General features: G+C 39.5%; 1 protein-coding gene and 1 long non-coding RNA gene across 3 annotated transcripts; one reads left to right on the forward strand and one right to left on the reverse strand.

The window, feature by feature from the left end:
• Window positions 1–14,882: 14,882 nt before the first annotated feature.
• On the reverse strand, window positions 14,883–38,424 carry LPL (lipoprotein lipase). 2 transcript variants are annotated; one of them, XM_019736959.2, is made up of 10 exons: window positions 38,146–38,424; window positions 32,074–32,243; window positions 27,677–27,856; window positions 26,147–26,258; window positions 25,177–25,410; window positions 23,717–23,959; window positions 21,658–21,778; window positions 20,775–20,957; window positions 19,766–19,870; window positions 14,883–16,819 (listed from the first exon to the last, which is right to left on the reverse strand). In XM_019736959.2, coding segments are annotated over exons 1-10 (1,437 nt in total). In that variant the 5' UTR covers window positions 38,234–38,424; the 3' UTR covers window positions 14,883–16,818. The 2 variants fall into 2 exon arrangements, with proteins under 2 accessions (XP_019592518.1, XP_019592519.1); XM_019736960.2 differs by lacking the exon at window positions 38,146–38,424 and adding an exon at window positions 37,418–37,726.
• A 2,133-nt stretch (window positions 38,425–40,557) lies between these two features.
• On the forward strand, window positions 40,558–58,121 carry LOC109449958 (uncharacterized). Its single transcript, XR_002137775.2, has 3 exons — window positions 40,558–40,752; window positions 56,606–56,751; window positions 56,926–58,121. It is a non-coding gene; the product is annotated as an uncharacterized LOC109449958 (long non-coding RNA).
• Window positions 58,122–70,398: the final 12,277 nt, after the last annotated feature.

Raw genomic sequence — 70,398 nt, forward strand, 5'->3', positions numbered from 1 at the left:
GACAGAATGCTCTGTATCTCTGAGAGTATACTCATTATAGGTATCTTAGCCCAAATCACTTATGGTAATAGAGAATACTTGGGGCCTCCTTTTACAACCCAGACGCTCCAACTTGGGGACTTCTGAGAGCCTAATTTTCTAGCTCTTACTTGGATATCAAAGTGCTGAGTTCACAGTCATGAACTCAACCAATTCTTTATTTAACTTTGTATTGTCATTGACCCATTGTCACTATCCCACATGATGTTGGCACATACAGTGGTAAAAGAAAGTTGTTTTTTTCTTTTTAAGTTAATATTAATGATACAATGTTATGACAAACATCTTCCTTCCTTCTTTCTAACTTCTGTTTTCTGCTGCTTTTTTTAAAACGCCGCCTCAACTCGCCCACTCTTTCCGTAGCGTTTTTGTCAGTATCTCAGCTCCTTTTTGGTGTTGTTTTTTTTTTTTCTCCTTACGACATATAGGAAAATCTCTTCCTAGAGCTAATTATGTGTGTTACATTCTTGAGAAATTCATTTTAATGACTCAAAGAATGTATTTTTAGAACATCTTAAATGTCCTATTCTTGGGAAGAATACTGGTCAATTTCAGTCACACCCACTGCTTGTAAAAACCTAGAGATGTAGAGATGTGGAGTGCGAGACGGCGAGTTTTATTAATTTATGCTACTCGTCACACTTTAAAAACTACTTATTCACGCCAGTCACCATTTATGTATTTATGTGTTTACTTATCAAAGAGTTGTTAAAATAAATGTAAGTGCACTTATTTTTATACTTTTTATGACTTTTTTAAAAAATAGATAGACTATATAATCATTATCATCAAAGGAGCCTGCTGTCCATCTGAAAAGTCAAGACACACAATGATGTAAATCAATTTCTGGGAAAATAGAATGGTGAAAGCAATATAGAGCCAAAGCATAATATAGCACAGCAGTGTATTTTCTAGCCCTTACTTCATATTCAGGTACCTGCAACATCTTGAAATCTTTCCTAATTTTGGTGAGGGACAGGGAAGTGAGTAAAGTATAGTGTTAGCATGTATAGTCCCTTTGCATGAATTACTATAAGATGCCCACACTGGGCAGATGAATTACAAAAAGGCATTTCCTTTGAGTACACAAAGCATATTATGATCCATGTGATACCATGTTTCCCCGAAAATAAGACCTAACCGGAAAATCAACCCCAGCATGATTTTTCAGGATGACATCCCCTGAACATAAGCCCTTATGTGTCTTTTGGAGCAAACATTAATATAAGACCGGGTCTTATTTTCAGTGAAACACAGTACGTAGCTTTCCTACCTACTTCCATATGCCTGCTCAAACTTGCCAAAGGTACCATGACCCTACCATCTTACAAAATGCCTGCATGTAGTAAGTGCCTAATAAAACTTGTCAATTGGAATTGACCCTACACTTTTTTCCCCTCTGTCCCTCCAGCTGTTCATAATATCACTTGTCACAGCCCACCACCAAAACATTGTTTAAGATGTCAAGGTTTCCTGACTAAGTCTCCACTGAAGCCAGTGCACCTTACAAAACCCACCAAAAAACTCAATGCATTAAAACCTTGCTGGGAAAACATTAGGCCAAATTTGCCACCAGATCCCACACGCTGAGCCCCAAATCTAGCCAACTACACATTAGTCTTTTCTCCCTAGGTCTCAGACATACCTGCATAGGAGCTGGGCTGCAAAACAAGGAGAAAAAGACACATGGCAGAACTCAAAATTGTTTCTCTTCTCCATTCTGGCCCCTTGTCCATGAGTTGTTCTTGTGTACCCTGGCTCTCTTTTTTCTTAGGAAAAGTTTTTCCTGCCAATAGATTTCTGGTGGGCCATCCTTAAGGGCCCCTGAGATCTTCAAACAGACTTAAAACTTAGAAGTGAAAACAACAATGACTTTGAAGTCAGACCTGGGTTTGCAAACCAACTATTCCACTTACTAGCTATGAGCCTTTAATGTCTAAGTTACTTGATTTCTCTGCATCTTATTTTATTCATCAACAAAGGGAAGATAAAAATATGGGGCTGTTTTGAGAATAAAGCAAATGCAAGCAAAGCGCCTAGTACAGTGCCTGGCAGATGGTTGATACAGAAAAATGGTAGCTACTATTTTTATCAAAGAAACATCTGAGCAAATACATGCTACAATTGTGCTGACAGGTCCTAGAGGTCATGCAGTGACAGAAACGAGATTGAGGGAGGGAGTTCAGAAGAATGAATATAGTCACTAAAGGTACAGAGAATATATGGTGGTTATTATAGGCAATGAGGGCCACATGAACAAAAATATTGAGGTCAGAGTAAGAGACCTTGTTTGGGGAAAGAGTAAGAGACCATGTTTGGGGCAGAGTTTCCATGTTAGATGAATGAAGACTAATTCGGTTGAATTGGAGAAGTATATGGAGCACAGCGATTTAATGGCTCTCTAGCCACTCCCCTTGACTTGTAATTTGGACCATTAAATCACCATTAAGGGGCTTGAAGAACTCCTAATTTTGATTTTGATTTAGCTTAACCTGACTCAGGTCTTGGGATTTCATCTCCAGGCAACCACATTCTAGTGGTATGAATCTGGACTTTGCATGTAACTTTCCCTCATCAATAATGGAACAATGATGGCAATCTTACAGGATGGTCACAAGAATTAGGAAAACAGATGCATGTAAGGGCCTGCAGCTACAGCCTCACAATCTCAGGGGCAGATCATGGGCAACTCTCAGTGTGTCATCTATGACATGATTTCTGCTGCCTCACTAGCCTTTTTTTGGAACACAAAGACTGGAAAGAAAATTTTGCCATCCTTGGCTAATGCAGCCAAATTTTGCAAATCTTATTATAGATCTTATCCTCTTTAGAAATCTCTGCGGTTTTGTCCTAAGAATGAGTTTCATTTAGATTGTGAAATCTTTGTGTTTCATCTTTGGCTAAAGAGGTTAAGAGATTAAGAGATCGCTAAGCCTGGAAAAGACCAGAGATATTGGAACTCTATCAGAGGAATGGGAGAAGTCAGAGAAGTGACTTAGGTCTGGGAACTTGCCTTGACCTCACATCTTAGGCAAATTTCAGTTTTAAGTCCAGAAGCCTGGGATGAGAAGGTAAAGAACTTGAGCCATGCTAAATAGAAAGATCCCCACTCTGGAGCTGTAGTGCAGGCTTTCTGAGCTAAGTCTTCCCAGAGCCCATATTTGCTGGGAAATCAATCACGATGAGTAACTGATTTCTGAGGATGAAAGTTGCTCATGTGATTCAATGGAGAAAGGATAGTCTTTTCAACAAATAGCCCTGGAACAATTTGACTATGTAAAAAAGCAAAGTTACTACACCACCACCTTAACAACAACAAAAACCACCTGTATCCCAAGCTGCACCATAGAAAAAATTAACTAGAAATGGGCTCAATGTAAAACAGAGTGAGCAATAATGCACCACACATGCACGCACATGCCTGCACACATACATGTTCACACATGTAAATAATAATTTCCAGTTTTGTTATTAGCCAGAGAAATTGCGTGTTGAGTAGAGGGATAGGATGTTATGTTGTATTCTAGAAAGTTCACCTGGCTGTTATGTTATTAATAAACTAAGGGATAGCAGGGCAATAGCCGAGAGACCAGGGGCAGACTATTACAGTGATCTGGGTAAGACCTGATGATGGTAGCATTAAAAAGGGTAAAACGTGGCGAGATTCTGGATATATTTTGAAGCAGAACTGATAGGGTTCCTTGACTGGTTGCCTATGCTTGTGGGGAAAAAAAAAAGGATTCAAGGCTCGATTTCAAGTTTTTCTTCCTGAACAATTGGAAGAAAGAAGTTGCCAATAACTAGGTGGAGAAAACTGGGGAATTAATAGATTTTGTAATTGATCGTTATGGTTTTGACATGTTAGATTTGAAATGCCTCTTAAAACCAAATGGAGATATTTATTTTTAACTTTACTGAGAAATAATTGCCAAATATAATTGTATATATTTAAAGTGTACAGTGTGATAATTTGATATGCATTGTAGAATGATTACGAAGGTCAAGATAATTAGCACTTCCATCACCTCACACAGTAAACATGGTTAATTCTTTGTGTTTGGGGGGTTTAGTGAGAATGCTTAAGATCCATTCTCAGCAACTTTCAAGTATACAATACCATATTATTAACTATAATCACCGTGCTATCTATTAGATCCCTAGAACATCTTACAACTGAAAATTTCTATGTGGAGATACTTAATAGGCAATTGGATGTACCCAGGTCTGGAATTTAGAAGAGAGGTACAGGCTGGAAGTGTAAATTTTGGTTTATCATCAGATACATGGTATTTAAAGCCATGGAACTAAATAGGATCAGCTTGAAGAGAGGGCCGGGGACTAAGCACTGGACAGTCATACTTGTAAAGGTCAACAGAATGATCGGGAACCAATAAAGGAAATTGAAAAGGAGCAGGTGATCAGAAAGGAGGATAGCAGATAGTGGAGTTCAGGATATCAGTTAAAAAGTGTTTCAAGGAAAGAGCAACAAGCTGGGTCAAATTACACTGGGAAGTCAAGTAAAAAGAGAAAGGAGAAGTGACCATTGGGTTTAGCATTCTGGTAGCCATCAGCAACCTTAATAAGAGTAAGAATGGTAGAGTGAAAGTGACAGGTTGATTGGACTTTGAGAATGGAGAGAGGAAGTAGAAACAATGAGTACAGACACGTCAGGCAATTTTGCTGTAAAGAAGAAATAGAATGATAGTTGGGGAGTTTTGTTTTTAAGTAGGAACTATTATAGCATGCTTGTATGCTGACAGAATGATTCATTAGGGAAGTGAAACTTGAAGGGCAGGAGAGAACAGGGATAACTTTAGAGCCATGTCTGCGTAGGAGAGGAGTTCCTTCTCTTGCACAATTAACATGCGTAGGAATTGGCCTTAGATAGGAATAGGGAAAGCAGAGTAAATGGACTTTGCAGCAGGGAGATTGGTAGCTTTAGGCCTGGAGTACATAGGAGTTCTCTTTATGATTGCTTCTATGTTCTCAGTAAAATAAGAAGCTAAACCATCAGCTGAGAGTGAGGAGAGGTGAGGAGTTATTGGAGGTTAAGATGAAATAATCTTCTGGGAGAGTAAAAGAATGTTTGGAAATGTAGTAGGATTTCTGGGCAACTATAAGAGACCATTTGAATGAGACGGTGACAAATTTAAAGTGAGGTTGTCAGCAGAGGAGATGTGTGTGTGGTTCAACAAGGAGAGACAGACAATACTGAGTTTGTTGACATGAGCTTTAGCCAACGTGGGAGTTGAAAGAAAAGAAAGGGACAATGGTCTAAAAATGGCAAGGAGGACCAAGAAGGATATCTACCCCACCCTCAGACCAGTGATTAAAAAAGGAAAGAGAACATCTACCATTAGAGAAGGCTACAGGAAAGAGGTATTCTCAAGTGACAGCCAATTCTCAGAGAAGGAAGGTAAAGATTGCGTTCAACCAAGAGGCTAAGTATATAATGGAATTTGCTAATGACAAATCAAGAATTCCAGAGGAAACTGAGGAAGGGTTTGTGGGGCAGGGGATGGGTGGGAGACAGTAAGATTAGGGGTTGTGCAGATTCATCAGGGGATGAGAGTCAGGAGATGATGAACAACCTAAGAATCTTGAGCTTCCTTGGTGAACAATGAAAACAAAGTGAGCATTAATAGAACTGAAGCATGATGGTCTCTAAGGTTATTATATTAAAGCTGCAGGTATTGGGGAGGGTACTCTCAAGGTATTCTTGCTGGAACGAATGGATTTTTGTGAAACCCCTCTTCAGTTTTAGATCCCCTTTGATCCCAGGAGTATGGGGATCTCTATAAGAAATAAATTGATATTTAATATATCCATGAGTAAATATTATATACCTTCTTTCTCTTTTGTTTTGTTTTTTGATAGCCCATTGAAGTATAACTGATATACAATCGATTTCTAAAGTACACAATTTAATAAGTGTTGTGATAGTGAAACCACCACCACAATCAAGATAATGAACATATCCAAAGCCCCCGAATGTTTCCTCATTCCCTTTGCAATCCCTCTCTCCCTTCCTCCCTCCCTTCAGTCTTCAGGCAGTCACTAATCTCCTTTCTGCCATTATAGATTCATTTGAAATTACTATAATTTTATATCAATAGAATAATACCGTATGTACTCTTATTTTCTCTGGCTTCTTTCATGTGGCATAATTATGTTAAGATTCATGCATTTTGTTGAGTGTATCAATGCAAACAAATCCACAATTTGTTTATACATTCACATGTTGATAGTTATGTGGGTTGTTTCCATTTCATAGCTATAAAAAAAGACCTGCTATGAACATGCATGCACAAGTCTCTATGGACAATGCTCTCATTTCCTTTTGGTAAATATCTAGGAGTAAATAGGCTGAATCATGTGGTAGATATATGTTTAACTTTTTTAAGAATCTGCCAAACTGTTTTCCAAAGTGAGTGCACCATTTGCATTTCCACTAGTAGTGTATGAGAGTTCTAGCTTTGCTCAGTATTGTTATTACTCTCTGCCTTTGATTTGGAGGTGTTTACGACATTGACAGTTAATGTTGTTATTGATATGGTTAGATTTAAGTATATCTTTTTTTTTAATTCGGGAACAGTGTTTTTCTCCAGGGCCCATCAGCTCCAAGTCATTGTTCTTCAGTCTAGTTGTGGAGGGTGCAGCTCAGTTCCAAGTCCAGTTGTCATTTTCAATCTTTAGTTGCAGGGGGCACAGCCCATCATCCCATGCGGGAATTTAACTGGCAACCTTGTTGTTGAGAGCTCGTGCTCTAACCAACTGGGCCATCCAGATGCTCAGCAGCAGCTCGCTGTCTTCAATCTAGTTGTGGAGGGCGCAGCTCACTGGCCCATGTGGGAATCTAACTGGCAACCCCGTTGTTCAAGGCTCGCGCTCTAACCAACTGAGCCATCTGGCCACCCCAAGTATATCATCTTAAACCCATTTAAATAATAAGAAAAAATCTTATAGGATTCTAAAAGAAAATGACAGAATAGGTAAATGCTGAGCCTGCCACCTCCCCTGACCACATTAAAATTAAGCAGCCAGCCCTGCAAACCTAAGGAGGTTCTTTCAGTGGCTGAGCCTTGTGGGCAGCTGGCAGATGGCAACAGGCCTAAGGGTGTCCTGGGCCTTTGGCTAAGCTGCCTCAGGCCAAATACTGGTGGCAGCCAGCTCAGTTCACAGCATGGCCACCTCCATGTGCCTCCAGGTCCTGCAAAGTCAGCAACCAACCCCATATAGCTCTGTAGCTCCTACAAGGTAGCCCTGGGCAGGTCACAAGCAACAGCTGAACTTGGCCTGCACAGGAGCCCCTCCCAGGAGGGACCAAAAACAACACACCTGGAGGCTGGCTTCAGATCACAACAGAATAGCATCTGATTAGCTCCACAAGAGGCATACCCAAAAGGTGGTCTCCACAGGCACAGGTGGGGCAATTCCCTCTCTGAAGAGTCAGCCTCCTCAAATAGGTTGGGCGCTTTGGGTTTTGCTTTTAAGCTGTGTTGGCAGGACCAGTGAAGGATTTATTTTACAGCTAATATTGTTCCACTATTGAGGCAAAACCCTTTTGTGCATTCTATTTGATAAACCATTAACTATGAGACTTTCTAGTCTGTGAGTTGGAGACAGGCAAAATTTTATTTTATTTTTGTTTGTTTCAATTATGAATTTAATTAAAATGATTAAAATGCAGATGAATTGTCTCAACTATTAATTCAATTAATGTATTTAAATAGTTCAAATATTTTTTTTTTTTTTTTTTTTTTTTTAGTTTCAGGTGCACAAGACAAAGCAAAACTTAGACGTTTATCATTTATATCCCTCACACTGGAGACAGGCAATATTTTATTCCTATGTGAGCTATAAGATACTATTTTCTCTATTCCTTTTAGATGAGTCTTTCCTGAACTTCTGGTAGTTCATTCTCTCTCTCTCTCTCTCTCTCTCTCTCTCTCTCTCTCTCTCACACACACACACACACACACACACACACACACACACACGAACTCAATTGAACATTCCAGAGGAACCATCAGCAGAACTCCAAAGCCCCCTTTTTTTGTCTCTCCCTCCTACCCTACTCTTTCCAGAAAGCTCTAGCTGCTCCCTAGATTCTGTTTTCCAAACTCAGAATGCTAGGCTCCAGCTGGGTCCCTTCTCATGCAATGCAGCCTTGAAATTCTCCCCATACATTCACCTGGGATAATTATAGGAATTGTAGGGTTTACATCATTTGTTCATTGACGTGAACACTATTGTTGTCGTGCAGGGAGGCCTGCGGGGTCTCTGGTCCCACTCCCCACACAAGAACGCAGGATATGGTGAGGCCAAAAAGGAACACCCACAGAGCCATAGGTAGGGGAGTCATACCACTATTGTCTCACTGGAGGCTGGGTTCACTGAACGTGCGACCTGCTGTCCGTTTTCTGCCAACCGACCGACGGCTCTCCTCGGCTCTCCTCGGCTCTCCTCGGCTCTCCTCCGCTCTCCTCCGCTCTCCTCCGCTCTCCTCCGCTCTCCTCCGCTCTCCTCCGTAGCCGCAGCAGTTATATTAGTGGCCAATGGCTCAATGGCTACAGCTGACGGCCAATCAGCCACAGCTGATGGCCATCTACTACCCGAGCCAGCACCCCTCCACATGAGGCCGAGAGCCTGTAAACTACTTTCTGGGGCTCTGCCCCCACAATTGTTTCATATGTTTTTCTCCTTTGTTTCATTCTCTATCATCTATTACTCCATCTTATTTGAAAGTGGAAGTCTGCAGATACTGTCTTTGTAGCAAAGTCCATGCTTTGAGAATTGTTAATGAATCTCTAGTAAACAGATTTCAATCCCATTGAATATGATGTTCATGATTCACAATGGCCTTTCGAGATGACTGTCTCTGAATCCTGATATCATGGATTAGGAAACTGAGTCAGGGACTAAGTAATTGCCTGAAGTTATACAAGTAGTAAATGACAGGCACTCAATTCAAATCCAGGTGTGTCTCTTGCCAAAGTCCACATTCTTTACTCCATTATGCTTCTAACACATGAAAGTGAGTTACTTAGGCCACATTTGATATCAAAGACTAAGTAAGTGACGTAGTAGAACAAAAATACCAACAATGTGAAATCCAAAGCTCAAGTGGCAAGGAGGTTCTCAACTGAGAATAGAACTGACATCTACAAACTAACTTCTTACCTTCCTCCTTTCCTCCGTTTCTTTTCTTCTACCATGTACTTCTACTGGATTTATCATATTAACCATCTGACGCTTGATTGAGATTAAAATCCTCTCATCAGAAAAGGTGGTAGAGTCATACTGCCAGCCAAAGCCAGATTTTAAAAAAAGAAATCAAATTGACCACTGAAACATTGACAACATGGGAGCTCGAAAATTACTCTTCGTAAACAGACATCAGGATATGTTTCTCAGAAATGATGTTTGTTTATTATCTAATGTTTTTAAGCAGCTTTATTTTCTCATGGAAAGAAGCTTAGGAATTGTCTGACTGTTGACCACTTCAATCTAGAGGTCTTGGCATTAGATCTCACCTAATTTGAAAAAGGGCCTGTGGGGACAGAGCCAGGAGTGCAGTTTCCAGGCTCTCGGCCTCATGTGGAAAGGTGCTGGCTCAGGTAGTAAATGGCCATCAACGGTGATTGGATGGCCAACAGCTGTGGCTAGTTGGCTGTCAGATGTAACCAGTGAGCCACTGGCCACTAATATAACTGCCGTGGCTACGCTAGCAGCAAAAAATGGGTTCTAGCAAGAAAATGGTGGCTGAGCTAGTAAGAGCAGACTGCAGTTAGCACGGCGGATTGCAGCTAGCAAGTGGGGATGTTTGGTTGGCAGAGAAGTAGACAGCAGGTTGTAGATCGTGTGGCTCCTGCTTCCTGTGTCTCCAACCCAGCCGCCAGAGAGAATATAGTGGTATGACTCCCCTATCTATGTCTCCGTGGGTGTTCCTTTTTGGCCTCACCACATCCTGTGTTCTTATGTGGGGAGAGGGACCAGAGACCCCACATGCTACCCTGCATGACAGGGCCCAAAGGAATGCTACAAGGAAACAAACTTCATGCATTCAGAGTTTGGGTGTGTCGATAGTCAGACATTTGGGGTCATAAATGATTGCCTCTAACTGAAATGGAAAGAAGAAGAAATAAACACAATTTCATCTATTTTATTTCCTTTATATACATTTATGGAAGGGAAGCAGCATAGTGTAGGGAGAAGTGCTTAGAATATATCTATCTTGTATTGATTTTTTTCGATGTTCCTAAATCCAGCACATCGTTCTAGTTTATCTTCAAACCTTAGCTCCTATTTTTCACCTTAACCCCCTGGATGTGCCCTAACTTTTAGAAAGATGACTTTGATGCACCTGGGGGCCACTTCCAGGAGCCCTAGCCAGCTCCACACACAGCACCTGAATGCCTAAAATCCCTTCCCCTGCTCCAACACTGACATCACCACCACTGGAAATCATGACCAGCGCTTATACTTCCTCAATGGCAATGAGGGGGATCAGATAGAATTTGGAATCTGAAGGCCTGAATTTGTGGGAAAACACTGAGGAACTTGCTTCAGGAAACATAGTTGAATTGAGTAGTTTGAAGCCCAGGTCTTCCTGTGTGTGAAGACTTTCCAAAGACAACTCTTTGTGAAGATAACTTTTATCTCTAAGTACACCCATGGTGGGCAGTTTTCTACTTAAAAGCTTATTACTACACATCCTCTGGTGAAAAGATTGAGAAATGCTGTTTTTTTCTGTTGAAATACTGATTTGGAGATGTATTACAAGGTTTGACTGAATTCCAGTATCCTAGACCAGAATGAGTTTAGATCCCAACGCAGCTGCAGTGGTTTGTAGAGTGGAAATGAGAACAATCTGGCACAGATATTGCATTTCTGAAATTCAGTGGGCATGGTTTGAATGTTAATCGGGTGGGTTGAAGGCTTGGGTTATCCCAGAAGTAGCTGATAAGTATACCTTATTGGATGGTGTCATTCAGTTATAATAATTCTGTTTTCCAAAAGCCTTTCCCTAATGAACAGAAGAGAGGCTATTTCTATAACATTAATAACTAACCATCTCTAAATATCTTAAGAGGTCATTACAGATTTTATAAAACCATACTTATTTTAGGTTAGTAAAACAAAATACATAGCCCATAACACTTGAAATGAAGAAAATGTGGGCTGGGGAATCAAACCAACAGTAAACTAATCTGAGTCCCAAGAGGAAATCCTTGGTCTAGAAATTGGGGCAAGAGTCAGTAACCTCTCCCAGGCTTAGCAACAGGAACTAGGCTGTGATTTGTTTAGCTGTACGGCAGCCAAAGCGATGGAGAGTCATGAACAAGCACATGATAGAAAGGGGGAAAACCCACTGGGCCAGCTCACCAATTTTTAAGTTCATCTCTTCTCACTTCTTCCTTTTATGTCCCACAACTTCCAGCTTTCTAGATAGCTGAGAGCCTGAGGCCCACTCAAGTTTCCTCTAGGTTGTCCCCTATCTTTGGGGCAACCAGGCCCTCAGTGAGACAGAATATTCACCACATGCAGCGTAGAGCCTGGAGCATGAGAAGATATTCAATAAGCATGGTCAGCGACTGTGAGGCAAATGCTGACTGGCTGTTTTGTCCCTTCACCTTGATTTGCTTGGAGAGATCGCAACAAGGACTGGTTCCTTTCAGAAAGCTCCCAATCCCTAAATCAGAGAGTAATAATAAAAGGGAGACCACATACTGACTTGTAGTGATGCTACTGATAATAATAAAGTTAGTAAAGACTGGTAATGTCAGGGGAATACAGCTAACTCAAACACAAAGAATTTCTAAGCCACAGGAATCTCAAGATTTTGTGTGTGAAACCCAGTTTTCTGGATAGCAATGCTGTGGGAAAGAAGGAAGGAATTTAGTTGGTAAGTTAGTTGGCTATTCTTAGGCCCAAAATCTCATTGGATATTTCTCTTTATATATGATCCTATTGTATGGGAGAAGTATATTACTATGTAAACAAAAACAAAAAAAAGGAAAGAAAAACAAGAAAAACAAAAACCAAAGAGCCCATTATACACTACCTTTTGCCTTACCAAAGAAAGGCAAGAGGGGGGGAAAAAGAGGGCTCCTTCAAAATGTAACCTTCCCTGGTTCTTTGAAAATATGGTCGCCTAAATGTTTAATTTGTACAAAAAAAAACAAAACTATTAGAGGCTCATCTATCAGGTAAAAAAGTGTATTAGTCATTTATTGTTGTATAACAAATTACTCTAAAGTTTAGCAGCTTAAAACAATAAGCATTTATTATTTCACAGTTTTTGTTGGTAGGATTTGGGAGTGTTTTGCTGGGTCTCTCATGAAATTGCATTCAAGCTATTGGCTGGGGCTTTTGTCCGTGAAGCTTGCCTGGGTCTGGTGGAACCACTTCCGAGTGTACCCTTGTGGCTGTTGATGGGAGGTGTAAGTACATCACTACATGGGCCTCTCCATAGCATCACTCACAGTATGGCTTCCCCCAGAGTGAGTGGAGAAAGAGAAAGAGAGAGAGAAAGAGAGAAAGACAGAGAGACAGAGAGACAGAGAGACAGAGAACAAGAGAATAACCAAAATGGAAGTCACGGTCCTGTTATAACCTAATTTTGGAAGTGCCATGCCATCAATTCTGCTGTATGGTACTGGTCACAGGGATCAGTGTGGAGGGAACTGCCCACGGATGTAAATACCAGGAAGTGAGGAGCTTCAGGACCAACTTAGTGGTTGGTTCCTACACTATTCAAATTTTTCTACATGTATGTTTGGTCTGTAGACACATAGTTCCTCTGTCTGGAACACTGCAATAACAAACAAAAAATTTGAGGTGTGGTGAACTAGTTGGTGTCCATGGTACAGAGTGCCCTCAGTAGCTAGGCTTACCACCACACACATACTGTGTCACTAGTCACACAGATGTGTGATGGTTTTAATGCAAATTCACTTATCCTATTAGAATCCTAAGGCACGCAATGCACCTTCTAATGATACATTTGTTGTGCTATGTTTGGGTGTAAAGCAAGCTCATAATTAAGCCCATAGTGTGTAATGTATTTTGGAGATAAGATGATGTAAATGAAGGTAGATATGCTGAGTTATTAATCAGTAAGAGTCAGTTCTAGTTTCATGTGTTACCAACTAGCAGTATAATGCCAGTCAAGTCACTTAACCTCTCTGAGCTTAACATACCAGCTAAAAAATGAAGGTGCTGTATTAGGTGATTTCTAATAATACTGCTACTTCTAAAAATGATTATCAATGACATTCTAATTATAGAAAATTCCCAATCAGGTTCATTACAGAGGACAATTGTTTAGACAATAGCATTTCTATAGTAAGAGAAGTGTATCACAAATGGGCCTGTAGTCTAACTGAATCCAGGCTAAAACAAAACATTTTTAATAGAACAAGATTACTGACAGCATTCACTTATGACAAACTGCCAAATGCTGGGCCCCTGGGATATTCAAGGCTAGTGTTAGAGGATGGTGGGTGAACACTGCAGAGGTTCCTCCTGTAGGAGCCAGAGAGGGGTATCCCCAAAGTATAGTTTTCATAGTTCATATATGCAGCATGTGGTCATGTCTATCCCCACAGTTCTAGGTGTATAAATTTTTAAGACCTTTATTGAGGCAAAATTTATATGCCATAAAATTCACCTATTGTAAGTTCAATGCTTTTTAGTAAATTGCAGAGTTGTATGATCATAACCACTAATTTCGACCAGCCCTAAAAGATCCCTATATCCTTTTGTAGTTCATTGTTCTTCCAATTCCCATCTCCAGGCAATCACTAAATCTACTTCTTGTCATTATAAATTTGCCTTTTCTGGGAATTTCATACAAATGGACTCATACATTATGTAGTCCTTTGCATCTGGTCCTTTCATATAGCAAAAGGTTTTCAAAGTACATCCATGTAGCATCTATCATCAGTGTGTTCTTTTAGCTGCCAAATAATATTCCTTTGTGTGGACATTGTGTTTATCTCTTCCCCAGTGTATGGACATTTAGGTTGCTTCCACCTTGGAGCTGTGATGAATAATGTCATCAGCAATGTATGCAGGTTCTCGTTTCTCCACATCCTTGCCAACTCCTGCTATTGTCTGTCTTTTTTATGATATCAACAAGCATTGATGGGCAGTGAGCAAAGTGTGAATTGGCGGGTCTCTTCCTATCAGGGGGACCGCAGCTTTAGGAGAACTTATGCCTAACTGACAATGAAGTGTTGGGTCAGTGGTCACTGAAACAGTTGTTTTCTGGATTATATTTTTCCTGATTGTACTAAGAAGCACTCCCTAGTGAGTTGCATGGATCATCTGTATGTTATTTTTCACTATCAAGACAACCCAAAGCAAAGTTCTGAAAAATGCACCCTCGCATCCCAGATAGTTCATTTTATTGCACAAATGCCACTCTCTTTGTAGCTGACATTTAGACCTCAGAAAAAGAGACAATGTATTTCAGAAAATGCTCAAAGATATTTTTAAATTCATCTAAGTTTTTACTTGTGAATAAGTATCCTGCAGGCAAGGAAAGTCTTGTGTATTTCGTTTACGAAAAATTCTATCATTTTCCTCTAGTTAGTTTAAAGGACCACTAAGTAAGGCCATGTACAAATACAAATAACTATATAAACACAAAAAAACTATACAGATATAGATATATATAGGTATGTATATGTGATATATTGTGGTGGTTTTGTTTGTTTGTTCGGTTTGTTTTTTTACTAAGTATAATGGTCACTCAGTAAAAATTTCCTGAATGAATCTGCTCTAAGAATAAATTTCAATTTTACGGGACTGAAATGATACAAAATGACTTAGTGTTGTAATAAAATTTTGTCAATTTTATTAAAACTTCACATAGTTAAGTAAGTTCATTTTTTAAGCCCATTTTATTGTATTACTTCATCAGAGTAAGTTGGCTCAGTGAGACTGTCACTGATAGAGACATGTACAAAGTAAGCACCACACATCTATAAATGCAGATAGCCACAATGACCCTTCCAATATGTACAACCCCACCTTTATGCATACACACATATATTTACAGCTAATAAATAACACTTAAAGCCACAGCATTGTTGATATATATAGTGAAGTCTGTAGAAGCCAGAGTTCCCAGGGCCATACACTGATTTGATTCATATTTTCTTAAGTACGCACCTTTGTTCCACACCCAAATCCAGAAAGTTAATGAATTAGCAAGAACAGGGGATGCCAACCACTAACCACACAGCATTTTATTTTTAGAGAGAATTCATGCCAAGCCGGCTGACATCAGCCACATGTGTCCTACCTACTCAGTATAGGAACAACCTTATTTCTCAGATGAAGGGCTGAAGTTCTCGCATCACGGGAACAATTCCTATTCCACATTCCAATCTCTTGAGCGCTCCTTCCAAGCCACACTGAATAATAAACGTACATGCGGGGCTTCATCTGTGAGTACGTATTCAGATACCCACACGTGTTCACAGTTTGGGTTCCCAGCAATAGCCTCTGAGATATTTGACTTCTTTATCATTTTATATTAATATATAGAAAAGCATTCTGAAAATACGAGATCTAGTTTATAAATAATTGCTCACTTACTCCTGACTAGTTGTTAAAACAACAAATCTCATGACATTTCCTGTGGCCATGAAAACTGAGGATTGTTTTAATCAACCACAATGGTTTTAAGCACTGTTTATGAATGTATCCCAGTAACTTTTCCATATCTTTACTTAGTAAAAACAGTCCTTGTCTAAAATTTGTAGGAGTTCGCATGACGCAAAATTTCACTTTAAACACATATTTTCTTATCAAAACCAGGGAAGAAAGAGACATGCTTGAAGTATGACGGAAGCACAACTGAGATGAGCCTAAAATTGAATAACCATTGGGTATTAAATGACTTCAAATAGATGAATACAGTTTTGAAAACCTGATAAAATTATAATATCATTTTTCTTTCTCTGTAGTTAAAATTATGTGTCAGCTGAGGATAATAGGCTCGTTTTAAACATCTACCCAGGGAATGTTGTTAAAATATAACCTTGAGACAAAGCAAGAAAAGGAAGGAAGAGATTAAGCAATAAATTGTAAAGCCTATTAAGACATAATCGATTTAAATTTTATATCTTCTTTAATTTGTAACCTAGTTATGATGCAACCAACCAAGGGAGTGTGTAACGGTTCAGTTCAACTCCATTCTCCATCGTTCTCTCCAAGTCACTAGCTCCTAGTTAACTCTTGGGCTACATCCAATGGCAAAAGGAAAACCGTTCCCAAAAAGGCAGGTGTTTTAACTCATAAGGAAATGGGTCAGACTCATGCCACACAAAAAAACATTTTTTATATTCAGACTTGGAGGAAACTGAGAAAGTGTCCATCCAGGAAATGCAGAATTCCAATTAAAATGTGAGGTGCTAATCAATTTAGGCTGTCTAAACTCACTACATAAAGAAGCTTTATTGTTTTATCACGAGCTCAGACAATTCTTATTTCTTTCTCAATGGACAAAATGCAGTGCTTTTCAAATCTGCTGTCTTTTAATGTTGGAAGGTGTGCTCTTTGGCCAGTGTGCTCCTCAAATTAAGTTAGCCGCTTTTTAGTATTTGAGACTGTCTCTTAAAATAACTAACAAAGATATAGCTGGGATTAATACTCAGGAAAATTCACTTTTAACCACCCAAAGCACGGGGCAGCTTTTGTAAAAGTTACTTCATTCTTCACAGAATTCATTTGCTTTTCTTCTTTCTGTAGATTTGCCCAGTTTCTGAGGGGAAAAACAAAAAAGAGGAATAAGAGCGATTTATCATCTGCTTAATGTTTTACAACTCCCTTCCCTCCCCACACACTCCTTTAGGATGAAAAAGAATTCAACTGGAAGTTCAGAACAAAGGTTGTGAGAATAAACCCAGGGGAGATGTGGATAATGAATCAGAGAAAGCAGCATGCTCACAGAAATGAAAGACAGTCTAACATCTACTTAACCATGTCCCCAGAAGGAGTGTCATTTTAGAGGACTGAACTAAATGGTTTCAAAATTCAGGTAGAGTTCTTCCTTCTAAAACTTGCCAAATGAAATGCTTAGTTTTTTTTCCTTCCCCCCCCCCCCCGCCCCATATGAGACTTCCACGATGAGAGAAACACAAACTTGTCAATTTAGTCACAGAGGAGAGAAACTGCAGAAGGTTGTTAGTCTGATTCATAATTACCTCCTAGGTAAAGTTCAGGTGCATTAAAAAAAAACTGTCTAAGTTTCTGTTGTCTCAGTAATCTTATAATCAGACAAGGATGTATCATTAGACTTTCACAGATAAATTCTTGTAATTTGTGTAAATAATATGGCCAGAAATACCGCATAAACAGCTTGAGGTATTTCCTAATTTTGAGGGGTTTTGTTTTTACATTCACATACAGATTTAAAGTTGTGTATGGTTTGGGGAGAATACATGCGTACATGTGTGTTTGTGTATGTTTGTATGTGACATAAATTCATGTACAAATCTTCATATAGGAGTCCCTTTCTAAGAGTTAAAGCAAATGTGAAACTGCCTCAAATTTGTAACGAGAAAAAACAAAGCAATGAACCCTTACTAGAACAGTTTCCACTTAGATAAGAATTCAGTTATTCTGCCTGGCTCAATACCAGTAACTATTCTCCATTTCAAGTTTATCTTGAATGTCTTACATTAATGTTTTTAATCCAAATGGCTTCATCTTGCCAAAGTATATGTGCCATAATTCCATTATTGTAAAAAATTGTAAAAATATATAAATATTATATCTGCATAAAGTCTGAAAGGATACACAGGTCACCCCCATATAACACGGTTGTTAACTTTCTAAAAATGTCGTGTGATGTGAATCCATGTCATACGAAACAAAGAACTAGTACAAAAAAGGGGGTTAGGTTCCAAAAACTTTTAAGACATACTATTATATTTTTATAATTAAGAGAAATATCTTTATTAAAGCAATTTTCACCAAAAGTATAACATTAATATGTATTAAATAGTGTTTTCTTAGTCATCACTACTAAGCTTCTATTACGTTCCGTGTTGTTCGGGGATTTCCCTAATTTCGAATGAGATATATTTTGCTCTTAAAAGCTCTTATTACGCTCCATATTGTTCAGGGATTTCTCTAATTCTCAGACCGTGTTAGAGTGAAATCATGTCCTAGGGTGCCATGTTGTACGAGGGTTTTCCCCATCTCGAACCATGTTAGAGCGAAACCATGTTAGAGCAAAACCGTGTTATAGAAGTGCCGTGCTATACGAGGGCTACCTGTACAGGCATAGCTCAGAAATAATGCAGTTTCAGTTCCAGACCACTGCAATGAAGTCAGTACAGCATTAAAGTGAGTCACATGAATTTTTTGGTTTCCCAGGGCATATAAAAGTTTACAGTATACTGTGGACTATTAAATGTGCAATACCATTATGTCTAAAACAAACAAAAAAACCCTTAATTTAAAAATACTTTATTGCTAAAAATATTAACCATCATCTGAGTCTGTTGGAAAAATGGCTCCAATAGATTTGCTCAATGCAGGTGGCCACAAATCTTCAATTTGTAAAACACAATATCTGCGAAGTGCGATAAAGCAAAGCACAATAAAACGAGGTATGCCTGTACATTAAAACGTTAATTTGTCCCTGGGTGGTAAGAGTCACAGTGATTTTACTTTCTTTTTGCCTTTTTCCTTATCTATCCATAATCCATAATTATCCATGGATAAATTATATTATAAAACAGAAATTAAAAATAATAAGATATTCTACGTAGGGCTTTTAATATACTTTTTCTGATCAGGCAATTCTTATTCTGTTGTTTTGTCTACAAATGTAATTCGGAGAAGACAAACCAAAAGCAATTGCTTTCTCTATTTCCAGACGACATTGTAACGGGCCTTTCCCATTGTTCCTTGTGTCACTGGCTTGTAGGACGTGATCTAAGCTTTGCCCTCTTTATGAGTGACTCCCACTAGCACTTGGTATCTGGCACGGGAAGCAGTGGAGGAATGCACGTGGCTCAGCTCAAGAACTCAGGAAAGGATGGGGAGGTCACATGCTTAGTCTCCCCTTCTTACTGACGTTCTGGAAAGATTCAGCTGCCAGCTGCCATGTGGATTAGCCTTAAAGGTCAGGTAGGAAAGAGCCAGGAAGTTGTTTTGAGATGGAAAAAAGAACCTTCCCCTATACTCGAACTCCATTAGCGCCCCACCTTTGGGGTTTTAAGATGGCTGCTCTGTGGCTGCCCCTTTGGAGAATCGAGAAGGCCTACGTGGCTGCAGCTCATGTTTTGCTCCCCTGGTTACATCCCGGGAGGAGCCGCAACCACAGTCACGTGACTATTAACTTGCACCGTATGCTCTGTACAGAGGATCGTAAAGGCGGCAGGGACACAGTCCAGGAAAACGCCCAAGTGAAAAATTTGTGATCGCTCAGGAAGTGAAGTAAAATCTAAAAAGTATACCTGGGATGAAAGTAAGAGAAGGCAAGAAAAACAGAAAGAGAGAGAAAACAAGAGAAAATGCTGTCCAAAGCGAATGGACCAGTCTGAGGTGTATACGGAAGGGCTAAGCAAGTCCCCCGGAAGGTTCTGACCACGAGAACCAGCGCAGGCCTGCGGGTCTGGGCTGGAGAGCGCCGCGAGCAGCAGCGCCCCACAGCGGCAAGCTCGGGCACCCGCAGCGCTTCACCCATGATGCTCACCAGCCAGACTTTTTATTCAGAGACTTGTCATGGCATTTCACAAATACCACAGCTGCCTTTCCTTTCTGCAGACGAGACACTTTCTCCCTGGAACAGAAGATCACCCTGTAGAAGAAAATGGATGTTAACACACCATGTGGGACAATAAAGAGGACTATTCAAAAATGTATGGTTCGCTCAGGGCTGTGTAAATCCTACATGATCAGTCTGATTAATTGTTTTGATATTCCCAGTAATTAACTGTGTACACTCAGGCCACTCTGGTCAGTGGGATCTTTGAAGACCTGAATCAGAGGGTTCTTTGAGGGCCTAACCCACTGTGCAGTAATAAAGCTGGTTAATCAGTGTAGACAGGCATACAAACAGCCTTAAAATCGCAAGGCTTTCACCAAAAGATGATGCAAGACTCAGGTCACCACCTCTTAGTATCTGCGTTAGGGAATTCGCAAACCAGCCTCCCACTGGACCTGCTAGAGAAACAAATGCTCTGCTTCTCCACAACCTCTTCATTTTTTTTTTTTTAATTTATTTAGTATGAAAGTTTTCAATCCTCTCTATGCACTTCATTTTATAGATATATGTGGGGTGGGACCCGGAAGACAGGATCAGATTCTCTTTCGAACCTCATCCTTCTTGAAGGGGTTGGTTTTACTCTTTGAATGTCAAAGCAACAGCTCCAAGATTCTTTCTATCACTGTTTTGTGCCTGCAAGAAACTGTGTGAAATAAGAAGCTGAGATTCTAATCTGGGTTCTCACTCATAACTGTGTCTGATGCAGGGCGTATGTTGTCTTTCCAGGAAATGCAGAAACACTATTATTTCCTTAGTGTGATAATTAAAGCACATCCTCCCCATCAAAAAAATTATAGGTGTAATCATCTAGCTGATACAGTTTTAAAGACAAAGCTTAGTAAGGTTTCACCTGAACGTTGATGGCTCCAGAAATACTATCTCTAGTAATGACATTAGAGTGAGTCTGAAGGGAATGGAGAAAAATAAACGTAATTACTTCTTTTGAGTCTCTCCCGCTTTTACTCTGATCTTCCCCAGAGCAAAGCCGGGGCTGCTCCACCAGTCGGACCAGCTGAAGTATGAGTCGCTATTCCATTTGAGTTTCAACATCAGCAGTTCTCCAATGTCTACTTCCGTGTAAATTAGGAAGGAGTATGTCTTATTTGTGGAAACTTCAGGCCTGAATACAAAAATCAACATATTTGGTTAGTTCTGGAAATTGGGATGTTCCCCCCCTTTCTTCCTCCCGAGAAGTAAATAGCTTCATTGTTTGGGGAATATTTTAAAAATGCACAAAATGTCCAACAAAATACTCAAGAAAATTATCCATGGCATTTAGTGTATTTCAAAAGATATCACCAACCCTTTCATCGATTCCAACTTTTATCCTAACAATATGAACTATTTAGTACAATTCTGAAGAGAAAAAAATTAGCCAATTTTCAGAGACATTATTTTCATATATTCCCTTTCAGTTGACACTGATATGTGAACATATATGTACTGTGTAACAATCATAGTGTACATACAGTTCTCTATTCTTTGTTCACTTCAGATTTTACCTTCTACTTCTTGTCACGTTTTACCTCGCTTTGTATAACTACAGTTTTTACAAGCTAGATTGATTTTATTGATTTGTTAAAGCACAATTCCCTTAACCATGGCCTCAATGCTGGACACTTAAACTTTGTTTCTAATTTATGCCATTCTATGTCCCAATGTTATGAACATCTTTTGCCAAATAGCTTTTTTAAAAACTCTATTACATATTTCTTTTCTAGGTGTCCTACTCCTCTTCTGTCCCACAGGCCAATGGTGATGGCAGGTCACAGTGCCATCACAAACCCAAATGCTGCAGGTCGTGTCCCGTGGCTACTCACAAGGTGAAAGGGATGTTTTCACTCTCCGCCACAGTGCCGTACAGTGAGATCTCGAAGGCCTGGTTGGTCTGTGTCTCACTGTCAGCCCCAGAAAAATGCATCTTTACTTGGTAATGGAAGACTACAGGGAGAAAATCAGAACAAGCACTGATGAGTTTGTATGGAAACATCACAGCCCCACAAAAGCAGGCAATTCAGAACCACAGACGGTATCTCACTAGCGATCAAGCAGGATGTGCTCACACACACGACTATCAGGGTGGCTTAAAAAGATTTCTTCATGTCACTACAGTGTTTGCTACTAGAAAATTCAGATCTTGAATGCTATTTCCTTTCAGAAAAGTTTGGTTGAAGTGGAGAGGAAGAATCCGGGTATACCTGCATTGCCAAACAGTCTTAGAAAATAGTCATCTTTGATGAGGTACTAGGGAGATCAAATCACGAAGCCAAAAAACCCATGATGCTTCCTCTATTAATTCCGGCCCGTCCTTGGCCATCTTGTCCCTTAGCATCTGTACCAAGCATATTCGGCATTTGTTACTGTGTCACTGTATGTGACTACGTTTCTTCATGTTTCATGGGTATGTCTGACTTCCCTATCCTGTGTGTGAGCTTCTTCAGGTCAGAGGACCCTGGGTTTAGGGTCATCCTCTGTTCCCCCATCATCTAGCACAGAGTAGGTGTATAACAGGCTCACAATAAAACTTATTTCATTGAATCACCAGTGAGGCCGGAAAGACTGACAGTTCCTAAACTTCTGTATTAGGAACAGCTTCTGGAATCAGGTACTTGAACTTAAACATCTCCTCCCTGCTCTCCCATCTCTACAAAAAAAAACTCTGAGTAGATGAGATGGGGGAGAAGATAAGGGGATAGGAAAGACAGCAGACTTAAGACACAGTTACGAAAGGGTAAAGAGAAATAGAGTTTGGGGTTAAATGGAACCCTTGCAGGCATCACCACAGACCAGAGCAGAAGTGCCCCGGAGACACTGGTGCAGTGTCGAGTGGCCGAGGGGCACTGCACAGAACGCCTGGAGCTGAACGAGACCTGTCTGCATCTTCAGAAGATTACATTCTCCTCTCTACCTCACACACACTTCTGCAATCTGAAGAGTCAAGGAAACTAAGGATTTCCCCATTGCTTAAAAGGTTTCCTCGAATTACAGGTGCTCCAAATCTCTGGGCCACCAAATGCACCTCTACAGAATCTCACAAATCACATTACAAATGGGTGCCTCTATCAGATGCATTTTCCTTGGGGAACTCTTCTTCAATATCATCCCTTCCCTCAGACTCCCACCTCTCGCCAGGTTTATCTGATTATCTCCCCTCCTGTCTCCTGCTTGTTCAGAGGTCTTGCTCTGAACAAGCTGCCACATTTGAAATTCAACTGTGAACAAACTCATGACAAAATGGAAATATCTTAGGAGGTTTGGTATAGTCTACCCTTCCAGGAAAAGTTGTATTTTAAAATACAGGTGGTTCTTGCCTTCACTTAAAGCAAACTTTAGGGGTTGGCAAACTTTTTCTGTAAAGGGCCAGATAGTAAATATTTAAGGCTTTGTGGGCCATACATACAGTCTCTGTCCCAGCTCCTCAACTCTGCTGTGGTAGCAGGAAGGCAACCTTAGTCAGTATAGAAAGGAATGCATGTGACTTTATTCTAATAAAACTTTATTTACAAAGCAGGTGTTGGGCTGGATGTGGCCCGTGGGCCATAGTTTGCTGACTCTGGATGGATGATTTCAAATTAGCTCTGAGCCTGGTGTTAATGGCTGGCCCGTGCCAGTGGTCACAATTACAGAGGACAGTGGCCAGCAGGGTGGCTGCACTGGGTAGTTAGTGCAGGTTGTGCCTTTCTGGCAACAGGCATTTGGAGCTTCGGTAAAGTGGATCTGTGCAACCCCTCTCTACCAACAAACATAAATAAGTGTTCACGATTCAGTAACATTTCATTATCTCTGTTGCAATAGACAGAATCAGTACATGTGATGCAATGAACACGATAAAACATTGGGTCACACTGATTTTCCTCTTTACAGTAGTCTCCAGCTTACCTTTATAGGGCATCTGAGAACGGGTCTTCAGGTACATTTTGCTGCTTCTTTTGGCTCTGACCTTATTGATCTCGTAGCCCAAGTTGTTGCAACGGTTCTTTCTGCAACTCAGGCAGAGCCCTTTCTCAAAGGCTTCTTTTGAACCGCACCGGTAGGCTTTACTGGGATTTTCTTCATTCAACAGGGAGTCAATGAAGAGATGAATGGAGCGCTCGTGGGAGCACTTCACGAGCTGGTCCACATCTGGGGGAAAAGAGACACAAAGAAAATTTCAACTCTGTGAAAATCCACAATGAGTGTCTCATTTTGCAGGTCTAAAAGAGTTTAGACCTCTAAACTCTCAGAATAGGTGTTAGAATAAAATGACCTCAGGATCTAGTCCTTGATTGTATGTCCTATTTAAGGAGGTACTCTTGGCAGCAGCTTCTCTCCTACCTCCAAGAATGTACAAGATGCAAATTTATAGGGGACTTTGGCTTTATATTTGTGAGTATATTTAGGAAGTTATAATAAGAGACATATAAGCTAGAAGTTGATTTCCCACAGTTTATCACATCCTTCTCTTATATTGAAAGCATAAAATACTTCCAGATGCTTTTAGAAACATACTTCTAGAAACAACATCATAAAGAGCATAATTATTAAATGAAAAGTATCTTATCATAGATACTATGGATAATTCAAGCGTTTTGTCACAACTAATAATTTTTATATTAAATGAATCATAGAAATCACCATTGTCATAAGAGTGTATCTCTTATCATAAACTTTTATAATTATTGAAAATAGTATTATAACATTATACTGTAGTTTTATAACATGTACAAAAGTCTTGAGCATATTATCTACAGGTATGTCCCATTGTCCACAAAGTATGCAAAGTTCCTTTAAAGCGAATAATAAATCTAATACAAGCTCGCATGATTATTAAAGTAAATATTAAACTATATTAAATTATATTTTCTTCTTAAATTTTTGGAATAGTTATTGTTAGAAAATGGTGATATGTTTCTGATATGTGCATCTCTTTAAAAGGCTGATAAAAGAAATGTGGACTAATGAATACGTCCTTTGTTTTCAGTAAAATTCAAAAAAGCTCTATTGGCTTTGCAATTGTATTCAAAGTATAAAAACATGTGTCCAGATAACATTTGATGCTTCCATTATCAAAAGCAATGGAGTTTTCTTGTCTGTGTCTCACCTTTCTTGTCTTTTGTCACTACCAACTGCAGTACTCAGTGTAGTCTAAATCATAAGACATAAAAGGGAAAATGTCTGACTGACCACAGGAAATACTAACCTCTAAGGTGGTCATGCTGAATATGACAGACTTCTTCAGAAACATATCTTGGCTAAATGTCTATATTAAAACTACATACTTGTGGAGAATGGGTAGGACATTGGGTCAATAAGAGTTAAGAACACAACTTACGTTTAATTAACTTCTAAATCATATTTACCTCCAAGGCCTTTCTCTGCAATCACACGAATAGCTTCCCCAATGTTACATCCCGGCTGAAAAGTGCCTCCATTAGGATAGATGTCAACATGCCCTACTGGTTTCTGGATTCCAATACTTCGACCAGGTGACCCTCTGGTGAATGTGTGTAAGACGTCTACAAAATCCGCATCATCAGGAGAAAGGCGACTGGGAGCTTCTGCATACTCAAAGTTAGGTCCAGCTGGATCTAGGCCTTAATGGGGGGGGAAAGGACCAGAGACTTTAAAATTCCTATTAGTTTTAGTCTCCATCACTATCACCTTAGCATTCTCTTGCTCATCATTGGAGTATAAGTGACAGCCACACAGATTCTTATCGATAATGATTGGCTCTTTAAATTACTGAACATCACCAAACAGATTTAAGCTCTTTCTAAAATGTAACTTGAGTCTCTTAAACTAGCCATTAAATAGCAATTTTCACTCAGGGTGACTTGATTTCCTTTCGTAAGTTATTTCTGAACCTGGTGAGAGGCCTTTAAACAGTGGTAGGTTCTTCCTTTCTCTATATACATGATAAACCATCTATTACCACTGGCCGAAATGAATGTCTTCCTTTTTCCAAATGGTCTCTTGTGTTGGTCCTTTTTCATTTTTCCCAGTACTGATGTGAAGAGTGACATACGTGCAACACACTACCAACGCCCGGGGTAGACAGGAGAGGGACACCGCTGGGCTCTCTGTGCTTAACTCTGCTCTATTTCTCTTTTCCTGCCAGTAGATGGTTGGCCCAAGACAGCAAAGACCCATATTCTATCTCACTGCAGATAAAGAGCCCTCCCATGAAATAATCAAGTGGCTGGGCAAACCCAGAAGAACACAAACACACACATACACACACACATGGATATTTGACAAATATTCTCATTCTTTTTCAGAATGACAGGCATCTCAGCCCTTGTGATAAGACAAGTGGCAGTGCTTTCTTACCAGTAATTCTGTTGACCTTCTTCTTGGTCAGACTTCCTGCAACGCCAGCAGCATGGGCTCCAAGGCTGTATCCCAAGAGGTGGACATTGTCCAGAGGGTAGTTAAATTCCTCCTTTGGAAGAGAAAAAGGAAAAAGGGGTTCTTACAGTTCTTTGCAAAAGATCAAAGCTAAGCAAAATAAAATGAATATAAATATTATTTTCAAAATACAGACAATACTAAATACTACTTATGTTAATTTTGTGTTACAGAGAAGAAAAGCATATACTCTAGTGTTGAGATTTTCTCTTAATTAGAAAGTTTTTAAATATATCTGAAATTGAAATGTATGGAAATCTGAATTTGCATACATCTGAAAATATATGTATGTGTATATTTATATAGGGTATAGATACAGACATATGTATACATATAGATACACACACACACATATTTAACTTTAATGTATTATTCCCTACTCTAACTACCCTATATAAATTTATTCTTTAAGGTTAGCCAAACAATGACTGAAAATCAGACAATATTACAGGAGGAAGGGACCACAGACACATATGGTCCAGCCTCCACATTCAACAAATGCGAAGCCTGAGGTCCAGAGAGGTGATCTGATTTGCCAAGTTCACTCTCCTGGTTAGCAAAAGAGCCAAGATAAGAATTTTTATCATTTAATGGTCAGTTCAATAAACATAGCTTATTGTTTACCAACAAGTATCTAGTTTAAATAATTTGGCCATGTCAGAGTATTAGCTTTCTTGCAACCCCAAGAAACTTTTCAAAGGCAATTTTCAGAGGATGGCCTCAGAGAGTGCTGTAGGTAAAACTATCATGTTTCCCCAAAAATAAGACCTAACCGGAAAATAAGCCCTAGCATGATTTTTCAGGATGGCATCCCCTGAACATAAGCCCTAATGCGTCTTTTGGAACAAAACTTAATATAAGACCTGGTCTTATTTTCAGGGAAACACAGCAGCAGCTAAGTCAGAACTCCCAACCCTCAGCCACCTCACATCCTACAGATAGATATTCCCAGCCGTTTTCTTCCCAGCTAGACTCCATCACTCCCCTAACCCTCAACAGAAATCTGGATCCTTAATCCACACTAAGAAATACAAACTATTAATATTTTCATCAGAGAGATTGGTATCCTAAGGAGACAAAGCCAGGATAAAATTTCATGTGCCAGCCAACTGGTAGGGAAAGATTGTCCTGAACATGACGCCTTTCCTCTGCCCTGAAATAACAAGCTTTTCTGTGTTCTGCCCACTGAGTTCCTAGTCTCAGCAGGTCTATTCACTATGAAAATATCAAAGGACAGGGCAGAGTAGGACTATGCCTTGGCTTTATGGTTTGATCATTCTTATCATAACACAGCTTTTGGATAAAAAAAAAAATAGTGCCCACGCTCATTCTGCAGATTTGAACGGACCCAGAAAATATGTGTATCTAAGGGAAAAGGAACAAAGACCAGCCATTTGTCCACCTCTAGCCATAAGGCCTTCAGACCCACAAGGCTTCTTCCCCCAGTCTCACCTCCATCCAGTTGATAAACCTGGCCACATCTTTTCCCACCAGCTTGGTGTAGCCGGCAGACACTGGATAGTGCTGCTGGGCTCGCGACAGCCAATCCACCACAATGACGTTGGAGTCGGGTTCCCTCTTGTACAAGGCAGCCACAAGTTTTGGCACCCAACTTTCATACATTCCTGTCACCTAAAGAGGATGATACAAGCTTTCTTAAAATACCCACCCACAACTTATCACAGATACGTCAGCCCAATACACCGACATTAAATGAAAAAAAAAAAAAAACCCCACAAGGAAGCCCATAGGCCCAGACAGGAGAATCAAACCACACAGAAGACTGTTAGAGACTTGTGCCTGCCCTTCCTGAGGCAAATTTGAGTATGCCAGAAGACGGGATGTGCTGAGCTCAAGGATGAAGGGCTGCGGTTTACCACACTTTCAATTTTAAAAGCACATTTTATGAATTCAGTAAAACATCAATATTTTATAGTATTAAAAGGAAAGATCAATCTGAACAAGTTAAAATTTGGCAACAGAGCTACAAATTACTTTAAAAGAAATTCAGTTTCAATACTTTCAATTAGACTCATAAGTGTTTCCCAACAGAATTATTTTGGAGGATGTAAAGGCACTCTTTTCTTTAAAGAGTCACTTTGATACAACATTTGATGTGCTAATGAAAAAAAATAGTTTTAAACATACTAATCTTTCCTATCAGAAGGTAAGTTTGCTTTATCAGTCTCTTAGGAAATGACCAGCTTTGGCTCAGACTTTTTCACAGTTCTCTCAAATTCTTCATTATCAGACTAGAAATTAATGAGGTTTAATAGTCACAATTCCTAAATTATTATATTGGTCCTGTTTGAGATCGGCAGACTACCAATGGTAATTGTTTGCTTCTTGTTAATAAAGGCCCCAAAATTCAAAGTCAAAAGAACTGGGGGGTCCTCAAATTAACTCTATTCATGTAGAATTTTTTTAAGTTATTTTTTTTATTTTTATTAGGAAATATTGGTTTTCCTAATAGTGTGTTTTTCCAGGACCTATTAGCACCATGTCAAGTCGTTGTTTTCAATCTAGTTGTGGGGGGCACAGCTCACTGGCCCATGCAGGAATCAAACCAGCAACCTTGGTGTTATGAGCGCTGCGCTCCAACCACTGAGCCAACTGGTCGCCCTATGTAGAATTTTAATTTATGTTTTCAGAGAGGAGAAATTGGACACCTGTGCAAAGATGCACACTTTGGAAATACATGAGAAAACTGCAGGTTATAGAATTCCACACCATCCTGCCTTAAGTTTGGACACAGCAACACCCTGATTTGAATCCCCAAGTCTACCCACCCCTGATATAAGCTGAGAGCAGATCATATCAAAGCCACAGTGAAGTTCAGTCAACTATGTAGTCAACAAAGAAGATTCTGAAACCCAAGTTTAAGGCACCTTTTCAGGAGAGACCTATAAAACCTATATTCTTTCAATAGAAAAAAAAAAAATAGGAGTCTTGAATTTCCTCACCAAGGGACTTAATTTGGAACTCTGAGCTTATGTAGTGGGTTCTTTCAGATTTATGCTTCCATTTTGCTTTGTCTATTTTCTAGATGAGAACTATCAAAAAATGAGCTCTCCCTTCACTCCTGACACTAACAAACTGCAGTTTTTCACCACGTTGCTGTGCTCTGTGGTAGGGACAAGCAGGCCTGAGAATCAGAAGGATCTTGGTTCCAGTCCCAGCTCTTCTACTAACTACTTCTGTGAACGCAGACACCACTTTCTCCTTACCCACCACCTACAGAACACAGGGGCCAGACTCTGGTGATCTCAGAGTTACCCTCCACCTCATAAATTTATTCGTGTGACCATTCTGGTTCCCAATCTACTTGCAGTGATAAGACACCAGCTCTACAGCTATTTCAAGCACGAAGAGAAAACAAAAAACAAAAGGCACAAACGTGATGTTAGCCCATTAGGAACTTAATTAAATCTTCTTTCAACATGTCTCAGTGAGGCTGCTTCACGTCTGGGTGCAGCCTGGGCCTTGGAGGGAACCGGTGGAACGCCCACCTCGCACAAGACCCTGAGAAATTGGTCCTGCCCTCCTTCTCCTGTATTCAAGGTTGGGGTCTAGCCACTCTGTGCAGCTGCCTCTCAAGAGAGGGTGATTTCTTCAGAAAGCAATGTTAAGCCCTCCTCCTTTCAGTCAGGGGTGAGGACCTCCTACATCACAATGACAGCCCCGTGCTGAAAGCATGGGTCTGTGAAACCCAAGCAGGTGGCACAGCTCCAGCACAGCTGTGTCTACACTGCCTTCTGTGAGATGTCCTATGCACACTGCATGCTAAGCATTCTTTTGAGTTGTGCCCTATGCATACTGCACACTAAGCGTTCTTTTGGGTTGCTCATGACAAAGCTGCAGAAGTTCGTCCCTCCCCTTAGTCTTCAGCCCTTGTGCCACTCAGTTTACCTCAGATAAGGCAAGACAATCTTGCTTGCTCTAAGGCCCTATTAGGAGTTTTTCTGCACTAGCAGTGTCTCCGAGTTAGGCAACCTGTCAAAGAGCAAGTAACCCAACTTACTCCTACTGTGACTGATACTTGTATTAACTGCCTAACAACAAACCTAACCCTTCCTTTTTTTTTTTAATTCAACACATATAATGCTGTAAGTAGCCCAGAGGGGTGGGGAGTCCAAGTACCCACCTTCTTCAACTCTGAAAAGATATTGTTTTCTAGATTTTTCTTCTGAGATTCCTGAAATCAGTACCCATTCTTAAAATCTTTGATTCTCAGACATGTCGCTGAACTGAAGACCTCTTTGCCACCTGCACCAGACAGACCAACTGAACCAGCCAGGACGTTCACTGAGATAAGCTGAGGTCAGTTATCCAGCATCCTGGATTAATTATTGAACAGACCCACCAGTTCTGTGCAGTGAAACTCAGTCCCCCAGCCAGCGGCCAAGCCTCTGAGCCCAGGCACTCCACATGCCAGGGCCACGATGTAAAGAATGTAAGTGGGCTTAGTGGCCAGTAGGACCAATGATAGGAGCGAGCATCATCTACTGAAACTGGCTTAGTTGTGTCATCTTAGTGTGAGAAAGAAACATGTTTCTAAAAACAAATCCCTCAAGTACAAAATTCTCTCAGGGATAAGACTGAGATATTCAATTTATCCCCATCATATAAGTGTTGATTAAGCTTAAACTTTTTTGAAAAGTATTAAAAGCCAAGTTCTAGATACAACCAAAATGTCTCTGAAACCACTAAAGATTAATTTTTCCTATTTAAATCTCTTAAAATATCGAAAAGATTTATGTTAGGAATTTGTGCTTTATCATAAAACATGTAATTTACTATATTAACACGAGTAAATAGGTGTATTTTATTAAAATAAACAAGCATGTAAATTCTGTTGAAGTTGCCTTCATCTCCATAAAAGTTATAATAATTTTCCTTTATGGTCAGTAACAGGACTAGAAGTATATCAGCCATTAGCTAATTAATCTCATTAGGATTTAGTATCTATTACCATATTCACAAGCTCTGACATAAAGGAAAGGTAATATCTTTTTAACCATCCATTTTATATATGTCCTTTTTAATAAACAATAAAATCTGCTCACTAGAAATTTAAAATATTAAAATACAACTATAGCAGTTAAATAGGAATTGCATCACATAGAGTGACCATCTGGCATATCTAGAGAGAACTATTTTATTCATATACTTTAAAATAAAATTAACAACCGTTTCATCTTCATGACAGTTACCTGTCTAGCCCTCTTTCAGCTCTAGAAAATTTCCCTAAGGTTTACTATTAGAGAATGTTGGAAGAAGAGGGACAGCTAGTCTGACCTCTTTGTTTTACAGGTCAGTAAACTGAGGCACAGGGCTGAGAAGTGGCTTGATCCCTATCACCGAACTGGAGGACAGCAAAGCCAGGACTGGAACCAACAATTCCTCACTCCACTCCAGCCCTCTCCTCACCCTCACATGTTGTCTTCCTTACAAAAGGACAATTGGTGATGTGCTGGATGAATCAACATCGTGTCAGGTTTCCACCAGTTCCCCAGAATGATAATCTACATTCCGCTCTGTAGCTGAGTAAAGCCTGGTTTTCCACCTCATAGGCATAGCTGGTTCAAGGGCACTAACTAGGGACCGTGGTAAAACGAGGTCTGAAAGTCAGCACTGTCTGGAGGAAGTACTCATGAACCTGGGATTTCAGGTTCCACAATCTCAGACCGAGCTAGAATTGCCTTCACTCAATTTTGAAGCAAAGCCATCAGAAAGTTCGCGTAAGTATGGGATGTGGAGACCCGTCATTGGGTTCCCAACATGGAGGGCAAGCTGGGCAGGATGCCGGGTCCACCCCAATCCACTCCTTCCTAAAGAGCGTCTCTTACCGTCCAGCCATGGATCACCACAAATGTTTTGCTGCTGTGGTTGAAGTGGCAGTTAGCCACAGATTCTGTCACTCCAGGAATGAGGTGGCAAGTGTCCTCAGCTGTGTCTTCAGGCGTCCTTAGAGCAAATTTACTTTCAATGTCCATAAAATCATTTCCTCCTGTAATTTCTGAGAAGGAAAAATTGCATAGGAAGTTAGCTGGAGGGTTGGTTTTTTTGGTGGTTTTGTTTTTGTTTTTGTTTTTGTTGTTTTTGTTTTTGTTTTTGTTTTGCTGGAATATTATGTTTTAGGTTCATAAGTAGCCACCACCAATACTATTTTTATTTCTAAAATTAAAAAAAAAAAAAAACAGAATGTGGATTGCAAGAGAATGATTGATCCTCCAGGGGTAACCAAAGTTGACAGAGACAGCCTTAAAATAGCTCTGAGTTAAGCAATATTGATCTCTCCTACATCTTCCATCCTCTCCTTCAGTCAGTGTGTGTGTGTATATGTATGTGTGTGTGTACGTGTAACTCATTTGAAATTCCTCAGTTAATTCAATCTTATCTCAAGATATGAATTGGTCAAGGTCATGCTGCTAATAGTGGGAGAGAGAGTAGGGACCAGAACCCAGGTCTCTCGGTTCCAATTCAAAGCTCATTCTTATGGCGATCACATTATATAGTTCCATGTATTTCATATATCACTTCACCCTCTTTAAATCTTGATTACATCAAAGGAATGTTTTCCCATAATACGATACAATAAGTCTTATTTGAGGAAAGATTGTTTCCTTTTCGCCAGCATAATTTTTAAAAATATTAGCAATAAGAAAAGCTAGTAGCATGAAGCAGCTTTTGTATGGAATGGTTCCTACCCCCATGGCCAGACACATCAGTTCAAAATGTTCAAAAAAAAAGTCACTTAGTGAGTTGTTCAGAAATACCTGTGCTATATATGAGCCATGGTTAACTCTTTCCCCAAATATTTCTTTTCCCACTTACATCTTTACAGTCTTCCACACACAGTCAGAGCTTTAAAAACTACTGCAAAGCTGGTTTGGGGAAAAATTCACTTTGGTTTGGTTCTTCATAGTTAATCCCAAAATGAGTAGGAAGCGAAAGAGAACTTTAGTTTATCTCTCTCTGGACACTAAATCTAAATGTTGATAAATCTTCACAAGGTATTTGTAGACAGTACATATAAAATCAGAGTGAACACTGAAACTGTATTGCAGATGAAATCGGACTGTTGTACAAAGCAAGCACAGTCAAAGGGAAGTTATATTAAGGAAAATTATTGAACTTTTTGTCAAGTAAAAAAAAAGTCAAAAAAACCTATCTATTCATTATAAGAAGGTAATAACTTGTAGATTTTAGATTTCATTATTTAAAACTTTCAGAAGATAAATAACTGAGGTTGCTTAGCAATACGTCTAATTTCTTATCTAAACGTATTCACTTTTCACAGCTCAAAGGTTGAAAACCTGTAATTTCAAATAACATTGCAAAAGGGAGGCCGAAAATAAATATAAGAATGATATAAGGAAAGACAGGCATCTGAACCAACCTTATCATATAATTACCTGAGAACTGGCCAATTTTTCCTTTTTATTTTTCAAAATTCCTTAAATAATATTGTGGTTACTTGCTAAGTGATTTATTATATGCAGCAAGTTGATCACAGACACATACACACACATCTCTAACACTTAAACATTCTTAAGATAATTTGTTCAAATAAAAGACTGTAGTAAACTATTGATATTTAAAGCTTTTTTTCATTTTTTCCATATAGTAAAATTGAACTTGAAGTCCACTCATCCATCAAGAATACACTCTGCCTTTCATACTATTTGAAGATGTAGGTCTTCCTTTTTCTTCCTAACTGGAAAGCACACTGGTGGCCTTATTATTTATCTGACAGTGGAAAATACTATTGTAGATTTTTAATCTGCTTCTGCTTTAAATACCCAAGAAGTTCCTTTATTGTTAGAAAATGCTTCAAAAATTTTAAAACTAAATTAGTTTCACCCTCGCCTACATCTCTCCCCATCAAATAACTCATGCCTCCTCGCGAATGGTCTTATTTTAACATGTTCGATTAGCAGTCTTTTTAAAGCAGGAATAATCTGAGCAAACCTGGCAGACAGATCTCACCCACCACCTACTTGCCAAACGGATACTAAGACTCTTGCCTTGCACAACTCCACTCGCTTTTAGTCTATTTTTCCCTAGAATTATGCAACAAGGTGGTGCTGACGGTTTTGAAATGACTAAGAATATTATTTGTAATTGTTAAGGCTAGCTTTGAACATTCTCTCTCTCTCTCTCTCTCTCTCTCTCTCTCTCTCTCTCTTCAATCCATAGATCCTGTATCAGATTATCTATATGGCTCATTGAGAGCTCCAGTTTCCTGCAATCAACATTGAATGTTGGGTACATAGCTTGTACAGAAAAATAATGGGAAATTCATACATTCTCAAGCAAATTTGTATTTGGAGACTTTTATTTCACTTTCCAAGGAAGTTATTTTTCATTTTAAGTTATAGAAAGCCTAATGAAGCCTTTGACAGGAAAACAGTACCTACTCTATATAGTATGTGATATTTTCAATTCTATGTCAGTTCAATATATGAAATCAGAAACGACAGTCTTACCTTCCCTCTGGTGTTCTGATAGGAATTTTCACACTACAGGTGTTTGTAACCCTCAAGGATGTCTCAGCATCCTAAAGACAAATGTGCTTTACAAGCCTCTACAGCCCTCAAGCAACTGATGTAGGCTGCATAGAGATAGGAAGATAGATGGACCCTGAATGTGAGTCGGTATGTTAAGTTGTCCCAATATACTCTACGATTGCTCCTGGCTGGCAAATGAACTGATTTGACTTCATTGTTACTAAGGAAATTATTGTTTCCACACATGGAAATTATATTAGTGACTCTGCATTTATCCTTTTGAGGGGATAAGGACCTCTTCCCAGGTCCCCTTAAAAATTAAAGCCATCTTAGCATAGTAAAAAAAAAAAAAAAATGTAGGGGGTTACCTAAGGTGTATTCCTTCCTAAGGGCCTCCATCCTGAATTCAGCTTATCTTATCAGCACCATCACACCAATCTGGCCCCACCTAATATGTCTTTATTAAGCACTAAGGGGAGATTTTGGGGTACCAGGCAAATTACTAGTTAATGTATTTTTGATTATGTAATCTTTATTTCTAAATAGGTAGCTAAAAATCTAAGTGTGTACATAAAGACAAGGAATTTATCTTAATGTGGAGAATAACTCACAAGGATGAAATTAGGCTGAGAAGTCAAAAGCACATTAAGGATAAATTTATAGGGTGTATATTATTGATGCTCGAAAAGAAGGAGCATAAAGCATCCCAGAAAAGACCTCTAAAGGCAGCTCAGTTATCAGATGTATAAGATTGACATTTATAAGACATGAGGTACAAGTGCTCAATTATAATTCAATTCTCTTTGAAGTTTCTATTCTCTCTCTCTCTCTCTCTCTCTCTCTCTCTCACACACACACACACACACACACACACACACACACACACACTCCTAAAGGACTCTATCCTAACTCACATCATCTCTGAGATGGATGGTCACAGTTATTGACTCAAACAGCTTCTGTAGAATGCCAAGAAACAAGTTGAATAGATGAAAACAAAAAAGTTTGGGGAGGGGAAAAAAAAATCAGTATTGTTATCTGACTGAACCGATTAGTCTTTTCAGGTATTCCAATGCAGGCAGTGTTCCTGACTTACCTAACAAGCAGATTTGCTCTTCATTTTTATAGGGGGGAAAAAATGTTTGTAAAAATAGAAGCAGTAAACTGTATAGCCCAATTCTTCCTCCCAGAATAAAGCAAGAAAGGAGGGCTGAGCTAAAAATACACTGCCTGAAAGAAAGTGAAAGTTTCCACCTAACTCTTCCAATACAGCTATCTATCAATCACTCCCTCACTGAGCTCTGCTCCATTCCAAGTAGTATCTGCTATTTTGCTGTCATCATCCATCATGTTTAATTCAGATGTTAATCTGGAAATTCACTAAGTCCAGTCAACTAGAACCGCAACTACTGAGTACTGACCCATACATTCCATCTCCTAGTTCTTCAAGTTTCCTGATAAGGCCATGCAGAGATTGTGGCAGCTCCAAGAACAAGGAACCTGAGGGCATTGCCTCCTATCCTCATATTCTTCTTACAATGAACTGAGAATAAGTAAAGTCAGAGCCCACAGGAGGGGCCCACACACCTGTAGCTTTCTGCTATGAATTTCTTATATCTTAAACTTATTTGGAGGAGAAACGAAGCCGAAAGTTGCTGTGATCGGAGACGCACACTATAAAGACAGGTTGGGTGGAGTGAGGGTAGGAGGGAAAGATAAGGGATTAATTTCAAGTCTACTTAAAAAAATGATTCCTCCTTTTATACAATTTAATCCAATTTAATTCAAGAATCACGTAAGTGTCCATTTAAATCAGAGTAAGAATTAGAGGGGCCTATGAGAACTCTGAGTCTGGTCCAAACTCTTCATTTTAGAGTTGAGGAAGCCAAACTCGGAAAGGTGACACTGACTAGCCCAGGAATTTAGGTTCCTGAACCTCTAAAGGAGCCTAGGAAAAACTTACACTGTGGATGGCACATATTTGTGCGTGTTTTACTACACTATGGTGCACTTTTAAAAATAAGAATCTGGAGTTTGTTCCTACCATCTTCTTGGACAGCGGTAAATACTATCCAAGGGGAACATGCCTCCACACAAGTTTAAGACTTTCTAATTGAAGCCCTGACAGAAACTGATCTGACAGAAAAGATACTTGTCTTTTTTATCCAATTCAGCTTTCATGGAATCCATTTTTTTTACCTAACAAAAATGTTCTTTCCCACAACTCGGTACAGCGGTAAACTTTCAGCTACAGTAAAAGTCACGGACAAACTCGACTATAATTTGAACCACTGCGAACTTGCTGCCTGAAAGCGCATCCAAGCGACACCGCCCTCGCTGCAATTCCACGAAGGGAAGAGAAAAGAAATCGCTGCCTCCTTTGATGACTTGGTTCAGTTGCCTTTTTATAAAGTTGCCGTTGTACATTAGCTGAACCAAGGCTCAAGTGAAGCAGGCTGTCTCTATTGCGGGCAGGTCTCGGACAGGGCGCTGGTTCTCCCACCACCACCACCCTCCACCTGTCTGCCTGCCCCGCACCCCACACCGCGATTAAAGAAATTTGCATCTGGCTTCCAACGCCCCCGACTCCCCGGCGATGACTGGACTTCAGCCGCAGCCTCCCGGCGGTGCCCGGAACGGGACTCGGCTGAGAGGACAGTAAGGATACCCGAGTGCAAACCTTGCAACCCCTAAATCAGAGGCCACGTTTTCAAAAGGGTCACCCCTTCGCTAGATTTTCTGCACGCTAAGAAGAGCGGAGCGTGCAAGAGTGGAAGGTGGTGAACTTCCGGCGCCGGAACGCGTGCAGGATGCCGAGTCCCCAGACCTCCGCTCCACGCGTCGCGCGTCCCCCACTCCCATCTGCACGCGGAGAGTGAGAGTATCCGGTGCCTCTAGGATGCGGACAACCCTTCCTCCCGCCCGATTCCTGCTTCTCCCGGAGAAGGGGCCACTTTCTGCCTGCGCTCCCACAGGCGGGGGCCGAGCCGCAGCTGCTGCCAAGCCAGGGTCACCTTGGCCTGCGTGCCTTTCATTCCAGTCGGTCACCGCCATCTGGGCCTTTCCTCCCGCCTCCCTCGTCCCGCCCCTCACACTCTCCCCGTCCCTTCCCGGCCGAGCCCGGGCGCCGGGGAACAGGGCCTCAGCCAGAGGGGACAGCGCGGGAACCCGGGAAAGAGCGAGAGAGCGGGAACTAGGAGCTACCCCAGCGAGATCGGAGGGACAATTCCCTCCCCGTCTCTCAGCGGATCCCGCCCCGATGACTTTCCGGAGCCGCACTCGGGCTAGAAGAGTCCCCGGAGCGCATCTGCACCCGCTTCAGACTTTCTCATTCGAATCCTCACCACGCGTGGAAGTGGCCACTGAGCCGAGTTTACAGGAGGAGCGGAGTCCGCACGCAAAACTTACTGTCGGCGGCGGCCAGCCCTCCGCGGGAGGCGGTCAGACTCTGGAGGCACACGCCCAGAGCCACCAGGAGCAGCGCTTTGCTCCGCATCTCGAAGCGCGTCCCTCTCTGTAGGAGCTACAGGTCACGGGAAGAAGCGCGGACAGATTGATGGACCTCGGAGCCCGAGGCAGGAGTAGGCTGGAGCCGAGGTCCGGCTCCCAGCAAGTCGCCCTTTAAAGGGGAGAGCAGGGCAGCTAGAAGTGGCAGGTTTCCTCGGAGGAGAAGGAATCGAGTCTGACACTGTTTCCACTCCACGGCTACTTATGTGACTGGAAATATGCAAATAAACCTCATCACCTATTGGCTATAAAATCATAAGTTGGGGGGAGGGCCCTAAATTCACTTCCAAATATTTGAGCAAACTGTAGTGAGGATCAACCCTGCCAGCGAGAAGAGGGGGAAAGGGCAGAGAGAAATTTTGCTTTCACTGTGTTTCCTACTTGCTTTTCCTAAGGGGTCAGCTCTCCAGGGCCCTCTGTACAAGCACCAAACACAGGTTTATATGGATTTATGTTAAATACTCTGCAATCACCAGTTTTCCACGGAGGACAAGTAAAGCTGTTAAACTACATTTGGGATGCTTAAACCCACTCCTATTTTGATGGACCCTGTTTGTAACTTGCAGGGTTTTTTCCCCAAAATTCTCCTGGACAATATCAATTTAGGGATCCACAAACACACGGTTTTCTGCAGCTTGTGCTTGAACAATCTGGTATGTTAACATTGGCAAAATGGATTAGATGATGTGGTGGAGAAAAGCCTTCTTGCTCTAACTGGTTACTAAGTTTTGCCTCATGCAAATTATACTCAAACCCATCAAAGAAAGCAAGTATAACATTTTATTCTCAGAAGCAGAATATTGAGGTCAAATAATTTAAAACTGTATTGTCATGCAAAGTGAAAGAAGCCAGTCACAAAAGACACGTATTGTATGGTTTGATTCCATTTGTATAAAATATCCACAAAGAGGCAAATCTTATAGACAGAAAGTAGATTGGTGGTTGCCTGGAGCTGGAGAATAAGGTTGGGGGTAGAGAATGGAGAAGTTTGGGGGAATGGTGATGAAAATGTTTTAAATTACATTATGGCAATGGTGGTACCACTGGGTAAACATACTAAAAAAACATTAACTTGTACATTTTAAGTCAGTGAACTTTATGGTGTGTAAATTATATCTTAATAAAGCTATTGACACAGATGCATTGAGGTATGTAAGTAAAATAATAAGAATAATGAAATCACGTGGGAAATTGGTTTTTTTTGTTGTTGTTTTGTTGGTTTTGTTTTGTTTTGTTTTGTTTTGTGTGTGTTTTTGCCAAAATGCTCAGAATACTATCAAATGTCTTTTTAAGTATAAAGGATTTGCATTAGTCAGAAAGGACAGTTAACTCTATACCCTTCACTTTATATCTGAGAAATAGATTCAAAAATCAAAACCTTCAATTCACTGTCCATATTGGATTATTTCTCTGAACATCTTTACTGCTTCCTTTTACTCATCCCTCCCTCCATATCTCTCTCTCTCTCTCTCTCTCTCTCTCTCTCTCTCACACACACACACACACACACATAATCTTCATTTGTATGTTAAAAGGATGAAAATCCATATGATTTAAACTAGGCTCACATTTAAAGTTTGTCTCAAAAATGAAATACACCTGATAATACCCATATAATTCAAAGTGTGTTAGTCTATAGAATAGAGTTCTATGTTTAAGTTGATGCATTAAATGGCACAACACAATATATTGTCCTGTATTATTGTCTTGCAATTATTGAACAATATGTGGTGCACATTCATCCCACAGAGCATGTGGAGGTATTTTGAAATCTGCCAAGAATTAATCCCCTGAAAAGAACTTTAGAAGTGGCAAAACAGACCATGCAGGTGATGAGTAACTATGATGTGACAGTCCTCCAAAAAATTATATAGTAAAGTCTAATTTAAAAAAACGACACGAGGTGAGTACAATCGCGTGTGGTCAAGGGATAAATGACATATAAACAAAAGTGCAAAATGCCTACTGTCTTATATAAAATACTCATGCAGTCTATTTTCACACATTAAAGTTTTTTAAAAATCATTTGCTAAGACAACCAAACTATCAGCACTTCTGTGCCTTTCAGAGAACTGCAAGAAGATTGCTAAAGGGAAGTCTGCTATATGTTTAAAATGATTTCTCAGGTTAAGATAACAAATTCAAAGGAATCAAAAGTTAGAGTAATTCTTCATATATATGAATATGAAATATACACATGAAACCGGTTTGGCATGGCGTCTAGTGTTACACTGCATGTGCATTCGAATTGCAGCGATTTCCAGGAAGAATTAACTCACAGCAGATCAGCCTGTTTGAAAAAGCAGACAGATTGGCTCCAATGCGAGGGCAGGTGGTGGGCGGTGGGTGTGGCGGCAGCCCTCTCTCCTGATTGGCTTTTCTCGGAGCGATCAGATGCCTGCGTTCTCGTGCAGAGGCTCACATGACCTCCAAGTCCAGACTGCATGTGCGTTAGCGAGGTGCCTCATCCAAGCTTCAGCAATGTTATTTGATCACCCACAACGTGAGGTATGACGTTTTCCGTAATTGACACTTCTTTTGTAACAGACTTAAAAAGTTTCAGTTTAAAAGAAGCTCAGCTTTTTATAGATGTTCAACAAACTAGTACTCTTGACAGGGCACCTGCTTCTCCTATGAGTTTAAAATGACGTAAGCAGAAAGTTAATTGTGTATACCTAAGGAAACAGCCAGAAACTCCAGAACTCCACATGTAGGGAAACTCTCTGTTTCTCTTCCTTCCTATCTATCATCTCTTTCTATCATCTATCTATCCTCTATCATCTATCTAAGTATCTATCTATTATTTAGATTGAGGGCCTGCTATTTTCACACACTGGGCACTTTGCAATCCTTTCTGTATGTAATCATTACAAAAACACGGTGAGCTTAATAATATTCCCATTGTACAGATGAGGAAAGATAAAATTCAAGGAAGATTAAATAACAGTAACCACAAATCATATGGTGTGTGTTTTTCTTTAGTGATCCCAAAAAAGAAGGAAAATGTATTTGATGTGTTATGTTACAATGTTGCTGTAATTGCAAACCGGAAAAGCCTGGGAAGCAGATGTGTTTTGTACATGCAGAGCTATGATGAAATGCCTGGGCCCTAAAAGAGCATCAGTACTGAAATGGATTTGGTGTCTATCTCAAATATTATGTTTAATGTAGAAAAAAAGCATGACTGGTACAAATGAAATTTACAAATACAAAATCATAAATATAAAAAGGTTTTTAAAATATTTTGACTTTTAATAAGAAAAAACAAAACCAAGATGTTTACTAAAAATTCCCATAGAAGACTTTTCCACTGCTACCCACTCATATCCCGGCCTAAAACTGTAAACAAGGAGGAGCGCCAGCTGTGTCTGGATGGAGATGGGATGTGACAGGGTGGGGATGAGCATCAGGTCATAGCTATAGGAGCTGCCCTACTGGGTAGTTAAGTGGAGCTATTGATCTTGCAAGCCTCTTCTTTGATTCTTTACCCAACAAAGCTAAATTGAAAAAATTCCAAGTAGCAGTTCAAGGGACAATTAAACTCAGATGGAATATAGTTCTCCGTTCGTAAAGTTGGGTGTCATATTCTGGAAAAGTTAAAGTACAAATAAGTATTGTATTTAGCCAATTTGTTACTGTCTCCTTCCTTCACCCGGTTTGTTTTGGGGGTGAAGGAATTGTGGGGTGTGGAGAGAACTGCTTCAAATAATAATAGTGTGTTGTTAAATAATCCAGACATATTTTAAGGATTTTGGTTTTCTTGATTTGGGGATATTCATTCCCTCCCCTCTTCCAAACACAAAAGAAACGAAAAACAAAGAGAAAGAAGGAAATCATATTTTAATATCAGAATTAAAAGATCTGTCTAAATAAAGTGAAGAGCAATAAAAGATATACAAATTTTTTTAAAGTGAATTAAAAAAAGAAAAGTGTATTGCAATGGCCTGTCCTGGAATAAGACATTATGGTAAGGGGGACACGTCAGAACATACCAGAGAGACAGATGCTGTCACAGAGGAGCTACAACGGGCCAAGGGGGAGAAGGATTCCGGCCTTTCCTAGAAGACAGCTAATACAAACTAAAAAGAATGTCCCACAGATAACCTGGATTTATAATCCATGTTTATTTATAAGTAGCTTTTTTCTCCTTCCCCCACCAAAAAAACTTAAAAACTTAAGTTCAGGTAGAAAATCAAAGGAGACTTTCTATGAGACCTAGTTAATGACTTTTTTATGCAAGACCACAAATGTCTTTTGCTGAGGGCTTTATGTTCTGAGATAACTTCAGACAAATCATCAAAGTCCTAGACTGACAGAAGCAGACCTGACTCAGCACAGACATGTTTGAAGTGCCCCCTGCTGTCTTCCTAGGGACACTGTAACATTTCAAAAAAAAAAAAAAGTATTTTAAGGGGCTTGAAACAATTGACTTGAGTAATCATTAAGCTCTTGTATTGTTATTGGAAATTTTCTTGTTTCTTTTGTCAAATTATTTATAACAATGAAGGAAGGTATTGCTCTTCTCACCGCTGTGGTACTTCCCACAGCATCAGACTGAGAAGTTAGGTGGTTCTTAGTCAATCGTTGTTAGGTGAATTAATAACCCTGAGTAAAAGATGATCCAGTGCTAAGTGGGAGAGAAAGCAGGATATTATTTTATTTTAAATTTTCACTAGATTTAGTAATTATGAAACTTGGAGACACACCACACACACACACACACACACCCTCCTTGCCATGATCCAGTCTAGTTGGACCAAATCTATCCAGTTAAGGAAATGGAGGATAACGTCATTTGACTGGAGCTTTCTGCTGGCCTCATATACTTCTCTTCTTCCTTTTAATTGAATTTGTCATTATAAAAACAATATACTCTTGACCAAAATAAAACCACAAAAGACAAAATTTCAAGCAGTACAAAATTGTGTGCAAACATAAGTCTTTCTCTGACTACAGACTTCCCATGCTCTAATCTCTCTCCAGAAGCAACTAGTTCCCTTTCTTGTGTATCTTTCTAGAAAAGTCTATATGCATTTACAAGCACAAATGTGTTTGTAAATGTGCGCATGTGTGTATATTCATCCTCATAGTCACAGCTTATTTTTTACAATAATGTCAGCATATTGTAAGCACTGTTCTGAAATTTCTTTTTTCACCTAATAATGTGCCTTAGAAATGAGATCATGCAGTAGGGCCCCTTTGTTTCTTTCTTTTTATGGTCATGTAAGATTTACGTCTATGGTTATACCATCATTTATTAAACTAGACACCTATTAATAGTTGTTTAGTTCTTTTGATAATATGAACCACGTTATAATAAACAAAGACAAATTCTTTGAAGTTATTCAGTCAAAAAGTATAAATATCTATCATTTATCATTTTAATAGTAAATCCACTGGGTCCTCTAATGAAACTGCACAAATTTACATTTCTACCTACAGTGTAGAAGAGTTCATTGATTGTGGACGTTCTAAACTATTTAGTGTCTACCAACCTGGAAAGTGAAAAATGATCTCATTTTAATTTTCATTTTAAATAATAGTAGCTAACTCTCATGTAGCACTTGCTATGTGCCAGGCATTCATTATTCTTAGAACTTGACATATATGACTGATGTAATATAAAAACACCTTTATTAAGATACAACTTACATATCACACAAAACATCCATTTAAGTTACAATTAAATTGCTTTTAGTATGTTCACAAAGCTGTGTAAACATGACCAATTTTAGAACACTTTAATTACACCCAAAAAAGCTCTGTACCTTTTAGCTGTCACCCCATCACCTCCCTCCCCCAACCCCAGCCCTGAGCTACTTTCTGTTTCTATAGATTTACCTATTCTAGACATTTCGTGTACATGGAATCATATAATATGTGGTTTTTCTGACTGGTTTTTTGCACTTAGCATAATGTTTTCAAGGTTCATCCATGAGTTGAAGCATGAGTCAGTACATTCCTTCTTATTGTCAAATAATATTCCATTGTATGGATATAGCACATTTTATCTATCCATTTATCAGTAGATGTATATCTGGGTTGTTATCACTTTTTGGCTACTATGAATAATGCTGCTGTGAACATTTGTGTACAAGTTTTTGTGTGGACAATACATTTTTAATTCTCTTGGGTATATATGGAGGAATAGAATTGCTGGATCATGTAGTAATTATGTTTAAGTCTTTGAGAAACTACCAGGTTTTAAGTACCTCTTTCTTCATAGTTTCCCAGATTTCCCTCTGAGAGTTTGTCACCATCTCCTTCTGTTGCAAATTAGTGTTCATTTCTTGATTGTTATAACATGATATTATTTGCTGTCTGTCTATTGCATGAGATTGTGGCCTCACAAAGTTGAGGGTGAAATCCATTCATAGCCTCTGTCTCCTTAGCACCAAACACAGAGCTGAGTACCAAAGTAGGTACTCAAATATCTATGCGAACAAATGATTGACTAGTGGAAGGAAGGAAGGTGGAAGGAAGGAAAAAAGGAAGGAAGGAAGTGTTTAAAAGGTGAAAATCAGTATGTACTGTAAGGTATTTACATTTATCTCAAAACTTATTTTCTACTTTCCTTGGCAAAATTGTTAAATAAAAGAGCCAGAATTAAAAGGATAAACTGAAATATTTGAAGTCTTAAAGTGTATGTATGAATGAACATAACACTGTGGCTCTATTCACAAAGGAAGTGAAGATAAATGCCAGAAGTCAGAACCAAATGAGAAGGATCCAGATCTGAGTTGTATTGTCCTAAACAATTGTGATTATATGGCAGTGTTTTTACTTTTATTACATGACTTCGATATGGTATAGCAACTGATAAATTTTATAGGTGATTTTTTTCTCCTACTTGAATTGATATTTTAGTGTAAAACTAATTGCCATTTTTATAATTTTTTTGTCATCAGTGGTAAAGTTACAGTACTATTTTAGCAAAAACTTACATACATGTTGTCCAGTGCCAATTCCAATACCTTTCATTCAAGATATTGAAACAGTCTAATAACAATACAATGTATCACATAGGAGCAGATTTCACAGTTGTAAAGGCTAAGCCATCATACTCAGAATTGAGAATTTGCCTCGACCTGGACTGATTCTCAAAGAACCCTACAGGAAAATCAGCACACCAACTGATCTTCAAAATTATTTCTAACAGCTCTACTCTCTGACTTCACGTGTCAATTACCATGTTTCCTCTCACTACACAGGGATTTGATTGACCCTTGTCCAAATTCTACATGGCCATGTGAAGCCTACTGCACGTACCCTACCCTAGATGCACTATTTGGACCATTTCAAGCTACAAAAGTTCAATCCAGCTGACTTATTACCTAATAGCAATGTAAGAGGGACACAAATCTGCCAGGACCTTGAGTCTATATTATCAAGGGCTTTCTCTGGAGGCCTTGAACCTAATTTGTCTGCTTGGCTGCCCGGGAGAAAACAGACAATCCATCGGTTCAGTCCTGCCTGAATGAGAAAGGCGTTTCCATCTCAGACTTCAGTTCTAGCAACTTTACTGAGGAGTTCCAAGGAAAGCAAATCTCCTTAGAACTTGGTAGAGAATAGGCAGCAAGGTCCACAATGAAAGGGAAGGAGACCACAAAAGATGTAGCTCTGTACCTATTCCTGTTTGCTAGGATTCTGGCCCCAGGGATCATTTTGACATCGCTGTCTCACATACCCCGAGATGGAATGTTTTGTTCACTCAAGCCCTGCAAATCCCTCTCTGTAATGTGCTGAAGCTGGTTTATATCAGCTTGCTAAAGCTGACTGTTAAATCTGTAGGAGTTTTGCAAGCAAGTTGATGGCACTTGTAGCTTGAAATGAGCCACCGAGGGACTGTTTACACCATGGAAATTGGCAAATAGTACCAAGAGAGCTGGCTGTCAAACATTTACTAGCAAACCACTTGTTCCTACCCTATAAACGCGTACATATAAATCAACGGTTCTCAACTAAAAATGATTTGGGCCTGCGGGAAATGTCTGGAGACATTTGTTTGTCCTAAGTGGGAGGAGGGGGGAGTTGCTAGTGCCATCTATTAGGTAGAAGCCAGCGATGCTGCTAAACATCGTACTACAAACCCACGTAACAAAGAATTCTCCAGCGCCAGATGTCAACAGTGCTGAGATTGAGACTCGTTGGTGTGAACCTTGAGAAAGTAGAGCTTCCTACTGGGATGTGCTCATTTAGACCAAAATAGATTCCCAGTAATGGAACTGACTAGGCTATTCCTGTAATCAGTCTCTCCTTGTCCATTAAAAGGTTTCATGTGATCACCTACAACCATTGCTAATGCTCATGTATTAAAAATTAACTTTGCAGGAACTTCACACATGAACTCTTGCTACCTCTTCTGCATCAGTCATATCTACTCAGAGTGCAGTCCTGCCCACCCCCCAATGACCTGTATCTCACGCCTCTTTCATCCTATTTTGGTGACATTCTGCTACCTGCAACCAACCCCTATCTTAAAAACAAAACAAAACAGATTTATTGAGATATAACTCACATATCATACAATTCACCCATTTAAAGTATACAATTCAATGGCTTTTAGCATATTCACAGAGTTCTGCAACCATCACCACAATAAATTTTACAGCACTTTCATCACCTCAAAAATAAACTCCTGGCCGGCTGGTGGCTCAGGGTGTTGGAGCTCCATGCCCCTAACTCCGAAGGCTAGCGGTTCGATTCCCACATGGGCCAGTGGGCTCTCAACCACAAGGTTGCCCATTCAACTCCTCGAGTCCCGCAAGGGATGGTGGGCAGCGCCCCCTGCAACTAAAATTGAACATGGCACCTTGAGCTGAGCTGCCGCTGAGCTCCCGGATGGCTCAGTTGGTTGGAGTATGTCCTCTCAACCACAAGGTTGCCGGTTCGACTCCCGCAAGGGATGGTGGGCTGCACCCCCTGCAACTAGCAATGGCAACTGGACCTGGAGCTGAGCTGCGCCCTCCATAACTAAGACTGAAAGGACAACAACTTGAAGCTGAACAGCACCCTCCACAACTAAGATTGAAAGGACAACAACTTGACTTGGAAAAAAATCCTGGAAGTACACACTGTTCCCCAATAAAGTCCTGTTCCCCTTCCCCAATAAAATCTTTAAAAAATAAAAATAAAAAATAAAAATAAACCCCAACCCTATAACCAGTTAATCCCAATTTCCCCCAAGATCCCCAGCCCTAGTCAACTATTAATCTACCTTCTGTTTTTATAGATTTCCTATTCTCAATATCTCTATGAGTGGAATCACATAATATGTGGTTTTTTGTGATCATGTCGAATCATGTGTCAGTACCTCATTTCTTTTTATAAACAGTAATATTCTATTGTATGGATATACCACATTTTATTTATCCATTTATCAGTTGATGGACATTTGGGTTGTTCCCACTTTTAGCTATTTTGAATAAACATTCCTGGATACAAGTTTCTGTATCGACATATGTTTTCTCTTAGGAGTAGAATTGCTGAGTTTAATGGTAACCCTATGTTTAATCATTTGAGGAACTTCCAGACTATTTTCTAAGGTAGCTGCACCAGTGTTGCATTTCTACCAGCTGTATATGAGGGTTCCAATTTCTCCATCTCCTCACCAACACTTGTTATTATGTCTTTGATTATAGACATCCTAGTTGGTATGAAGTGGTATCTCGTGATTTTGATTTACATTTATGTAATAGCTAATGATATTGAGCATCTTTTTGTGTGTGTGTTGGCCATTTGTATATCTTCTTTGGAGAAATGTATATTCAGATCTATTGCTTGTTTTTTAATTGGGTTATCTGTGTTTTATTATTGAGTTTAAGTGTTTTTCATGCATCTCAGATACAATTCCCTTATCAGATATATGATTTACAAATTTTTTTCCCATTCTGTGAATTATCTCCTCACATTCTTGATTGCACCCTTTGAAGGACAAAAGTTTTTAAATTTTGATGAAGTCTAATTTATGAATTTTTTTCTTTTATAGTGTGTGTTTTTGGTGTCATATCTAACGATGTTACATTGTCTAATCCAAGGTCACAATGATTTACTCATATTTTCTTCTAGTCTTAACTCTTACATTTAGATTTACAATCTATTTTAGGTAAATTTTTATGTGTGCTGTGATATAGAGGTCCACAATTATTCTTTTACGCATGGATATCCAGTGTCCCAGCATCAATAAAATAACTATTTTTTCTCCAACCTTGTCAAAAATCAGTTGACCATAAATGTAAAGATTTCTGTGTTCTTGATTTTATCCCATTGGGTATATCTCTATCCTTTTGCCTATACCACACTATGATTGCTATGGTGTGTGGTAAGTTTAAAATCAGAAAATATGAGTTTTCTAACTTTGTTCTTTCTTTTAACGTTGGTTTGGTTATTCTGAGTCCCTTTGATTTACATATGGTATTGATTTCTAATTTTATCCCATTGTGGTCAGGGAACCTACTTTGTATAATGTAAATCCTTTTAAATTTGCTGAGGCTTGTTTTATGGTCTTACATATGGTCTAGCTTATAGAATATTCCATGTACACTTGAGAATGAATATTGTGCTATTGTTGAATGAAATGTTCAGTAGATATCTGTGTCACATATATTTTTAACTTTCTGTATATTATGATATTTTAACACCTTAAAAAACCTTTCTGGTTTTCTATTTTCAAGTTCACTTATCCTTTCTTCTTTATGTAATATCTTTTATTAATCCCATTCAATCATTCTTTTTAATTGAGAGTGTACTTTTAATCTGAGATTGTGAATCTGAGACTACAACTCTTTTTTTTTTAATTAAAGCTTATTGGGATGACAATTGTTAACAAAGTTACATAGATTTAAGGTGTACAATTCTGTAATACATCATCTATATATCACATTGTGTGTTCACCACCCAGAGTCAGTTCTATTTCCATCAATATATATTTGATGCTCTTTACCGTCATCTACCACCCCCCTCCCCCCTTACCCTCTGGTAACCACTAAACTATTGTCTGTGCCTATGTTTTGTTTCTTCGTTTGTTTTTCCTGTTCTTTTTTTTGTTTTCAGTTTTATATACCACATATCAGTGAAATTATATGGTTCTCTACTTTTTCTGTCTGACTTGTTTCGCTTAGCATTATAATCTCAACATCCATCCATGTTGTCACAAATGGCACTATTTCATCTTTTCTCATGGCAGAATAATATTCCATTGTGTATGTATACCACAACTTCTTTATCCAATCATCTATCGAAGGACACTTTGGTTGTTTCCGTGTCTTGGCCACCGTAAATAAAGCTGCAATGAACATCGGAGCACACATATCTACAACTTTTATTACAGTTATCCTATCTCCCTGATACTCCTTACTCTTTCCGCATACATCCATTTTTTTCTGTAGATTTTTTAAACATGTTTTTCATAGTTATTTTAAAATTTTTGTCTGTTGATTTCAATATTTGAGTCATCTGTGGATCTGTTTTGCACAGCTTTTTCATGCCTACCAGCTATCATCTCTCCTCTGGGTTGTTTAGAATCTTGGCCCATGCAAGTGTAGTTCAGAAGTCAGCAAAGAACTTAAAAGGGATTTATATGGAGAGTTGATTGATTGCCTTTTATATTACTCTGTAACAAAATATATATTTTGAAATTAAGTTAATTTTTGGTAAGAATAAGATTCTAAGAGTTAAAATTTTATTTTGAATTGAAATACAATTATAATTACACAGTTAATCAAATATATTACAAATGTTAAATAGAAGACTATAAAAATACAACTTTATTGGAAAAACAGTTTTTAATGAATAAATGGATGTTTTAAATTTTAATTTACATATGTATGGGTTAAACGTTAGTTATTGCTAGAATGATTCAGGGTACATTTTCAATTTTATTCTTAGGAGCTACATACATAAATTTTATATGTATAAGCATTAGGAAGCTTTTTTCATGTAAGTAAATAGGTAGAAACGGAGAAAATTTAATAATACTAATGTCATTCTGTTCTTAGAATTCCTTTGTTATTACATGTAAGAATCACATACTGATCTCTCATTAAAAATGACTATTAAGTAACATTTGCTTATAACTGGATTAGGTCCTTTTACTTTTTTTGTTGTTTTTTTTAAAGAAAACAAAGAACTTGAAAGATATTTTACCCAAAGTAGCGTCATATATTTTCTCAACACCAGATACCAATATTTTGAATTGTCCCATCGTTTAGTATCCCTAAGGATTTTATGCCTCAGGGTAAAGTACTCAATAAATGCTAGCTATTATTAGCACTATATGTCCCAGCTAGCCCTCAAGGCACTGACTAAACCCCTAGTGTGATAATTTTTTTTTATCTTCAGCATATCAAACAATTGACAGTTTCTATTGGACTATAGACCTACTTAGATCATTCCTATCTTCTTTATGAAAACGTCCTTCACACTTCCAGCCCTCAGCAGAACTCTTCAAGCATGATAAACTATTTCACATGATATAAGGATTACATACTCTTTTATACTGTTTCATTTATGTGTATTAAGCATGTGGCTCAAATCAGATTTCCCCTTTCTGAGGACAGCAATTCTGTTGTAGTTCTATATACTGCTCATCTACCTCATAGATGAACATTTAATTCGTTTTTTAATAACATATAACACATGTGCTATGTTGCCCTTTCAAATTGTGTTTCTTGCTTTTGATCAGCATAAATTGGATTTCTTGTCTCACAAGAATTTTCTCATTCTCACTTGATTATGATTTGCACTAAATTTCCAAGAAACTCCGTCTTAGGAATTACACAATGCCTCAATTTCAGTCTCAAAATTGAGGAGAGAGAAGGGAAAGAACATTTAGCTCCTGAATGGAACTAATACTACTTCCATAACAATCATTACAATCAACTGCTTTGCATTCTTATTAATAGTATACCTGAGTATTGTGAATATACTTGTAAATAAATAAGAGAATGAAATATATAATAATAGATACAGAAATTATCTAATTATCCTGATTGATTTTATATTATTTTTTTAAAGATAGAAGAGTCCATGCAAAACTATAGATGCCTAGTATAAATGACCAGCCAGCACTCTATCCCAACTTTTCTGTAATAATTTAAACTATTTGAATCAGTGTCAGTTCTGACAAACTATACTGAAAAAAAAACAAATGCATGTTCCTTCATTAATCACTTCCTTATTTATTTTTCATTCATTTCTTTATTCATTATACATTTATTTAAAATGTGTGAGTCATGCGAAGATGAATGAATATAATTCATGGCCCCTGTCTTGAGACTCCTCTGTTTCTGAATAGTAATATGTTAACTGGAAAATCACCCTCCTTATCTCCACCCCTCCCTCCAAACAAATGTGGATGAAAAAGGGGCTACATACTAAATCTGACAAGCTCAGGGGAGGCCTGCATAACAGGCCCTACAAACGCAGAGACCAAAATTAACCGCATAGGATGGTCTGAACATAAAAATTCCTAACTAAAATCAGGTCTTGGCTGGTAGTCACATCCTTGGCCTGTAGCTTCCTTGACAAAGGTCAATCTTTACCTTAAGTGAGCCTGTCTATTATCTTTTTGCATCTTAGATAACACAACCTTGGAATGTCAGAGTAATCCCTTTTTCCAGAACCCTCAGGGCACAACCCACCACACCAGAGCAGGAGACCACAGAATCCCTCATTGTTGTTCTTGTCCCTTGATTACCATTTCTATGTGCAGTAAAATGCTAACTAATAACTATCCCGTACCCACCAATGCAAAAGAAGTATCTGTCTCTCCAATTTGCTTTTTATCCAATCCCAGAGATTTTCCACTTTGCTTTCTCCCACCCACTTAATCTACCACCAGTGGATTTCATGTAACCTTCCTCCTTTGATTCTAATGTATAAAATAAGTTGCAAAACCGCCATTTTCCGGAGCATTTTCTCAGTCCGTTGAGATTTTGGTTCCTAGCAATTGTCATCAGTTTGGCTCAAATAAACTCTTAATAAGTTTTCTCTTAGGCTGGATATTTTTTTCATCGACACAAACAAACAAATAAACCAATATGCTGAACTTTCAGTAAGTATGTGGTATTCTCAAAGTCACCTAGAAGTTTAGGAATGTGGTCTAGAGCAGCATTTCTCAACTCTTTTTTAATTTTCTCCCTTTTTTTTTTTTTAGGATTCCTTACAAACATTTCTTTTCCTAACACTCCCTACCCTTGACATTTCAATAGCACAAGTGTGCTGTCTCTCTGTTTATGTACTTTGGTCCTTTAGAGGCTCACACACCATACTAATAGCTGAGATTTTTTCACCCCCTAAAAGCATATTTTGCCCCCTAAGAGGAGTGATATTACTCCCCTTGAGAATGCATGGTCCTGAGTTTAAGCCACCACACAGTCTGTGGGGTGTTTGGCTGGCTCTCATATGTATTCCTTGACTAGAAATAAGATGTCATTGAGAGTCTTCAGAAACTGCTAAATGCTAGAGATGTACCTTTATGCAAGAGAGTCATTGACCTTGACCTCCTGGAGTTTTACAGTTTATTAAATTGCAAAAATAATTTTAAATTACTATTACGGCTTCTGCTTCCAGATAAGGCGGAACAAGTAACAGTGAGTCATATGTCCTACTGCAATATTAGTAAAAGGAATGAATAAATCATATTTTCAAAGGCATTAGACAGCTGTGATAGCAAAAAGGACTAGATGAACTGAAATTCCAGAAAGGAAAAAGCCTATGTTAGGTGCACTGATTATTGGGAGACAGTTTCTTTGCTAGGGGCTGAAAACTGGGGTTAGTGTAGGCAAATAGCTGTTAAAATTATTCAGACACTTGCTAAAGAATGGTGAGGCAGACTTTATTCAGGGGAGCTATCAAGATAAGTATAAGAACTATTGCAATGGGGTATTTTTTGTTTTTTGTTTTTTGTTTTATTTATATTGGGGAACAGTGTGTTTTTCCAGGACCCATCAGCTCCAAGTCAAGTCCTTGTTCTCAATCTAATTGTGGGGGGCGCAGCTCAGCTCCAAGTCAAGTCATTGTTTTCAATCTAATTGTGGGGGGCGCAGCTCAGCTCCAAGTCAAGTCGTTGTTTTCAGTCTAGTTGTGGAGGGTACAGCTCACTGGCCCATGTAGGAATCGAACCGGCAACTTGAATGTTATGAGCACCGCGCTCTAACCAACTGAGCCAACAAGCCGCCCCTGCAATGGGATTTTACAACAGGGGAATATGTCAGAATATGACAAGGAAATGTGGGAATTTATAGTCAAAGAGCAGAGTGAGGGTCTGTGAATGGAAAATTACTAAGAGGCAACATAAAGTGACCGAATAAGATTCTTGCTGAAGGTTGGCCAGGGTGATCAGACATTACCTGAGGAATGGTGAAGGATGGGAAACCTGATCATGTATCTGGGGTGATCAGATATTGAGCGTGGCGGATTCTGGCTATACTGACTTAGCAAGATTTTGCTAAAATTGTGCTCTAGAAATCATGCCCAAGGATGGATGGGACCTAGTTGAAACAGAGCTCAGAGGAACCTGATTAGAGTTTGGTGGAGAGAATCTTTGTCAGGGTTCTTTCTGGAGGAAATAGATGCCAACAGAAATTTTGATGGCTGTGTGGGCTGGTGTGACAAACTAGAAACTCATGGCCTCTTCTCCAAATGGGACGTTTAATAAGTAATAGGGTGGCACAGGAGGTTGAGGAGCTTGGGAAGCAAGCATTGTCTTCTGAAATCCCGTGGTACTGACAAGAAAAAAATTCTACAAAGTTCTAAATTAAATTACAATGGGCCCCAACAGTGAGAGAAAGAACATAGAACAGTTAGCCTGTGAATAACCTGTGAATTGCTGTGAATGCACCAGCTGACAAAAGACTGCTCACATGCATGAATGTGTGTTGGAGCTTTGAATCAACCACTAGGCATCTACCAGCCAACGACTAGATGGGCCATTGGGATCTTGGATCCACATGAACATTCAGGACTGTTGCTTCTACCCAATCATTTCTTCCTTACAGACTGTGCACTTATCACAGAACTGCCCCCATCTCACCTTATCCCTTCCTCCTTATTTGTAGCCAATGTAAATTCTTTCAAAACAACTTACATCTTTCTTCCTCAAAACATAATGTTTAAAAACACTCCTCCACTCCAGGATGGAGACATGTTGCCTTCTCCACCTAGCACTGCTGCTGGTGGATTAGACTTCATGCCCTTCTTTTAAAAGTCTTTCAGTCATGGAAGTTAACTGTTTTGTTTAACGGTGCTTAGGAGACAAATCTTCCCTACAGACACATGAGAGGTCTTCACCTCAAGACATTTTCCAGATTTTGAATCTTTTGAGCTGCAAGCAAGAAAAGTAAACAAAACACCTCTGATGGACCAAAATTATGTGACTGAGGACACGAGAGATCTGTCAGGCTCTCAGTCAAATGTGGAGGGGTGTTCCATGCTCCAAGAGAAGACTGAGCTGGAAAAGCAGAGTAAAATCTCCAGGTTCTACTGCTACTTAGGAGACAATTTCTTGTCTTGTTTCAGTACTAGAGAGAGGGGGGTCTTGCATTACACATGTGGCTAGCCTCCCCATCAAGGCATCTGCTAGATAGTGAGGCTGCCTGGGTAAGAGTCTAAAGAGCTAAGCTAAACCTCCAAAGGACAGAACAGAATCTCCTCAGTGGTTAAAGACCTGAAGAGATAGAAATCTGCCAGATTCTCAATGAAGAACTTGAAAGAGTAATGTCTAAGGAACATGCACAAACCAAGGGAGACTGGGCCTACCTAACAATGTACCCTACCCCAACTCAACTCAGTTCTTTATTAGCATCCATTTAACAGAGGAAAGGTAAGGATATTTGACATTATCTTCAGTTTCTAGGGCTCTCCGGTAAAAATGCCCTGTATATAATAACAACTTGTGAGAACCCAAATAGGCAGTAAAATGTGACCAACAATCAATAAATAAAAACATGTAATAAAAGTACAGACCCAAAGATGATCCAGACATTGACGTTAGCAGATAAGGACTTTAAAGCACCTATCATAACTAGGTTAAAGAGAACAATGGGCAAGATGTATGAAAATGATGAAAGATGAAGAATTTTAACAGAGGACTGCAAACTATAAACAAGTAATCAAATGTACATTTTAGAACTTAAAATAAAACATATAAAATCAAAAACTCATTTGGGGGTGGCCGGTTAGCTCAGTTGGTTAGAGCACGGTGCTCTTAACAAGGTTGCCGGTTCGATCCCCACATGGGCCACTGAGAGCTGCGCCCTCCACAACTAGATTGAAACAACTACTTGACCAGGAGCTGATGGGTCCTAGAAAAACACATTTAAAATAAGTAAAAGTTTTAAAAATAATAAAAAACAGTATTGAAAAAAAGAACTCATTGGACAAATTTAACAGCAGCTCAGATATAGCAGATAACAGAATTAGTGAATTTTGACACAGAACAATAGAAAATACCAACACTGAAGCATAGAGAGAAAAAAATAACAGATCAGATTATAAAATATATGTGTTTGTATAGCCTGGTGAGCCAAGTATGGCTTTTACATTTAAAAGAAGAATAATGGCAAACTATTATTATTATATCTGGTTTTATTGAGGTATAATTAATAAATAAAATTGTATAGTCTTAAGGTGTACATGTGATAGTTTGATATACATTGTGAAATGATTATCTACAACCTGTTATTGTACAAATCAGTGAGTTGAGGATGGTTTTAGATTTTTAAATGGTTTCAAGGAAGCAAACAAGAACATATGATAGAGACTGTGTGTGACCTGCCAACATCTGAAATATTTATTATCAACCCTTTCAAAATGAATTTGCTGACTTTGAATTAAATTCTCCACTTCAGGTACTTGCTATGAAGGAAAAGACAATTAAATCATACAAAAAGGAGCTTCAAACAACAAAAATTGCTCAAGTTTTAGATAACATGTTAAACTCCATTTAATCCTGGTGTTTTTAATTTCCTCTCTTTTAATTCTTACCTTATATCTGCTTGACTAATAGGTTTCTGGAAGGTAATAGCACTCCATTATGTTTCTATTTAATTTCTTAGAATCCTTTTATTTCTGTTTTACTCTGAACTTTTTTTGATCATAATGAACTTAATAGAGTTCATTACTATTTATTCTAGATAATAGTTAAAACAGTTGTTTCTTTCAAATAAAGGATGTGACAGTTGTGTTCACCCAATTAGATAGTTTTGTCTTTTTTTCCCCCATTGAGCTTGTACACAGAATGAATACAAAGGCAGCCAATACTCACATTGTACTCAGTACGTGACTTTGAAAAATAGTATTTATCAACCATCTACAAGTAACCAGAATGTACTTCAACTTTGAATAAATCTTTTATGCTTAGCCGTGTGTCAAGTTGAAAGCGGCTTGGAGTAGGAACCACTATGATTGCTTATCAAGCAACTTGTCTGACTAAATAACAAAAAGAAAGCAAGAAGTGAAGCAAGAAAGAAAGATGGCAGAAATAAATGAATGGATGAAAAGACAAAGGTAAGTGCTGTTTGACCCTTAGACAGAGGGGTGGGACTTACATTTTAAGTGTGGAAATATTGGTTAAATGTACAGGACCCAGCTTATCTGCCACTCCAGATTCATATGTTTTCACCTATATCTTCCCACCTCTGTGTCCCCAGCTTCACTCGTTTGCCCTTTTTTTCTGGCCAGAGCAGTCCTTGAAATGGCTCAAGCTGTTGTTGTGATAAAACTACTGACAAGAAGAGTTCACATACTTGTGTTCTGGGTGGTTGGAAATCCCAGTAGATGCCTGAAGGGACCAGGTAACACAACCCAGAAGTGTGGAGGACCTAGTGTGCTGTTGGGAAGACTTTGACCAATGGAAGAGGAAAATGGGAAGAAACCTGCTGATAAATTGTTAATTTTTCCTCCCACGGACTGGCTCTTCCTGGATGCAGTAGTTTTATATCATTATCAGGAGATATCCTACAAGACCAACAAACTGATTTGGCCATTTCTATAATGTACCCCTCGTATTTGCTTTTCCTTCTTCCCTGCCACCTCCCAGTAAAGAAATAGCACAGAAGCCTTTGTCTCAAGCATTGTCTTATAGGGAACCCAAGCTAAATCATCAGGGAATTAATTTATAAATCTGTCTCCATAGCTACAGAGGTTAGCAGTTTCATATTCATTTAGTAAAGGATGAACCAAGAAAATTGTATGTTCTAGGTTTCCTACTTCCTAAATATCAACTATTAGCAGAAATAATACAAAATTTTTGAGACTTGAATCACCTTTCTGGCCTACTTCTTTTAATGATGCAGAGGATTATTAAAAAGCATTGTTTGTGATAAATTATTATATTTATTTGTTGTCTCATGAGGGAAGTCCTCTGCATTTTATATGAGATGAAGAATCTAACCCCTCAATAGCTGTATTTAGAACCGTATTTTATATCCTGAATCCCTAAGAGGGCAACTCCACTGTTGGATGATAACCAGGAACAATAAGTTTCCTCCAGTTTAGGTACAGATCCAACAGAAGTAAAGAATCTTTACAAGAAGTTTGTAATGAGGAGTAATGAGGGTCAGAAAATGGATGTTTAAGTAAGGTGATGATCTATCCTGAATCTTTTGTTGTTTAAAAAAACTGTGTAGCAGAAGCAGTAAAAGAATAACAGAGGGGCACAAGATGAGAAAATTCACATGATTTTGTTCTTTTTAGTCTAGCTTTCATATATAAACTTAATTAGTAGAAGTTCAGTATGAAATAGCTATCCAAAAGGATCTGTTTTATGTCAGTGAAACAAGCTGAGGTAAGAAGTTAGAAATGAGAATGCCTGATACCTACGGTATACTAGGTATACTCAGCAGCAATACTAAGTAGCATCCACCTCTGAGAACAGTATAAGTAGTTAGGTCTGTACTTCCTTGGGTATATCATCAGACCGAATTATTATTTATAGATTATATATATCATATCAGTAGTAGTGTTGGGTAGGAAAGACTGAGATTCACTCTGGCTGCAAACCCTACTCCTGCCACAGTACATTACAATCAGGAGGGAACCTCCAACTCCATCTCCCTGAGGAATAAAGAGTTTGGACCACACATTTTGTGACCCAACTTTCAGTAAACTAGCAAAATACAAAATCAACATACAAAAATCAGTTGCATTTCTTTACATCAACAACAATCTGTCTGAAAAGAAAATCAAGAAAACGGCCCCATTTACAATAGTGTCAAAAACAATAAAATACTTAGGAATAAATTTAACCATGGAGATTAAAAGTCTGGACACTGATAACAATAAAACACTGATGAAAGAAATAGAAGACACAAGTAAATGAAAAGATACTTTGTGTTCATGGATTGGAAGAATTAATATTGTTAAAATGGCCATACAATTCAAAGCAATATACAGATTTAATGCAAAATTCCAATGGCATTTTCACCGATATAGAAAAACAATCCTAAAATTCATATGAAACAACAAAAGAATACAAATAGCCAAAGCAATCCTGAGAAAGAACAAAGTTAGAAGCAGCACACTTCCTGGTTTCTTTATTTTTTATTTTTCAATTACAGTTGACAAACAATGTTATATTAGTTTCAAGTATACAACACATGATTAAACATTAATGCAACTTATGAAGTGTTTACCCCCAATAAATTCAATACACATCTGACATCATACATAGTTATTGTAATACTACTGACTATATTCCCCATGCTATACATCCCCATGACTATTTTGTAATTACCAATTTGTACCTCTTAATCCTCTCCTCCCTTCACACATACCTCAACCTCTACCACCCAGCAACCATCAAATGCTTTCTGTATCTATGAGCTTGTTTCTGTTTGTTTAGCTCTCTAGATTCCACATATAAGTGAAATCCGATGACATTTGTCTTTGTCTGATTTACTCCATTCAGCACAATACCCTCTAGGTACATGTTGTTGCAGATGGCAAGATTTCTTTCTTTTTTATGGCTAAGTAATATTCCATTGTATATATGTACCACCTCTTCTTTATCCATTCATCCACTGGATGGGCACCCAGGTTGTCTCTTTATCTTGGCTGTTGTAAATAATGCTGCAATGAATATATGGATGCACATGTCTTCTTTGATGTAGTGTTTTGGGTTTCTTTGAATAAATACCCAGAAGTGGGATTACTAGGTCCTTCTTTGTCTCTTGTTACAGCTTTTGTTTTAAAGTCTATTTTGTCTGATATAAGTATTGGTTCTCCAGCTTTTTTTTTTCCATTTCCATTTTCATGAAATAACTTTTTCTATCCCTTTACTTTCAGTCTGTGTGTCTTTTGATCTGAAGTGAGACTCTTGTAGGTAGCATACGTAAGGGTTTTGTTTTCTTATCCATTCAAGAAGCTTATGTCTTTTGATTTGTGTATTTAATCCATTTACATTTAAAGTAATTGCTGATAGATATATAGTTATTGCCATTTTATTATTCATATTCTTTATCGTTTTCTTCTTCTTAAAAAAGTCTCTTTAACATTTCTTGTAATACTGATTTGGTGATGATGAATTCCTTTAGGTTTTTCTTGTCTGAGGGCTCTTTATCCGTCATTCAATTCTAAATGATAGCTTTGCTGGGTAGAGTAATCTTGGTTGTAGGTCCTTGCTTTTCATCACTTTGAATATTTTGTGCCAATTACTTCTGGCCTGCAAAGTTTCTGTTGAGAAATCACCTGACGGTCTGTGCTTCCTGGGCTTGTATGTCAATTTTCTTCACCAGGTTTGGGAAGTTTTCTGTCATTATTTCTTCAAATAGTTTTTCCATTTTTTGCTCTCTCTCTTCTCTTTCTGGTACCCCAATGATACAAATGCTGTTATACTTAATGTTGTCCCAGAGGCCCCTTAAGCTATGATCATTCTTTTGAGTTATTTCTGCTGTTCTAATTAGGTGTTTTTTACTACCTTAACTTCTAAATCATTGATTCAATCCCCTTGTCATGCAGGGAGTCACGTGGGGTCTCTGGTCCCGCTCCCCACATAAGAATGCAGGACATGGTGAGGCCAAAAAGGAACAACTATGGAGCCATAGGTAAAAGAGCCATACCACTATACTCTCGCTGGTGGTTGGGTTGGAGAAATAGGAAGCAGGAGCCACAGAATCCGCAATCCACACTCTGCTACACTCTGCGCTTGCTAGCTTAGCCACGGCAGTTATATCAGCGGCTAATGGCTAACCAGCAACAGCCGATGGCCAACTAGTCACAGCTGATGGCCACCTACTACCTGAGCCAGCACCTTTCCATGTGAGGCTGAGAGCCTAGAAAATGCTCTCTGGGGCTCTGTCCCCACATTCCACCCCTATAGGGTCTCGCCTCATAATCTACAGACAGCATCTTCCACGAGGGTCCCTGTGCGAGGAGCCTGGAGGTGAATGCAGTATCCCGGACACAGCCAGGGTTTCTCAGGGCACCAACAGTTCTTCTGAGCACAGCCAGACTTCCTGGGCTTCTTAGGGTACCACCAGTCTCCCCAGGCACCGCCAAGTCCTCTCAGGGCACTGCCACTCTCTCTGGGCCTCTCAGAATACTGTGCTGGAACAACAGCGACTCACAGTCAAGGTGCTTATATATTCTCAATGGCAGCTGGTCAAGACACAAAAGCCAACATCTACCAGTTCTACTACATGGTGATGTGTTCCCAAGCAAACAGTCCAGCAGTCCATTAAATTAGGGATAGAAGGCAATTCCCCATAGCCCATAATCATTCGTCAGGGCTGTCCTGGGGGTGAGGGACGACCTTGACCTCACCCTCATCTCCCATGGAGGACTCAGCAAGCGTTTCCTTCTGGGACTACAAGTCCTGCATCCGGGCTGCCTCAGCAAGAACTTCCCAGCCCACAGGGCCACAATAACCTTCGATTTCTTCGGCCTCTGCTGGTCAGAGAACCGTCCACGTCTTTCCACCCCTCCACGGGGGTCCAGCTCTCCAGCAGCTGCTCCTCCTGGTCTTTCTGAGACTGAGTATCCACACGCACAAACTGCTCCACCACCCTTTGGAGAGCTTTGGCTGACACCGTTCCCTGATCGCGAAACTGAGCTTTCATAACATATAAACTGCTCCACTACCCATTTGGGGATTCTGGCTGACACTGTACCCTGCTCGCTGTGCCATGTGTCATGCAGGGAGTCATGCGGGGTCTCGGTTCCGCTCCCCACATAAGAACGCAGGACATGGTGAGGCCAAAAAGGAACACCAAGGGAGCCATAGATGGGGGAGTCACACCACTATAGTCTCGCTGGCGGCTGGGTTGGAGACACAGGAAGCAGGAGCCACAGAAACTGCAATCCACACTCCTCCACACTCTGAGCTTGCTAGCGTAGCCACGGCAGTTATATCAGTGGCTAATGGCTAACCGGCAACAGTTGATGGCCAACTAGACACAGCTGATGGCCTCCTACTACCCGAGCCAGCACCTTTCCATGTGAGGCTGAGAGCCTGGAAAATGCTCTCTGGGGCTCTGTCCCCACACCCCTACTCCATCTTATCTACTGTTGATTCCCTCTAATGTATTCTTCATTTCAGTTATTGTATTCTTCATTTCTGATTGGTTCTTTTTCATGTTTTTTATCTCCATTTTCATGTTTTCTAGCTCTTTGTTGAAGTTCTCACTGAGGTCATTGAGCATCCTTATAACCATTGTTTTGAACTCTGCATCTGGTAGATTGCTTGTCTCTGTTTTATTTAGTTTTTGTTTGTTTGTTTGTTTTTCTAGATCTTTGTTCTGATATTTCATTTGGGACATGTTTGACCATTCTACCCTTTGGATGTATCCCTTTGTGGGGGTAACTGTGTGGTGTTCTGGTGTGGTCTGACTGGCCACCAGGTTCGTTGGTTCTGGGGCATCCTGGGAGGGGCTCTGGGGCAGACAAAGTTCTGTTTCTGTTTGTGCTCTGCCTGGGGCCATTTGGTATGAGCTACAAAGTGATCTGCAGATGGTTGCCACTTGTACTGGGTTTGGAGGTGCCTATGAGAAGCTAAGCAGCAAACTGAGGCCGGCTGCCATAGCACCCGGCTTGTGGCTGCTTAGCAAGAGGTACAGAGCACTCCAAGGCCAGATGCTACTTGTTTGGGGTTTGTGAACCTTTGAGAGATTTTAGGAAAGTCCTCAGCATGAGCCAAGATAGGCCATTTGGATAGAAAAGACACTGTAAGGGGCCTGGGTCAGCCCACAAGTTTGGTGGGTTGGGGTCTCAGGAAATCACCAGGGTGGGATGAATGGTGTAAGGTTGATGGAGACTCAGATATGATTCCTTTCTGTGTCTGCATGCTGGTTGCAGGGGAGGGCTCAACAAAGGAACAATGGCTTCTGAGAGCACTTCTGTCTGGGAGAGCACTTCTGTCTGGCTCTCCTGCCCTCACCCTGAAGCTAGACAATTCAGTTCCCCTTCCAATGTTTCTGGTTCTTTTCATGCTGCTGCCCCAGAGTTGGAGCTCAGAGTAAATTCATGCATGGGCCCTTTAAGAGGAACACCTAGGCCTCTGATAGCACTCCGTCTCACTCAACCACAATCTCCAGTAGTTTTCGCAGCCAGAAGTTGTGGAGACTTCACTTCCCAACACTGGAACCCTGGGCTGGGGAGCCCCGTGTGGGGCTGGTATCCCTTGCTCCTTAAGGGGGACCTCCACAGTGGAGACATACCTCCTGATGTATCTCCTGCCACACATGGGTGTAGGATTAGCCAGTTCTGCATCTCCACCTCTCCTACCAATCTCAAAGTGGCTTTTTCTATATATCCTTAGTTATAAGACTTCTGTTCAGTTGGACCTCAGGCAATTTTCAATGATGGTTGTTCTGTAGTTTAGTCGTAATTTTGATGTGGTCATGAGAGAAGACGAGCACAGCACTTATCTATTCTGCCATCTTGACCAGAACTCCTCCATGCTTCCTGATTTCAAATTACCTTACAAACTATAATAATCAAACAATATGATTTTGGGGACAGAGTCCCAGAGAGCAGTTCCCAGGCTCTTGGCCTCACGTGGAAAGGTGCTGGCTCGGTGATTAGATGGCCATCATCTGTAATCAGATGGCCATCTGCTGTGGCTGGGTGGCCATCAGCTGTTAGTGGTTAGCCATTAGCCACTAATATAACTGCCATGGCTATGCTAGGGGGTTGGTTAGTGGGTTGGTTGGTAGAGAAGCGGATGGCAAATTTCGGATTGTGTGGCTCCTGCTTCCTGTGTCTCCAACCCAGCCGCCATCGAGAATATAGTGGTATGACTCCCCTATCTATGGCTCCGTTGGTGTTCCTTTTTGGCCTTGACATATCCTGCGTTCTTGTGCAAGGAGCGGGAGCTGAGTCCCTGCATTACAATGATATTGGCATAGAAACAGTCACATAGACCAATGAAGTGCATTATAGCACCCAGAAATAAATTTTAAAATTTTTTAATTAAAAACTTGAAATAAATTGGTCTTGAAAAGATCTCAAAATGCGTAACTGCTTCCAAATGCACATAGAGTTAAAGACGAAGAAGGGGATTTTATTGCCAACAATCTACTCAGAATCTAAGGTAATCCTTAAGTCCCTGGCACTGACAATAATGGGAAGTGAACTGTTAAGTTGGTGGCAGACTCCCAGAAGAGAATCATTTCCAATATCTACCTTAGATGTGTCTAAGAAGAACACTGAATAAGAGAGATCCATCATAAGGCATCTGGATCGGAAAGGGGAACTAAGGGAGGTGACAGCTAAAGGACACAGGGTTTCTTTTTGAGGTAATGACTGTGTTCTAAAATAGACTGGGGTAATGGTTACACTGATCCGTGAATATACTCAAAATCATGGAAATGTGTATTTTTAATATGTGACTTATTGGTATGTGGGTTATATCTCAGTAAAGCTGTTAAGGAACAAGAAAGAGAGCTCTTCCACGAGAGCAGAACAGTGGGCAGTCAGACTGGCTGACCAAGAAACTCCTTCTATCAGCCAGGCAGGGGGTCCTTGCTGTTCCTGTCAAATACCACACAGTGATGTTATGCCCAGGGGAACACCACCATATTTCCTGTTATACCCTTTTCCAAATGTAAATTGTCAATGCAGTTTTCCTGTTTTTCCTCTTCGTTACACAGATTAGGTATATCATGGTTTGTGTGTGTGTGTGTGTGTGTGTGTGTGTGTGTGTGTGTGTGTATGTGTGTGTGTTTTGGGGAGGAGGCAGGGTGAGTGGGGATGATTAAATTCATTCTTTAGTCACCAGTTGAGAACTTATGTGTACATAACAAAGAAAAATGCCTGTCATCCCCAAAAGCCAGCCTTGGAGCTGATCACAGCAACCAGGTAAGACCCTGAGCTTTCACTTGGAGAGGAAGAGGGTACATTCTCTGTCACATTGTTTTAGGTGGGGGCATTTTCAAGACCCACTTAATATTATTTTTACATTTTTTACTCGCAAAGCCCCTCCATTTCCCAAATGATTTCTCACCATTAACAACTTTTCTCATTTTAGTTTCTTTTTTTTTTTTAAGATTGTTGAGCTTACTTGTCTCTAGATAAGAGTCCATATTATCATTTACCTGCTTCAGAGGTTGAGAAACTAAATTAATCTCCTAAAAACATTTCTTGGGGTGAATCCAACACTATCATCTGCATCTCCTGCCTGGAAGCTCAGAGCTTCAATTAGCATAGTGTTCCCAGTGGAAAAACAGAGGATTCAGAATAGCACCTTCCTCCCCACCCCCTTGGTCTTTGATCTTTCTCTGATAGGATGCCAAACTATCTAGATGAAAAGTAAAAAATGCAGTTGCCAATATATTTTACCTACATATTTGATGTATATAAATGTATATTCTATGTAGTTTGATATATATGAATAGTCAGTGCTATATAAGTAAAATGTGCATTTTCAGCTTATTGTCTTAAACACTTGCTATCCCATCAATGACCACATTACAAGCCTTCAATAAATATTTGTTGATTATAATATTTCTGTGCAATATTTGAATGGGAATTAAAGAAAAAATTTGCCCATATGTAGGTGTACTCTGAAATTAGTTGTGGTTTATGAGAACTAAGAGAGTTACTAGATATCAAGCATAAAGATTTTTTTTTAATTTTTATTTTGTTAAGGAAAATGAGATGCAGTGAACCATCACTATTCCATGCTGCTGAGAGTGTAAGGTCCAAGTCTTTGTTTTTCTATTTATAATGTGGGCTGGGTGTTGGTAATTTACTTACCCAGGCTGAACTTTTCAATTTCTTCACCTGTAAAAATGAGATAATAATACCCGCTCGGCCTCCCTTATAAGGGTGCTATGAAATCAGATGGGGCCGAGTTTTAAAGGACTTTGTGAAGTGAAGAGAGCCATCTATACACGCGTTGGGGTTTAGGGATTACTTGTAACTTCTTGATGTTGCTTCCTTCTAAGGTTTGACCCAGTAGTATTTTGAAATGTTATGTTGCTCCCCAGAAGTAAACTTTCAAGGCTAATGATGGAAAACAATAACAAGAACTAGATTGCACATCATACTTGCTCAAGTTGATGGTGTTTCTGAAACTGTACTGACGTCTGAGTGGAAAGTGAATTCCACTTAGAATTGTTCTGGCTCAGTTTGTACTATGGCAACTAAAAGCTTTTCCTAATGCTCAGAATTTCACCCTTCAAAAAGTCACAGTTCTAAGAAGTGCACCAGGAAATGGCTTTGGAATCCAGAGCCCAGGGCCACTTCTCTGTGTGGGAATTTACCAGTGAAAGCAAGGGAGACAATGCATTGTGTGTGTTTAGCGTCAACCACCCCAGGGCCCTTAAATGGAGTGATTTCTGTGCTTGTGCATTTCCTGGAGGCTGAAGTTTTATAGGAGAGCTGTCTCTCGTGCTCTGATACTTTTGTGTCATCTTAGAAGAGTCACTCAGGAGACAAGACTGATCCATGCCTTAGCTTCCTGTTTATATTTTCTTTAAGATGTTCTGAAGGCATCTGCTTGGATGGTATTTGACCACGTGAAGACGTCAGAAGGATTGGTAGCCATTTGGTGACCACTAACCCTTGCCTCTTCATTTTTTGGCAGCTCAACTTCTAATGGCCAATGGTCTGGATCTAGGTGAGAGGTGGCATTCCCTGGATTAAACCTTGTACCCGGACACTGGGCATTAAGGCTGTAGCTGGACATGTCCCAACATTGCTCCTCCTCCCCCCTTGGCTTTACCTTGCAAACTAACTAGTAAAAACAAATAATCCAAACCCTGAATTCCTAGAATGAACTCAACCAGGAGAGCACAGCTGCGAGGTTTTTCCTAGAGAGCAGGACTACACTCTATTCCCAAATCGAATCTTTTATTTCTCTATCTCATAGATTTTTGCTGGGTGCTTCTATACCTTCCACAATAAATATCTCCATTTCAAACAAGAGAGAGAACATGGTTGGAGAAGAAAAAATTATTTTTTTTCTCTTTTAATGTTTGTCTTCATTTCATGTCACATCATTTTTAAAAGGGGAACAATATCTGTATTAGATGGAAACAATGTATTCTCAGGTTTTCTTGTTTTTATAAAGCAGAGTTTGCATTGAATGTAGATTTATAGATTTGTTTAGAGAGGCAGTAAGATTTTCTTGGTTGCTATTTGGGGGTTTGGTTTTGATATTCTGTTCTTTGAACTTTCCAAAGAGCATTCACATTTGGCCGCTGTTTTTGCCATGCCTATGGAATCATTCTGTGTTTTGAAATATTTCATTGTGAAAATACTTGCCCTTCGAGAGGTAATCAAATAGGGTTTTCTTTCCCCAAAGGCTACAAATTTGGATTGATTTCTTTTAATGGTTGAAATCTTTTTGTCTAAAAATCTGCTAACAATCTGTCATGTTTTGACTTAAGATGGGGTTGGATAAATTATCTTGTAAAGTCTCTATAATTTGCTATATCTCAGTGAATACCAGCCCATGTTTTGGGAAGATATGCTATAGAAAGAAGAAAACAGTACCTGCTCTTGTATATAATATATTTTACTGCCCAGGTATTAGTAAGCAGAGACGTTATTTTTGTGGCATTGGTTTGGTTTTGTGGTTGGGAGTTAAAAGAATTCTACAGTTGCATAGCACCTCATAATTTTCAGTTTGTCTTCTTTACACCAAGAGTATAAAGAAGTTATTCAGGTGAGTTGTCTACATACCATCAAATGTATGGGCACTTGAAAACCTACCAATAGCTTGGTAATTTTTTTCCAGTTTTTAGTCTAGACATGTAGTACTGTGTATGAACCCAGTATAGGAGTGCTGCTGTGTGATGGCGAGTCAGTGCATAACACAGACATGTCTTTATACATCTTAAATTTCGCATGACTGCAATTCTGGATATTATGTTTTCTTTATATACGTTGCCACTATTTACATCATGTTGTAATTGCCACTTAGGGATGATAGATTAGGTAGATAGATAGATAGATAGATAGATAGATAGATAGATAGATAGATAGATAGATAGATAGACAGATAGATAATAGATAGATAGATAGATAGATAGATAGATAGATAGATAGATAGATAGATGACAAATAAATAGAAATCTGGAGGAAGTTTCAAAATAGCCAGTAGACAATCAAGTAAATGAATCAATTCTGAGCTCTAGATTCATTTTTATCAGTAGTCCTCTTTATGCCATCCCAGAGATCCAATTACTTTACCAGGTGCCTTCCTACAATGTATTACTCAAAGACATATATGAGGAGACAGTCACCCTTTTTGAAGGTTCAAAAGCCTTTTGACCATCTGTTTATATTCCCACTGCTTAACTGAAAACCTCCTTGTTTTGGGTACCTAAAAGAAATTTTTAAAAGTTCGAACTAATGATAGAAAGTACATGTAGTGGCTTTCTTTGCACTTTCTTTGTGATCTGTCATTTAGAAGTAGTGAGTAACTTTTTCCAAGGGTCATGCTTGGAAAACACATTGGTACATTACCAGGAAGGCATGGAGTTGAGACTGGTGAGGAAAATTAACAATGGGTAGAATTAAGGTCTGGAGATTATGATGGGACAGACTTGGGACTCTTCCTGTGTGTTTTCTTAGAACACACTTTTCATGTTAGAAGCACAGTCAATTCGTCTTTCAGAAAACCAAGGGAGCAGAGAAACAAAATTATGTAAAATTATCTTCTTTAGCCTTTGGCACTACAGTTATAAATATGTACCCCTACTTTCTATAACAACTATTGAAAATTTCTGTACAGAGGGACATGGTCTGCTAAAGACACGCTATTAAGGTAATACATTATACTTAACTATCCTACTTGCTTGGACCGAAGTAAGACAGCTTTGATGTAAATTCCCCCCATAGTTAATGCTGTGAGAGAATGTCCCCTCTTAGAATTCTCATGTGCTGAGCATTAAAGAGTAAAGCTCAGTATCCAAATTCTTAAACGGATTAGAGGACACTTGAGCCCTGAGTTTGCTTCAATGCCACCTGGGAGTGAATGATAACCTAGGAGAACTGAGTAGCCATAGCCACTGTCCAGGAGGGAGCAAGAGGCCATGTGGTGGTGCAGATACCCTGCGCTCCTCTCACACTGACATTTGGAGAGTGCGTCCAAGATCATAAAACATTCCACATTCATCCTCGTTGCTTTCACAGTAGCCTTAAGAGGTAGACAAGACAAGAAATCACACCTTCATCTTACAGGAGAAAAAAGGGAAGCTCACTGATGCTTAGGGCTTGCTTGAGTTCATGCTGGGCCCCTGGACTTTCTCTCACTGTGGCTTCTCTGTGCAAGTCCCCCTGTGCAAGTTCTGATAGAACTTGAATCAAGACTCTCATAGGGGGCATCCACCAAGGGACTCCAATGAGGGGACGGCAGCTATCCTCCATTAAGCTACAAGTGCTGCGCTGGTGCATTATATGCATTGTTTCATTTCATCTTTTCAACACCCTGACAGGAACCATTATCCATATTTTACCTCTGAAGAAACTAGCACTCCGAAAAGTTCAGTAACTTGTCCAAGTTCACACAACTGGGAAATGGTGGCGTTTATTCATTACAACAGTCTATGGTAATTGAATTATGCCATCCTGATACAATCATAACTTATATGGCCAAAGGGGCTTTTGAATATTGCTTGTTCCCCATCCCTGTATTTTACAGATCTGGAAATGAAGCCCAAATTCGACACATACTTGCCTAGGTGATGAGTGTGTTGTGCTAAAAATCAGGTCTCCTGATTCTCATCCTATTACTCTTTTCACTCTATCATAGCGGGTTGTGGAGAAACTGTACAGCTACCTGATGCCGCGACGAGCCAAGTAAAACAGCATTTGCTCATTCGAGGTCAGGCCTGGAATCCAGACGTGTGGCATTTACCTCTGTGACAGAAGGAAGCCAGCATTCCAGCCTTTTAAATGGGTTCGCTTCTATTTTTTACTGCTTCCACCTTTACACCGTACCCCCACCACCTTCCCCTTCGATTCTTCTTTCCCCTTTGCCCATTTCCACTCCACACATTTGTAAAGGTCTGATTGTGTGTGGTGAATGTTGTGAGAACTTGACATGTTCAAGGAAAATAAAGACCAGGTTTGTGTTCATTTCAGCATGCCCCAATTTTCAGCAAGTTTTTTAATTCCCATATTTTCATCTCAACTAAACCCTATGTAGAAAGCTGAGAGGATGGTGTTATGGATGTGAGTAATTGGCCTTTCTTCATTCCTTGTACCACAGAGGGCCTTGCCCCAGAGTTCACCTGACTGAAATGTAAAAATACTCTGGCTGCACTAATATAAAAGTCTTCCTTATATAACATGTATATAACCATTCGTCCATTTCTGTAGCATTTTACAGTCAAGAGGCTTAGTTAAGACTCTAGGGGCCACCACATGCAGGAGGATTTGCCAGCGCCCCAACATAGGAGCCTTTGGGGTCCCACTTCCTTTTTATTCTCTTTTGGCATTTGGAATACGTCCATCTTTTCCATCTCCTTAAATACATGCAATTGCCCTTATTTTCGCAAAGAACTTTCCTATTTTTCTTTCTCTTCTCCTAGACTACAAAGCCCTGGGGTAAGGACCAAGGAACATAGTCTTCTGTTTACCTTCACTGCTGGGCCTATGCCTGCACATAGTAGGAGCTCAGTAAATGTTCTTTGTTTTTTGAAGCACAACATTTATTAGTTTTCAGCTTTATTGAGATGTAATTGACATATAATATTGTGTAAATTT

The sequence above is a fragment of the Rhinolophus sinicus genome, linkage group LG07, assembly GCF_036562045.2.
Source record: "Rhinolophus sinicus isolate RSC01 linkage group LG07, ASM3656204v1, whole genome shotgun sequence".
Taxonomy (NCBI): Eukaryota; Metazoa; Chordata; class Mammalia; order Chiroptera; family Rhinolophidae; genus Rhinolophus; species Rhinolophus sinicus.

What these genes read in the sequence shown, in the direction of transcription:
- LPL (XM_019736959.2), bottom strand. Translation starts at nt 38,233, where the DNA reads ATGCGGAGCAAAGCGCTGCTCCTGGTGGCTCTGGGCGTGTGCCTCCAG. An exon ending in GAAGGTCAACAGAATTACTG is followed by an intron (nt 25,411 to 26,146) that starts GTAAGAAAGCAC and finishes CCCCCCATTAAG; the next exon opens with GCCTAGATCCAGCTGGACCT. An exon ending in TTCTCAGATGCCCTATAAAG is followed by an intron (nt 21,779 to 23,716) that starts GTAAGCTGGAGA and finishes TTCTCCCTGTAG; the next exon opens with TCTTCCATTACCAAGTAAAG.